Here is a 69,743-nt window from a genome sequence, read left to right on the forward strand (position 1 = left end):
CTCACTTTGGGTCCTCTCTGTTCTGCAGTATTCCCCATGGTTCTCCACATTTTTTCCAATCTGTTCCCATGCTCCTTTTGGTTCCCCTCCGAGCTGCACTGTCCTACATGGTTTCCCAATTTTTCCCATCTCTTCCCCGTGCTCCTTTGGTTCCCCTCTGTTCTGCAGTGTTCCAAACAGTTCCCCACTTTTTCCAATACGTTCACCCTGCTCCCGTTGTTTCTCCACTCTTATGCATTTTTCCACACCGTTCCCCACTTTTTCCAATCTGCTCCCCCTGCTCCTTGGGCTCCCCTCTGTTCTGCAGTTTTCCCCACAGTTCTCACTTTTTCCAAGCTGTTCCCCCTGCTCCCTTTGGTTCACCTCTATTCTGCAGTTTTCCATACAGTTCCCCACATTTTCCAATCCGTTACCCCTGCTCCCTTTTGTTCCCCTCTGTTCTGCAGTGTTCTCCACGGTTCCCGAATTTTTCCAATATGTTCCCCCTGCTCCCTTTGGTTCACCTCTATTCTGCAGTTTTCCATACAGTTCCCCACATTTTCCAATCCGTTACCCCTGCTCCCTTTGGTTCCCCACTGTTTTGTAGTGTTCGCCATGGTTCTGCACTTTTTCCAATCTGTTCCCCATGCTCCGTTTAGTTCCCCTCTATTCTGCAGTGTTCCCCAAGGTTGCACACTTTTTCGAATCTGTTCACCCTGCTCCCTTTGTTTCCCCTCTGTCCTGCAGTGTTCCCCACGTTTCCCCACTTTTTCCAATCAATTCGCCCTGCTCTCTTTGTTTCCCCTCTGTCCTGCAATGTTCTCCACGGTTCCCCACTTTTTCCAATCCATTCCCCCTGCTCCTTTTGGTTCCCCACTGTTCTGCAGAACTCCCCACGATAACCCACTTTTTTCCAATCTGTACCCCTGCTCCGTTTGGTTCTCCATTATTCTGCAATGTTCCCCACGGTTCCCCACTTTTCCGAGCTGTTCCCCCTGCTCCCTTTGGTTCCCTTCTGTTCTGCAGTGTTCCCCACAGTTCCCCACTTTTCCAATCCATTCCCCCTGTGCCCTTTCTTTCCCCTCTGTCCTGCATTGTCCTTCGCGATTCCCCACTTTTTCCAATCCGTTGCACCTGCTCCCTTGGTTCCCCTCTGCTCTTCAGTGTTCCACACGGTTCCCCAATTTTTACAATCTGTTCCCATGCTCCATTTGGTTCCCCTCTTTTCTGCAATATTCCCCACTGTTCCCCACCTTTTGCAATCTGTTCCCACTGCTCCCTTTGGTTCCCCACTGTTCTGCAGTGTTCGCTAACGGTTCCCCACTTTTTACAACCTGTACCTCCTGTTCCCTTTGGTTCCCCTCTGTCCTGCAGTGTTCCCCACGGTTCCACACTTTTTCCAATCTGTTCGCCGTGCTCTCTTTGGTTCCCCTCAGTTCTACAATGTTCCCCACAGTTCCCCACTTTATCCAATCTTTTCCCCCTGCTCCCTTTGGTTCCCTCCGTCCTGCACTGTCCTCCATGGTTTCCCAATTTTTCCAATCTCTTCCCCATGCTCCTTTGGTTCCTCTCTGTTGTGCAGTGTTCCGAACGGTTCCCCACTTTTTCCATTCCGTTCTCCCTGCTCCCTTTGGTTTCCCACTGTTCTGCATTTTTCCACACGGTTCCCCAATTTTTCCAATCTGTTCCCATGCTCCATTTGGTTCCCCTCTTTTCTGCAATATTCCCCACTGTTCCCCACCTTTTGCAATCTGTTCCCCCTGCTCCCTTTGGTTCCCCACTGTTCTGCAGTGTTCGCTAACGGTTCCCCACTTTTTCCAACCTGTACCTCCTGTTCCCTTTGGTTCCCCTCTGTCCTGCAGTGTTCCGCACGGTTCCCCACATTTTCCTATCCGTTCTCCCTGCTCCCTTTGGTTTCCCACTGTTCTGCATTTTTCCACACGGTTCCCCGATTTTTCCAATCTGTTCCCATGCTCCATTTGCTTCCCCTCTTTTCTGCAATATTCCCCACTGTTCCCCACTTTTTGCTATCTGTTCCCCCTGCTCCCTTTGGTTCCCCACTGTTCTGCAGTGTTTGCCAACGGTTCCCCACTTTTTCCAACCTGTACCTTCTGTTCCCTTTGGTTCCCCTCTGTCCTGCAGTGTTCCCCACGGTTCCACACTTTTTCCAATCTATTCGCCGTGTTCTCTTTGGTTCCCCTCTGTTCTACAGTGTTCCCCACAGTTCCCCACTTTTTCCAATCTGTTCCCCCTGATCCCTTTGGTTCCCCTCCGTCCTGCACTGTCCTACATGGTTTCCCAATTTTTCCAATCTCTTCCCCGTGCTCCTTTGGTTTCCCTCTGTTGTTCAGTGTTCCGATCGGTTCCCCACTTTTTCCAATCCGTTCCCCCTGCTTCCTTTGATTCCCTTCTGTTCTGCAGTGTTCCCCACAGTTCCCCACTTTTTCCAATCCGTTCCCCCTGTGCCCTTTCTTTCCCCTCTGTCCTGCATTGTCCTTCGCGATTCCCCACTTTTTCCAATCCGTTGCACCTGCTCCCTTGGTTCCCCTCTGCTCTTCAGTGTTCCCCACGGTTCCACACTTTTTCCAATCTGTTCGCCGTGCTCTCTTTGGTTCCTCTCTGTTCTACAGTGTTCCCCACAGTTCCCCACTTTTTCCAATCTGTTCTCCCTGCTCCCTTTGGTTCCCCTCCGTCCTGCACTGTCCTCCATGGTTTCCCCATTTTTCCAATCTCTTCCCCGTGCTCCTTTGGTTCCCCTCTGTTGTTCAGTGTTCCGAACGGTTCCCCACTTTTTCCAATCCGTTCCCCCTGCTTCCTTTGATTCCCCTCTGTTCTGCAGTGTTCCACACTGTTCCCCACTTTTTCCAATCCGTTCACCCTGCTCCCGTTGTTTCTCCACTCTTCTGCATTTTCCACTCCGTTCCCCAATTTTTCCAATCTGTTCCCCCTTCTCCTTGGGCTCCCCTCTGTTCTGCAGTTTTCCCCACAGTTTCCACTTTTTCCAATCTGTTCCCCCTGCTCCCGTTGGTTCTCCTCTATTCTGCAGTTTTCTATACAGTTCCCCACATTTTCCAATCCGTTACCCCTGCTCCCTTTGGTTCCCCTCTGTTCTGCAGGGTTCTCCACGGTTCCCGACTTTTTCCAATCTGTTCCTCCTGCTCCCTTTGGTTCCCCACTGTTCTGCATTTTACCACACAGTTCCCCACTTTTTCCAATCTGATCCCTCTGCTCCCTTTGATTCCCCACTGTTCTGCAGTGTTCCCCACTTCTCAACTTTTTTCCGATATGTTCGTCCTGCTCCCTTTCGTTCCCCTCTGTTCTGCAGTGTTTCCCACGGTTCCCCACTTTTTCCAATCCGTTCCCGCTGCTCCCTTTGGTTCCCCACTGTTTTGTAGTGTTCGCCATGGTTCTGCACTTTTTCCAATCTGTTCCCCATGCTCCGTTTAGTTCCCCTCTATTCTGCAGTGTTCCCCAAGGTTGCACACTTTTTCGAATCGGTTCACCCTGCTCCCTTTGTTTCCCCTCTGTCCTGCAGTGTTCCCCACGTTTCCCCACTTTTTCCAATCCGTTCACCCTTCTCCCGTTGTTTCTCCACTCTTCTGCATTTTCCACACCGTTCCCCACTTTTTCCAATCTGCTCCCCCTGCTCCTTGGGCTCCCCTCTGTTCTGCAGTTTTCCCCACAGTTCCCCACTTTTTCCAATCTGTTCCCCCTGCTCCCTTTGTTTCCTCACTCTTCTGCGTTTTCCACACTGTTCCCCACTTTTTCCAATCTGTTTCCCCCGCTCCCTTTGGTTCCCCACGGTTCCCCACTTTTCCGAGTTCTTCCCTCTGCTCACTTTGGGTCCTCTCTGATCTGCAGTATTCCCCATGGTTCTCCACATTTTTTCCAATCTGTTCCCATGCTCCTTTTGGTTCCCCTCCGAGCTGCACTGTCCTCCATTGTTTCCCAATTTTTCCCATCTCTTCCCCGTGCTCCTTTGGTTCCCCTCTGTTCTGCAGTGTTCCAAACAGTTCCCCACTTTTTCCAATACGTTCACCCTGCTCCCGTTGTTTCTCCACTCTTATGCATTTTTCCACACCGTTCCCCACTTTTTCCAATCTGCTCCCCCTGCTCCTTGGGCTCTCCTCTGTTCTGCAGTTTTCCCCACAGTTCCCCACATTTTCCATTCCGTTACCCCTGCTCCCTTTTGTTCCCCTCTGTTCTGCAGTGTTCTCCACGGTTCCCGAATTTTTCCAATCTGTTCCTCCTGCTCCCTTTGGGTCCCCACTCTTCTGCATTTTTCCACACTGCTCCACACTTTTTCCAAACTGATCCCCCTGCTCCCTTTGATTCCCCACCGTTCTGCAGTGTTGCCCACTTCTCAACTTCTTTACGATATGCTCGCCGTGCTCCATTTCGTTCCCCTCTGTTCTGCAGTGTTTCCCACGGTTCCCCACTTTTTCCAATCCGTTCCCGCTGCTCCCTTTGGTTCCCCACTGTTTTGTACTGTTCGCCATGGTTCTGCACTTTTTCCAATCTGTTCCCCATGCTCCGTTTAGTTCCCCTCTATTCTGCAGTGTTCCCCAAGGTTGCACACTTTTTCGAATCTGTTCACCCTGCTCCCTTTGTTTCCCCTCTGTCCTGCAGTGTTCCCCACGTTTCCCCACTTTTTCCAATCAGTTCGCCCTGCTCTCTTTGTTTCCCCTCTGTCCTGCAATGTTCTCCACGGTTCCCCACTTTTTCCAATCCATTCCCCCTGCTCCTTTTGGTTCCCCACTGTTCTGCAGAACTCCCCACGATACCCCACTTTTTTCCAATCTGTACCCCCTGCTCCGTTTGGTTCTCCTTTATTCTGCAGTGTTCCCCACGGTTCCCCACTTTTCCGAGCTGTTCCCCCTGCTCCCTTTGGTTCCCCTCTGTTCTGCAGTGTTCCCCACAGTTCCCACTTTTTCCAATCCGTTCCCCCTGTGCCCTTTCTTTCCCCTCTGTCCTGCATTGTCCTTCGCGATTCCCCACTTTTTCCAATCCGTTGCACCTGCTCCCTTGGTTCCCCTCTGCTCTTCAGTGTTCCCCATGGTTCCACACTTTTTCCAATCTGTTCGCCGTTCTCTCTTTGGTTCCTCTCTGTTCTACAGTGTTCCCCACAGTTCCCCACTTTTTCGAATCTGTTCCCCCTGCTCTCTTTGGTTCCCCTCCGTCCTGCACTGTCCTCCATGGTTTCCCAATTTTTCCAATCTCTTCCCCGTGCTCCTTTGGTTCCCCTCTGTTGTTCAGTGTTCCGAACGGTTCCCCACTTTTTCCAATCCGTTCCTCCTGCTTCCTTTGATTCCCCTCTGTTCTGCAGTGTTCCACACTGTTCCCCACTTTTTCCAATCCGTTCACCCTGCTCCCGTTATTTCTCCACTCTTCTGCATTTTCCACTCCGTTCCCCACTTTTTCCAATCTGTTCCCCCTTCTCCTTGGGCTCCCCTCTGTTCTGCAATTTACCCCACAGTTTCCACTTTTTCCAATCTGTTCCTCCTGCTCCCGTTGGTTCCCCTGTATTCTGCAGTTTTGTATACAGTTCCCCACATTTTCCAATCCGTTACCCCTGCTCCCTTTGGTTCCCCTCTGTTCTGCAGGGTTCTCCACGGTTCCCGACTTTTCCCAATCTGTTCCTCCTGCTCCCTTTGGTTCCCCACTGTTCTGCATTTTTCCACACAGTTCCCCACTTTTTCTAATCCATTCCCCCTGCTCCCTTTGATTCCCCACTGTTCTGCAGTGTTCCCCACTTCTCAACTTTTTTCCGATATGTTCGTCCTGCTCCCTTTCGTTCCCCTCTGTTCAGCAGTGTTTCCCACGGTTCCCAACTTTTTCCAATCCGTTCCCTCTGCTCCCTTTCGTTCCCCAATGTTTTGCAGTGTTCGCCACGGTTCCGCACTTTTTCCAATCTCTTCTCCATGTTCCCTTTAATTCCCCTATGTTCTGCAGTTTTCCCCACAGTTCCCCACTTTTTCCAATCTGTTCCCCCTGCTCCCTTTGTTTCCTCACTCTTCTGCGTTTTCCACACTGTTCCCCACTTTTTCCAATCTGTTTCCCCCGCTCCCTTTGGTTCCCCACGGTTCCCCACTTTTCCGAGTTCTTCCCTCTGCTCACTTTGGGTCCTCTCTGTTCTGCAGTATTCCCCATGGTTCTCCACATTTTTTTCCAATCTGTTCCCATGCTCCTTTTGGTTCCCCTCCGAGCTGCACTGTCCTCCATTGTTTCCCAATTTTTCCCATCTCTTCCCCGTGCTCCTTTGGTTCCCCTCTGTTCTGCAGTGTTCCAAACAGTTCCCCACTTTTTCCAATACGTTCACCCTGCTCCCGTTGTTTCTCCACTCTTATGCATTTTTCCACACCGTTCCCCACTTTTTCCAATCTGCTTCCCCTGCTTCCTTTGGTTCACCTCTATTCTGCAGTTTTCCATACAGTTCCCCACATTTTCCAATCCGTTACCCCTGCTCCCTTTTGTTCCCCTCTGTTCTGCAGTGTTCTCCACGGTTCCCGAATTTTTCCAATCTGTTCCTCCTGCTCCCTTTGGGTCCCCACTCTTCTGCATTTTTCCACACTGCTCCACACTTTTTCCAAACTGATCCCCCTGCTCCCTTTGATTCCCCACCGTTCTGCAGTGTTGCCCACTTCTCAACTTCCTTACGATATGCTCGCCGTGCTCCATTTCGTTCCCCTCTGTTCTGCAGTGTTTCCCACGGTTCCCCACTTTTTCCAATCCGTTCCCGCTGCTCCCTTTGGTTCCCCACTGTTTTGTAGTGTTCGCCATGGTTCTGCACTTTTTCCAATCTGTTCCCCATGCTCCGTTTAGTTCCCCTCTATTCTGCAGTGTTCCCCAAGGTTGCACACTTTTTCGAATCTGTTCACCCTGCTCCCTTTGTTTCCCCTCTGTCCTGCAGTGTTCCCCACGTTTCCCCACTTTTTCCAATCCGTTCACCCTTCTCCCGTTGTTTCTCCACTCTTCTGCATTTTCCACACCGTTCCCCACTTTTTCCAATCTGTTCCCCCTGCTCCCTTTGTTTCCTCACTCTTCTGCGTTTTCCACACTGTTCCCCACTTTTTCCAATCTGTTTCCCCCGCTCCCTTTGGTTCCCCACGGTTCCCCACTTTTCCAAGTTCTTCCCTCTGCTCACTTTGGGTCCTCTCTGTTCTGCAGTATTCCCCATGGTTCTCCACATTTTTTCCAATCTGTTCCCATGCTCCTTTTGGTTCCCCTCCGAGCTGCACTGTCCTCCATTGTTTGCCAATTTTTCCCATCTCTTCCCCGTGCTCCTTTGGTTCCCCTCTGTTCTGCAGTGTTCCAAACAGTTCCCCACTTTTTCCAATACATTCACCCTGCTCCCGTTGTTTCTCCACTCTTATGCATTTTTCCACACCGTTCCCCACTTTTTCCAATCTGCTCCCCCTGCTCCTTGGGCTCCCCTCTGTTCTGCAGAACTCCCCACGATACCCCACTTTTTTCCAATCTGTACCCCCTGCTCCGTTTGGTTCTCCTTTATTCTGCAGTGTTCCCCACGGTTCCCCACTTTTCCGAGCTGTTCCCCCTGCTCCCTTTGGTTCCCCTCTGTTCTGCAGTGTTCCCCACAGTTCCCCACTTTTTCCAATCCATTCCCCCTGTGCCCTTTCTTTCACCTTTGTCCTGCATTGTCCTTCGCGATTCCCCACTTTTTCCAATCCGTTGCACCTGCTCCCTTGGTTCCCCTCTGCTCTTTAGTGTTCCCCATGGTTCCACACTTTTTCCAATCTGTTCGCCGTGTTCTCTTTGGTTCCTCTCTGTTCTACAGTGTTCCCCACAGTTCCCCACTTTTTCCAATCTGTTCCCCCTGCTCCCTTTGGTTCCCCTCAGTCCTGCACTGTCCTCCATGGTTTCCCAATTTTTCCAATCTCTTCCCCGTGCTCCTTTGGTTCCCCTCTGTTGTTCAGTGTTCCGAACGGTTCCCCACTTTTTCCAATCCGTTCCTCCTGCTTCCTTTGATTCCCCTCTGTTCTGCAGTGTTCCACACTGTTCCCCACTTTTTCCAATCCGTTCACCCTGCTCCCGTTGTTTCTCCACTCTTCTGCATTTTCCACTCCGTTCCCCACTTTTTCCAATCTGTTCCCCCTTCTCCTTGGGCTCCGCTCTGTTCTGCAGTTTTCCCCACAGTTTCCACTTTTTCCAATCTGTTCCTCCTGCTCCCGTTGGTTCCCCTCTATTCTGCAGTTTTCTATACAGTTCCCCACATTTTCCAATCCGTTACCCCTGCTCCCTTTGGTTCCCCTCTGTTCTGCAGGGTTCTCCACGGTTCCCGACTTTTTAAAATCTGTTCCTCCTGCTCCCTTTGGTTCCCCACTGTTCTGCATTTTTCCACACAGTTCCCCACTTTTTCCAATCCATTCCCCCTGCTCCCTTTGGTTCCCCACTGTTCTGCAGTGTTCCCCACTTCTCAACTTTTTTCCGATATGTTCGTCCTGCTCCCTTTCGTTCCCCTCTGTTCAGCAGTGTTTCCCACGGTTCCCAACTTTTTCCAATCCGTTCCCTCTGCTCCCTTTCGTTCCCCAATGTTTTGCAGTGTTCGCCACGGTTCCGCACTTTTTCCAATCTATTCTCCATGTTCCCTTTAATTCCCCTATGTTCTGCAGTGTTCCACACAGTTCCCCACTTTTTCCAATCTGTTCCCCCTGCTCCCTTTGTTTCCTCACTCTTCTGCGTTTTCCACACTGTTCCCCACTTTTTCCAATCTGTTTCCCCCGCTCCCTTTGGTTCCCCACGGTTCCCCACTTTTCCGAGTTCTTCCCTCTGCTCACTTTGGGTCCTCTCTGTTCTGCAGTATTCCCCATGGTTCTCCACATTTTTTTCCAATATGTTCCCATGCTCCTTTTGGTTCCCCTCCGAGCTGCACTGCCCTCCATTGTTTCCCAATTTTTCCCATCTCTTCCCCGTGCTCCTTTGGTTCCCCTCTGTTCTGCAGTGTTCCAAACAGTTCCCCACTTTTTCCAATACGTTCACCCTGCTCCCGTTGTTTCTCCACCCTTATGCATTTTTCCACACCGTTCCCCACTTTTTCCAATCTGCTCCCCCTGCTCCTTGGGCTCCCCTCTGTTCTGCAGTTTTCCCCACAGTTCCCACTTTTTCCAAGCTGTTCCCCCTGCTCCCTTTGGTTCACCTCTATTCTGCAGTTTTCCATACAGTTCCCCACATTTTCCAATCCGTTACCCCTGCTCCCTTTTGTTCCCCTCTGTTCTGCAGTGTTCTCCACGGTTCCCGAATTTTTCCAATCTGTTCCTCCTGCTCCCTTTGGGTCCCCACTCTTCTGCATTTTTCCACACTGCTCCACACTTTTTCCAAACTGATCCCCCTGCTCCCTTTGGTTCCCACTGTTCTGCAGTATTCCCCACTTTTCCACTATTTTCGAATTTGTTCGCCGCGATCGCTTTGGTTCCTCTCTTTCTGCAGTGTTCTTCACAGTTCCCCACTTTATCCAATCCGTTCCCCCTGCTCCCTTTGGTTCCCCTCTGTCCTGCAGTGTTCCCCACTTCTCAACTTCTTTCCGATATGCTCGCCGTGCTCCATTTCGTTCCCCTCTGTTCTGCAGTGTTTCCCACGGTTCCCCACTTTTTCCAATCCGTTCCCGCTGCTCCCTTTGGTTCCCCACTGTTTTGTAGTGTTCGCCATGGTTCTGCACTTTTTCCAATCTGTTCCCCATGCTCCGTTTAGTTCCCCTCTATTCTGCAGTGTTCCCCATGGTTGCACACTTTTTCGAATCTGTTCACCCTGCTCCCTTTGTTTCCCCTCTGTCCTGCAGTGTTCCCCACGTTTCCCCACTTTTTCCAATCCGTTCACCCTTCTCCCGTTGTTTCTCCACTCTTCTGCATTTTCCACACCGTTCCCCACTTTTTCCAATCTGCTCCCCCTGCTCCTTGGGCTCCCCTCTGTTCTGCAGTTTTCCCCACAGTTCCCCACTTTTTCCAATCTGTTCCCCCTGATCCCTTTGGTTCCCCTCCGTCCTGCACTGTCCTACATGGTTTCCCAATTTTTCCAATCTCTTCCCCGTGCTCCTTTGGTTCCCCTCTGTTGTTCAGTGTTCCGAACGGTTCCCCACTTTTTCCAATCCGTTCCCCCTGCTTCCTTTGATTCCCCTCTGTTCTGCAGTGTTCCACACTGTTCCCCACTTTTTCCAATCCGTTCACCCTGCTCCCGTTGTTTCTCCACTCTTCTGCATTTTCCACACCGTTCCCCAGTTTTTCCAATCTGTTCCCCCTTCTCCTTGGGCTCCCCTCTGTTCTGCAGGGTTCTCCACGGTTCCCGACTTTTTCCAATCTGTTCCTCCTGCTCCCTTTGGTTCCCCACTGTTCTGCATTTTTCCACACAGTTCCCCACTTTTTCCAATCTGTTCCCCCTGCTCCCTTTGTTTCCTCACTCTTCTGCATTTTTCCACACTGTTCCCCACTTTTTCCAATCTGATCCCCCTGCTCCCTTTGATTCCCCACTGTTCTGCAGTGTTCCCCACTTCTCAACTTTTTTCCGATATGTTCGTCCTGCTCCCTTTCGTTCCCCCCTGTTCTGCAGTGTTTCCCACGGTTCCCAACTTTTTCCAATCCATTACCACTGCTCCCTTTCTTTCCCTCTGTTTTGCAGTGTTCGCCACGGTTCCTCACTTTTTCCAATCTATTCTCCATGTTCCCTTTATTTCCCCTATGTTCTGCAGTGTTCCACACAGTTCCCCACTTTTTCCAATCTGTTCCCCCTGCTCCCTTTGTTTCCTCACTCTTCTGCGTTTTCCACACTGTTCCCCACTTTTTCTAATCTGTTTCCCCCGCTCCCTTTGGTTCCCCACGGTTCCCCACTTTTCCGACTTCTTCCCTCTGCTCCCTTTGGGTCCTCTCTGTTCTGCAGTGTTCCCCATGGTTCTCCACATTTTTTCCAATCTGTTCCCATGCTCCTTTTGGTTCCCCTCCGACCTGCACTGTCCTCCATTGTTTCCCAATTTTTCCAATCTCTTCCCCGTGCTCCTTTGGTTCCCCTCTGTTCTGCAGTGTTCCAAACAGTTCCCCACTTTTTCCAATATGTTCACCCTGCTCCCGTTGTTGCTCCACTCTTCTGCATTTTTCCACACCGTTCCCCACTTTTTCCAATCTGCTCCCCCTGCTCCCTTTGGTTCCCCTCTGTCCTGCAGTGTTCCCCACTTCTCAACTTCTTTCCGATATGCTAGCCGTGCTCCATTTAGTTCCCCTCTGTTCTGCAGTGTTTCCCACGGTTCCCCACTTTTTCCAATCCGTTCCCACTGCTCCCTTTGGTTCCCCACTGTTTTGCAGTGTTCGCCATGGTTCTGCAATTTTTCCAATCTTTTCCCTTTGCTCCGTTTATTTCCCCTCTTTTCTGCAGTGTTCCCCAAGGTTGCACACTTTTTCGAATCTGTTCACCCTGCTCCCTTTGTTTCCCCTCTGTCCTGCAGTGTTCCCCACGTTTCCCCAATTTTTTCAATCAGTTTGCCCTGCTCCCTTTGTTTCCCCTCTGTCCTGCAATGTACTCCACGCTTCCCCACTTTTTCCAATCCATTCCCCCTGCTCCTTTTGGTTCCCCACTGTTCTGCAGAACTCCCCACGATTCCCCACTTTTTCCAATCTGTTCCCCCTGCTCCGTTTGGTTCTCCTTTATTCTGCAGTGTTACCCAAGGTTCCCCACTTTTCCGAGCTGTTCCCCCTGCTCCCTTTGGTTCTGCAGTGTTCTGCAGTGTTCCCCACGGTTACCCACTTTTTCCAAACCGTTCCCCCTGCTCCCTTTGGTTCCCCTCTGTCCTGCAGTGTTCCCCACGGTTACCCACTTATTCCAATCCATTCCCCCTGTTCCCTTTGGTTCCCCTCTGTCCTGCATTTTCCCCCACAGTTCCCCACTTTTCCAATCCGTTCCCCCTGCTCCCTTTAGTTCCCCTCTGTACTGCAGTGCTCTCCATGGTTCCCCGCATTTTCCAATCCGTTCTCCCTGCTCCCTTTGGTTTCCCACTGTTCTGCATTTTTCCACACGGTTCCCCAATTTTTCCAATCTGTTCCCATGCTCCATTTGGTTCCCCTCTTTTCTGCAATATTCCCCACTGTTCCCCACCTTTTGCAATCTGTTCCCACTGCTCCCTTTGGTTCCCCACTGTTCTGCAGTGTTCGCTAACGGTTCCCCACTTTTTACAACCTGTACCTCCTGTTCCCTTTGGTTCCCCTCTGTCCTGCAGTGTTCCCCACGGTTCCACACTTTTTCCAATCTGTTCGCCGTGCTCTCTTTGGTTCCCCTCAGTTCTACAATGTTCCCCACAGTTCCCCACTTTATCCAATCTTTTCCCCCTGCTCCCTTTGGTTTCCCACTGTTCTGCATTTTTCCACACGGTTCCCCAATTTTTCCAATCTGTTCCCATGCTCCATTTGTTTCCCCTCTTTTCTGCAATATTCCCCACTGTTCCCCACCTTTTCCAATCTATTCGCCGTGCTCTCTTTGGTTCCTCTCTGTTCTACAGTGTTCCCCACAGTTCCCCACTTTTTCCAATCTGTTCCCCCTGCTCCCTTTGGTTCCCCTCCGTCCTGCACTGTCCTCCATGGTTTCCCAATTTTCCAATCTCTTCCCCGTGCTCCTTTGGTTCCCCTCTGTTGTTCAGTGTTCCGAACGGTTCCCCACTTTTTCCAATCCGTTCCCCCTGCATCCTTTGATTCCCCTCTGTTCTGCAGTGTTCCACACAGTTTCCACTTTTTCCAATCTGTTCCCCCTGCTCCCGTTGGTTCCCCTCTATTCTGCAGTTTTCTATACAGTTCCCCACATTTTCCAATCCGTTAGCCCTGCTCCCTTTGGTTTCCCATTGTTCTGCATTTTTCCACACGGTTCCCCAATTTTTCCAATCTGTTCCCATGCTCCATTTGGTTCCCCTCTTTTCTGCAATATTCCCCACTGTTCCACACCTTTTGCAATCTGTTCCCCCTGCTCCCTTTGGTTCCCCACTGTTCTGCAGTGTTCGCTAACTGTTCCCCACTTTTTACAACCTGTACCTCCTGTTCCCTTTGGTTCCCCTCTGTCCTGCAGTGTTCCGCACGGTTCCCCACATTTTCCTATCCGTTCTCCCTGCTCCCTTTGGTTTCCCACTGTTCTGCAATTTTCCACACGGTTCCACAATTTTTCCAATCTGTTCCCATGCTCCATTTGCTTCCCCTCTTTTCTGCAATATTCCCCACTGTTCCCTACTTTTTGCAATCTGTTCCCCCTGCTCCCTTTGGTTCCCCACTGTTCTGCAGTATTCGCCAACGGTTCCCCACTTTTTCCATGCTGTACCTCCTGTTCCCTTTGGTTCCCCTCTGTCCTGCAGTGTTCCCCACGGTTCCACACTTTTTCCAATCTATTCGCCGTGCTCTCTTTGGTTCCTCTCTGTTCTACAGTGTTCCCCACAGTTCCCCACTTTTTCCAATCTGTTCCCCGTGCTCCCTTTGGTTCCCCTCCGTCCTGCACTGTCCTCCATGGTTTCCCAATTTTTCCAATCTCTTCCCCGTGCTCCTTTGGTTCCCCTCTGTTGTTCAGTGTTCCGAACGGTTCCCCACTTTTTCCAATTTGTTCCCCCTGCTTCATTTGATTCCCCTCTCTTCTGCAGTGTTCCACTCTGTTCCCCACTTTTTCCAATCCGTTCACCCTGCTCCCGTTGTTTCTCCACTCTTCTGCATTTTCCACACCGTTCCCCACTTTTTCCAATCTGTTCCCCCTTCTCCTTGGGCTCCCCTCTGTTCTGCAGTTTTCCCCACAGTTTCCACTTTTTCCAATCTGTTCCCCCTGCTCCCGTTGGTTCCCCTCTATTCTGCAGTTTTCTATACAGTTCCCCACATTTTCCAATCCGTTAGCCCTGCTCCCTTTGTTTCCCCTCTATCCTGCAATGTTCTCCACGGTTCCCCACTTTTTCCAATCCATTCCCCCTGCTCCTTTTGGTTCCCCACTGTTCTGCAGAACTCCCCACGATTCCCCACTTTTTCCAATCTGTTCCCCCTGCTCCGTTTGGTTCTCCTTTATTCTGCAGTGTTACCCAAGGTTCCCCACTTTTCCGAGCTGTTCCCCCTGCTCCCTTTGGTTCTGCAGTGTTCCCCACGGTTACCCACTTATTCCAATCCATTCCCCCTGCTCCCTTTGGTTCCCCTCTGTCCTGCAGTGTTCCCCACGGTTACCCACTTATTCCAATCCATTCCCCCTGCTTCCTTTGGTTCCCCTCTGTCCTGCATTTTCCCCCACAGTTCCCCACTTTTCCAATCCGTTCTCCCTGCTCCCTTCGGTTTCCCACTGTTCTGCATTTTTCCACACGGTTCCCCGATTTTTCCAATCTGTTCCCATGCTCCATTTGCTTCCCCTCTTTTCTGCAATATTCCCCACTGTTCCCCACTTTTTGCAATCTGTTCCCCCTGCTCCCTTTGGTTCCCCACTGTTCTGCAGTTTTCGCCAACGGTTCCCCACTTTTTCCAACCTGTACCTCCTGTTCCCTTTGGTTCCCCTCTGTCCTGCAGTGTTCCCCACGGTTCCACACTTTTTCCAATCTGTTCGCCGTGCTCTCTTTGGTTCCTCTCTGTTCTACAGTGTTCCCCACAGTTCCCCACTTTTTCCAATCTGTTCCCCCTGCTCCCTTTGGTTCCCTTCCGTCCTGCACTGTCCTCCATGGTTTCCCAATTTTTCGAATCTCTTCCCCGTGCTCCTTTGGTTCCCCTCTGTTGTTCAGTGTTCGCTAACGGTTCCCCACTTTTTACAACCTGTACCTCCTGTTCCCTTTGGTTCCCCTCTGTCCTGCAGTGTTCCGCACGGTTCCCCACATTTTCCTATCCGTTCTCCCTGCTCCCTTTGGTTTCCCACTGTTCTGCATTTTTCCACACGGTTCCCCAATTTTTCCAATCTGTTCCCATGCTCCATTTGCTTCCCCTCTTTTCTGCAATATTCCCCACTGTTCCCCACTTTTTGCAATCTGTTCCCCCTGCTCCCTTTGGTTCCCCACTGTTTTGCAGTGTTCGCCAACGGTTCCCCACTTTTTCCAATATGTTCCCCCTGCTCCCTTTGGTTACCCTCCGTCCTGCACTTTCCTCCATGGTTTCCCAATTTTTCCAATCTCTTCCCCGTGCTCCTTTGGTTCCCCTCTGTTGTTCAGTGTTCCGAACGGTTCCCCACTTTTTCCAATCCGTTCCCCCTGCTTCCTTTGATTCCCCTCTGTTCTGCAGTGTTCCACACTGTTCCCCACTTTTTCCATTCCGTTCACCCTGCTCCCGTTGTTTCTCCACTCTTCTGCATTTGCCACACTGTTCCCCACTTTTTCCAATCTGTTCCCCCTTCTCCTTGGGCTCCCCTCTGTTCTGCAGTTTTCCCCACAGTTTCCACTTTTTCCAATCTGTTCCCCCTGCTCCCGTTGGTTCCCCTCTATTCTGCAGTTTTCTATACAGTTCCCCACATTTTCCAATCTGTTACCCCTGCTCCCTTTGGTTCCCCTCTGTTCTGCAGGGTTCTCCACGGTTCCCGACTTTTTCCAATCTGTTCCTCCTGCTCCCTTTGGTTCCCCACTGTTCTGCATTTTTCCACACAGTTCCCCACTTTTTCCAATCTGATCCCCCTGCTCCCTTTGATTCTCCACTGTTCTGCAGTGTTCCCCACTTCTCAACTTTTTTCCGATATGTTCGTCCTGCTCCCTTTCGTTCCCCCCTGTTCTGCAGTGTTTCCCACGGTTCCCAACTTTTTCCAATCCATTCCCACTGCTCCCTTTCTTTCCCTCTGTTTTGCAGTGTTCGCCACGGTTCCTCACTTTTTCCAATCTATTCTCCATGTTCCCTTTAGTTCTCCTATGTTCTGCAGTGTTCCACACAGTTCCCCACTTTTTCCAATCTGTTCCCCCTGCTCCCTTTGTTTCCTCACTCTTCTGCGTTTTCCACACTGTTCCCCACTTTTTCCAATCTGTTTCCCCCGCTCCCTTTGGTTCCCCACGGTTCCACTGCTCCCTTTGGGTCCTCTCTGTTCTGCAGTGTTCCCCATGGTTCTCCACATTTTTTCCAATCTGTTCCCACGCTCCTTTTGGTTCCCCTCCGACCTGCACTGTCCTCCATTGTTTCCCAATTTTTCCAATCTCTTCCCCGTGCTCCTTTGGTTCCCCTCTGATCTGCAGTGTTCCAAACAGATCCCCACTTTTTCCAATACGTTCACCCTGCTCCCGTTGTTGCTCCACTCTTCTGCATTTTTCCACACCGTTCCCCACTTTTTCCAATCTGCTCCCCCTGCTCCCTTTGGTTCCCCTCTGTCCTGCAGTGCTCCCCACGTTTCCCCACTTTTTCCAATCAGTTTGCCCTGCTCCCTTTGTTTCCCCTCTGTCCTTCAATGTTCTCCACGCTTCCCCACTTTTTCCAATCCATTCCCCCTGCTCCTTTTGGTTCCCCTCTTTTATGCAATATTCCCCACTGTTCCCCACCTTTTCCAATCTATTCGCCGTGCTCTCTTTGGTTCCCCACTGTTCTGCAGTGTTTGCTAACGGTTCCCCACTTTTTCCGATCTGTTCCCCCTGCTCCCTTTGGTTCCCCTCCGTCCTGCACTGTCCTCCATGGTTTCCCAATTTTTCCAATCTCTTCCCCGTGCTTCTTTGGTTCCCCTCTGTTGTGCACTGTTCCGAACGGTTCCCCACTTTTTCCAATCCGTTCTCCCTGCTCCCTTTGGTTTCCCACTGTTCTGCATTTTTCCACACGGTTCCCCAATTTTTCCAATCTGTTCCCATGCTCCATTTGGTTCCCCTCTTTTCTGCAATATTCCCCACTGTTCCCCACCTTTTCCAATCTATTCGCCGTGCTCTCTTTGGTTCCCCACTGTTCTGCAGTGTTTGCTAACGGTTCCCCACTTTTTCCAATCTGTTCCCCCTGCTCCCTTTGGTTCCCCTCCGTCCTGCACTGTCCTCCATGGTTTCCCAATTTTTCCAATCTCTTCCCCGTGCTCCTTTGGTTCCCCTCTGTTGTTCAGTGTTCCGAACGGTTCCCCACTTTTTCAAATCCGTTCCCCCTGCTTCCTTTGATTCCCCTCTGTTCTGCAGTGTTCCACACTGTTTCCCACTTTTTCCAATCCGTTCACCCTGCTACCATTGTTTCTCCACTCTTCTGCATTTTCCACACCGTTCCCCACTTTTTCCAATCTGTTCCCCCTTCTCCTTGGGCTCCCCTCTGTTCTGCAGTTTTCCCCACAGTTTCCACTTTTTCCAATCTGTTCCCCCTGCTCCCGTTGGTTCCCCTCTATTCTTCAGTTTTCTATACAGTTCCCCACATTTTCCAATCCGTTACCCCTGCTCCCTTTGTTTCCCCTCTGTCCTGCAATGTTTTCCACGGTTCCCCACTTTTTCCAATCCATTCCCCCTGCTCCTTTTGGTTCCCCACTGTTCTGCAGAACTCCCCACGATTCCCCACTTTTTCCAATCTGTTCCCCCTGCTCCGTTTGGTTCTCCTTTATTCTGCAGTGTTACCCAAGGTTCCCCACTTTTCCGAGCTGTTCCCCCTGCTCCCTTTGTTTCTGCAGTGTTCTGCAGTGTTCCCCATGGTTACCCACTTTTTCCAAACCGTTCCCCCTGCTCCCTTTGGTTCCCCTCTGTCCTGCAGTGTTCCCCACGGTTACCCACTTATTCCAATCCATTCCCCCTGCTCCCTTTGGTTCCCCTCTGTCCTGCATTTTCCCCCACAGTTCCCCACTTTTCCAATCCGATCCCCCTGCTCCCTTTAATTCCCCTCTGTACTGCAGTGCTCTCCACGGTTCCCCGCATTTTCCAATCCGTTCTCCCTGCTCCCTTTGTTTTCCCACTGTTCTACATTTTTCCACACGGTTCCCCAATTTTTCCAATCTGTTCCCATGCTCCATTTGGTTCCCCTCTTTTCTGCAATATTCCCCACTGTTCCCCACCTTTTGCAATCTGTTCCCACTGCTCCCTTTGGTTCCCCACTGTTCTGCAGTGTTCGCTAACGGTTCCCCACTTTTTACAACCTGTACCTCCTGTTCCCTTTGGTTCCCCTCTGTCCTGCAGTGTTCCCCACGTTTCCCCACTTTTTCCAATCAGTTTGCCCTGCTCCCTTTGTTTCGCCTCTGTCCTGCAATGTTCTCCACGCTTCCCCACTTTTTCCAATCCATTCCCCCTGCTCCTTTTGGTTCCCCACTGTTCTGCAGATCACCCCACGATTCCCCACTTTTTCCAGTCTGTTCCCCCTGCTCCGTTTGGTTCTCCTTTATTCTGCAGTGTTACCCAAGGTTCCCCACTTTTCCGAGCTGTTCCCCCTGCTCCCTTTGGTTCTGCAGTGTTCTGCAGTGTTCCCCACGGTTACCCACTTTTTCCAAACCGTTCCCCCTGCTCCCTTTGGTTCCCCTCTGTCCTGCAGTGTTCCCCACGGTTACCCACTTATTCCCATCCATTCCCCCTGCTCCCTTTGGTTCCCCTCTGTCCTGCATTTTCCCCCACAGTTCCCCACTTTTCCAATCCGATCCCCCTGCTCCCTTTAATTCCCCTCTGTACTGCAGTGCTCTCCACGGTTCCCCGCATTTTCCAATCCGTTCTCCCTGCTCCCTTTGTTTTCCCACTGTTCTACATTTTTCCACACGGTTCCCCAATTTTTCCAATATGTTCCCATGCTCCATTTGGTTCCCCTCTTTTCTGCAATATTCCCCACTGTTCCCCACCTTTTGCAATCTGTTCCCACTGCTCCCTTTGGTTCCCCACTGTTCTGCAGTGTTCGCTAACGGTTCCCCACTTTTTACAACCTGTACCTCCTGTTCCCTTTGGTTCCCCTCTGTCCTGCAGTGTTCCCCACGGTTCCACACTTTTTCCAATCTGTTCGCCGTGCTCTCTTTGGTTCCCCTCAGTTCTACAATGTTCCCCACAGTTCCCCACTTTATCCAATCTTTTCCCCCTGCTCCCTTTGGTTCCCCTCCGTCCTGCACTGTCCTCCATGGTTTCCCAATTTTTCCAATCTCTTCCCCGTGCTCCTTTGGTTCCCCTCTGTTGTGCAGTGTTCCGAACGGTTCGCCACTTGTTCCAATCCGTTCTCCCTGCTCCCTTTGGTTTCCCACTGTTCTGCATTTTTCCACACGGTTCCCCAATTTTTCCAATCTGTTCCCATGCTCCATTTGGTTCCCCTCTTTTCTGCAATATTCCCCACTGTTCCCCACCTTTTGCAATCTGTTCCCCCTGCTCCCTTTGGTTCCCCACTGTTCTGCAGTGTTCGCTAATGGTTCCCCACTTTTTACAACCTGTACCTCCTGTTCCCTTTGGTTCCCCTCTGTCCTGCAGTGTTCCGCACAGATCCCCACATTTTCCTATCCGTTCTCCCTGCTCCCTTTGGTTTCCCACTGTTCTGCATTTTTCCACACGGTTCCCCAATTTTTCCAATCTGCTCCCCCTGCTCCCTTTGGTTCCCCTCTGTCCTGCAGTGTTCCCCACTTCTCAACTTTTTTCCGATATGCTAGCTGTGCTCCATTTAGTTCCCCTCTGTTCTGCAGTGTTTCCCACGGTTCCCCACTTTTTCCAATCCGTTCCCACTGCTCCCTTTTGTTCCCCACTGTTTTGCAGTGTTCGCCATGGTTCTGCAATTTTTCCAATCTTTTCCCTTTGCTCCGTTTAGTTCCCCTCTATTCTGCAGTGTTCCCCAAGGTTGCACACTTTTTCGAATCTGTTCACCCTGCTCCCTTTGTTTCCCCTCTGTCCTGCAGTGTTCCCCACGTTTCCCCACTTTTTCCAATCAGTTTGCCCTGCTCCCTTTGTTTCGCCTCTGTCCTGCAATGTTCTCCATGCTTCCCCACTTTTTCCAATCCATTCCCCCTGCTCCTTTTGGTTCCCCACTGTTCTGCAGAACACCCCACGATTCCCCACTTTTTCCAATCTGTTCCCCCTGCTCCGTTTGGTTCTCCTTTATTCTGCAGTGTTACCCAAGGTTCCCCACTTTTCCGAGCTGTTCCCCCTGCTCCCTTTGGTTCTGTAGTGTTCTGCAGTGTTCCCCACGGTTACCCACTTTTTCCAAACCGTTCCCCCTGCTCCCTTTGGTTCCCCTCTGTCCTGCAGTGTTCCCCACGGTTACCCACTTATTCCAATCCATTCCCCCTGTTCCCTTTGGTTCCCCTCTGTCCTGCATTTTCCCCCACAGTTCCCCACTTTTCCAATCCGTTCCCCCTGCTCCCTTTAGTTCCCCTCTGTACTGCAGTGCTCTCCACGGTTCACCACATTTTCCAATCCGTTCTCCCTGCTCCCTTTGGTTTCCCACTGTTCTGCATTTTTCCACACGGTTCCCCGATTTTTCCAATCTGTTCCCATGCTCCATTTGCTTCCCCTCTTTTCTGCAATATTCCCCACTGTTCCCCACTTTTTGCAATCTGTTCCCCCTGCTCCCTTTTGTTCCCCACTGTTCTGCAGTGTTCGCCAACGGTTCCCCACTTTTTCCAACCTGTACCTCCTGTTCCCTTTGGTTCCCCTCTGTCCTGCAGTGTTCCCCACGGTTCCACACTTTTTCCAATCTGTTCGCCGTGCTCTCTTTGGTTCCTCTCTGTTTTACAGTGTTCCCCACAGTTCCCCACTTTTTCCAATCTGTTCCCCCTGCTCCCTTTGGTTCCCCTCCGTCCTGCACTGTCCTCCATGGTTTCCCAATTTTTCCAATCTCTTCCCCGTGCTCCTTTGGTTCCCCTCTGTTGTTCAGTGTTCGCTAACGGTTCCCCACATTTTACAACCTGTACCTCCTGTTCCCTTTGGTTCCCCTCTGTCCTGCAGTGTTCCGCACGGTTCCCCACATTTTCCTATCCGTTCTCCCTGCTCCCTTTGGTTTCCCACTGTTCTGCATTTTTCCACACGGTTCCCCAATTTTTCCAATCTGTTCCCATGCTTCATTTGCTTCCCCTCTTTTCTGCAATATTCCCCACTGTTCCCCACTTTTTGCAATCTGTTCCCCCTGCTCCCTTTGGTTCCCCACTGTTCTGCAGTGTTCGCCAACGGTTCCCCACTTTTTCCACCCTGTACCTCCTGTTCCCTTTGGTTACCCTCTGTCCTGCAGTGTTCCCCACGGTTCCACACTTTTTCCAATCTATTCGCCGTGCTCTCTTTGGTTCCTCTCTGTTCTACAGTGTTCCCCACAGTTCCCCACTTTTTCCAATATGTTCCCCCTGCTCCCTTTGGTTACCCTCCGTCCTGCACTTTTCTCCATGGTTTCCCAATTTTTCCAATCTCTTCCCCGTGCTCCTTTGGTTCCCCTCTGTTGTTCAGTGTTCCGAACGGTTCCCCACTTTTTCCAATCCGTTCCCCCTGCTTCCTTTGATTCCCCTCTGTTCTGCAGTGTTCCACACTGTTCCCCACTTTTTCCAATCCGTTCACCCTGCTCCCGTTGTTTCTCCACTCTTCTGCATTTTCCACAACGTTCCCCACTTTTTCCAATCTGTTCCCCCTTCTCCTTGGGCTCCCCTCTGTTCTGCAGTTTGCCCTACAGTTTCCACTTTTTCCAATCTGTTCCCACTGCTCCCGTTGGTTCCCCTCTATTCTGCAGTTTTCTATACAGTTCCCCACATTTTCCAATCCGTTACCCCTGCTCCCTTTGGTTCCCCTCTGTTCTGCAGGGTTCTCCACGGTTCCCGACTTTTTCCAATCTGTTCCTCCTGCTCCCTTTGGTTCCCCACTGTTCTGCATTTTTCCACATGTTCCCCACTTTTTCCAATCTGTGCCCCCTGCTCCCTTTGTTTCCTCACTCTTCTGCATTTTTCCACACTGTTCCCCACTTTTCCCAATCTGATCCCCCTGCTCCCTTTGATTCCCCACTGTTCTGCAGTGTTCCCCACTTCTCAAATTTTTTCCGATATGTTCGTCCTGCTCCCTTTCGTTCCCCCCTGTTCTGCAGTGTTTCCCACGGTTCCCAACTTTTTCCAATCCATTCCCACTGCTCCCTTTCTTTCCCTCTGTTTTGCAGTGTTCGCCACGGTTCCTCACTTTTTCCAATCTATTCTCCATGTTCCCTTTAGTTCCCCTATGTTCTGCAGTGTTCCACACAGTTCCCCACTTTTTCCAATCTGTTCCCGCTGCTCCCTTTGGTTCCCCACTGTTTTGCAGTGTTCGGCATGGTTCTGCACTTTTTCCAATCTGTTCCCTTTGCTCCGTTTAATTCCCCTCTATTCTGCAGTGTTCCCCAAGGTTGCACACTTTTTCGAATCTGTTCACCCTGCTCCCTTTGTTTCCCCTCTGTCCTGCAGTGTTCCCCACGTTTCCCCACTTTTTCCAATCAGTTCGCCCTGCTCCCTTTGTTTCCCCTCTGTCCTGCAATGTTCTCCACGGTTCCCCACTTTTTCCAATCCATTCCCCCTGCTCCTTTTGGTTCCCCACTGTTCTGCAGAACTCCCCACGATTCCCCACTTTTTCCAATGTGTTCGCCCTGCTCCGTTTGGTTCTCCTTTATTCTGCTGTGTTCCCCACGGTTCCCCACTTTTCCGAGCTGTTCCCCCTGCTCCCTTTGGTTCTGTAGTGTTCTGCAGTGTTCCCCACGGTTACCCACTTTTTCCAAACCGTTCCCCCTGCTCCCTTTGGTTCCGCAGTGTTCTGCAGTGTTCCCCACGGTTACCCACTTTTTCCAAACCGTTCCACCTGCTCCCTTTGGTTCCCCTCTGTCCTGCAGTGTTTCCCACAGTTACCCACTTTTTCCAATCCATTCCCCCTGCTCCCTTTAGTTCCCCTCTGTCCTGCATTTTCCCCCATATATCCCCACTTTTCCAATCCGTTCCCCTTGCTCCCTTTAGTTCCCCTCTGTACTGCAGTGCTCCCCACGGTTCACCACATTTTCCAATCCGTTCTCCCTGCTCCCTTTGGTTTCCCACTGTTCTGCATTTTTCCACACGGTTCCCCGATTTTTCCAATCTGTTCCCATGCTCCATTTGCTTCCCCTCTTTTCTGCAATATTTCCCACTGTTCCCCACTTTTTGCAATCTGTTCCCCCTGCTACCTTTGGTTCCCCACTGTTCTGCAGTGTTCGCCAACGGTTCCCCACTTTTTCCAACCTGTACCTCCTGTTCCCTTTGGTTCCCCTCTGTCCTGCAGTGTTCCACACTGTTCCCCACTTTTTCCATTCCATTCACCCTGCTCCCGTTGTTTCTCCACTCTTCTGCATTTTCCACACCGTTCCCCACTTTTTCCAATCTGTTCCCCCTTCTCCTTGGGCTCCCCTCTGTTCTGCAGTTTTCCCCACAGTTTCCACTTTTTCCAATCAGTTCCCCCTGCTCCCGTTGTTTCCCCTCTATTCTGCAGTTTTCTATACAGTTCCCCACTTTTTCCAATCCGTTACCCCTGCTCCCTTTGGTTCCCCTCTGTCCTGCACTGTCCTCCATGGTTTCCCAATTTTTCCAATCTCTTCCCCGTGCTACTTTGGTTCCCCTCTGTTGTTCAGTGTTCCGAACGGTTCCCCACTTTTTCCAATCCGTTCCCCCTGCTTCCTTTGATTCCCCTATGTTCTGCAGTGTTCCACACTGTTCCCCACTTTTTCCATTCCGTTTACCCTGCTCCCGTTGTTTCTCCACTCTTCTGCATTTTCCACACCGTTCCCCACATTTTCCAATCCGTTACCCCCGCTCCCTTTGGTTCCCCTCTGTTCTGCAGGGTTCTCCACGGTTCCCGACTTTTTCCAATCTGTTCCTCCTGCTCCCTTTGGTTCCCCACTGTTCTGCATTTTTCCACACAGTTCCCCACTTTTTCCAATCTGATCCCCCTGCTCCCTTTCATTCTCCACTGTTCTGCAGTGTTCTCCACTTCTCAACTTTTTTCCGATATGTTCGTCCTGCTCCCTTTCGTTCCCCCCTGTTCTGCAGTGTTTCCCACGGTTCCCAACTTTTTCCAATCTATTCCCACTGCTCCTTTCTTTCCCTCTGTTTTGCAGTGTTCGCCACGGTTCCTCACTTTTTCCAATCTATTCTCCATGTTCCCTTTGCTTCCTCACTCTTCTGCGTTTTTCACACTGTTCCCCACTTTTTCCAATCTGTTTCCCCCGCTCCCTTTGGTTCCCCACGGTTCCCCACTTTTCCGAGTTCTTCCCTCTGCTCCCTTTGGGTCCTCTCTGTTCTGCAGTGTTCCCCATGGTTCTCCACATTTTTTCCAATCTGTTCCCATGCTCCTTTTGGTTCCCCTCCGACCTGCACTGTCCTCCATTGTTTCCCAATTTTTCCAATCTCTTCCCCGTGCTCCTTTGGTTCCCCTCTGTTCTGCAGTGTTCCAAACAGATCCCCACTTTTTCCAATACGTTCACCCTGCTCCCGTTGTTGCTCCACTCTTCTGCATTTTTCCACACCGTTCCCCACTTTTTCCAATCTGCTCCCCCTGCTCCCTTTGGTTCCCCTCTGTCCTGCAGTGTTCCCCACTTCTCAACTTCTTTCCGATATGCTAGCCGTGCTCCTTTGGTTCCCCTCTGTTGTTCAGTGTTCCGAACGGTTCCCCACTTTTTCCAATCCGTTCCCCCTGCTTCCTTTGATTCCCCTCTGTTCTGCAGTGTTCCACACTGTTTCCCACTTTTTCCAATCCGTTCACCCTGCTACCATTGTTTCTCCACTCTTCTGCATTTTCCACACCGTTCCCCACTTTTTCCAATCTGTTCCCCCTTCTCCTTGGGCTCCCCTCTGTTCTGCAGTTTTCCCCACAGTTTCCACTTTTTCCAATCTGTTCCCCCTGCTCCCGTTGGTTCCCCTCTACTCTGCAGTTTTCTATACAGTTCCCCACATTTTCCAATCCGTTACCCCTGCTCCCTTTGTTTCCCCTCTGTCCTGCAATGTTTTCCACGGTTCCCCACTTTTTCCAATCCATTCCCCCTGCTCCTTTTGGTTCCCCACTGTTCTGCAGAACTCCCCACGATTCCCCACTTTTTCCAATCTGTTCCCCCTGCTCCGTTTGGTTCTCCTTTATTCTGCAGTGTTACCCAAGGTTCCCCACTTTTCCGAGCTGTTCCCCCTGCTCCCTTTGGTTCTGCAGTGTTCTGCAGTGTTCCCCACGGTTACCCACTTTTTCCAAACCGTTCCCCCTGCTCCCTTTGGTTCCCCTCTGTCCTGCAGTGTTCCCCACGGTTACCCACTTATTCCAATCCATTCCCCCTGCTCCCTTTGGTTCCCCTCTGTCCTGCATTTTCCCCCACAGTTCCCCACTTTTCCAATCCGATCCCCCTGCTCCCTTTACTTCCCCTCTGTACTGCAGTGCTCTCCACGGTTCCCCGCATTTTCCAATCCGTTCTCCCTGCTCCCTTTGTTTTCCCACTGTTCTACATTTTTCCACACAGTTCCCCAATTTTTCCAATCTGTTCCCATGCTCCATTTGGTTCCCCTCTTTTCTGCAATATTCCCCACTGTTCCCCACCTTTTGCAATCTGTTCCCACTGCTCCCTTTGGTTCCCCACTGTTCTGCAGTGTTCGCTAACGGTTCCCCACTTTTTACAACCTGTACCTCCTGTTCCCTTTGGTTCCCCTCTGTCCTGCAGTGTTCCCCACGGTTCCACACTTTTTCCAATCTGTTCGCCGTGCTCTCTTTGGTTCCCCTCAGTTCTACAATGTTCCCCACAGTTCCCCACTTTATCCAATCTTTTCCCCCTGCTCCCTTTGGTTCCCCTCCGTCCTGCACTGTCCTCCATGGTTTCCCAATTTTTCCAATCTCTTCCCCGTGCTCCTTTGGTTCCCCTCTGTTGTGCAGTGTTCCGAACGGTTCCCCACTTGTTCCAATCCGTTCTCCCTGCTCCCTTTGGTTTCCCACTGTTCTGCATTTTTCCACACGGTTCCCCAATTTTTCCAATCTGTTCCCATGATCCATTTGGTTCCCCTCTTTTCTGCAATATTCCCCACTGTTCCCCACCTTTTGCAATCTGTTCCCCCTGCTCCCTTTGGTTCCCCACTGTTCTGCAGTGTTCGCTAATGGTTCCCCACTTTTTACAACCTGTACCTCCTGTTCCCTTTGGTTCCCCTCTGTCCTGCAGTGTTCCGCACAGTTCCCCACATTTTCCTATCCGTTCTCCCTGCTCCCTTTGGTTTCCCACTGTTCTGCATTTTTCCACATGGTTCCCCAATTTTTCCAATCTGTTCCCATGCTCCATTTGGTTCCCCTCTTTTCTGCAATATTCCCCACTGTTCCCCACTTTTTTGCAATCTGTTCCCCCTGCTCCCTTTGGTTCCCCACTGTTCTGCAGTTTTCGCTAACGGTTCCCCACTTTTTACAACCTGTACCTCCTGTTCCCTTTGGTTCCCCTCTGTCCTGCAGTGTTCCGCACGGTTCCCCACATTTTCCTATCCGTTCCCCCTGCTCCCTTTGGTTCCCCAATGTTCTGCAGTGTTCGCTAACGGTTCCCCACTTTTTACAACCTGTACCTCCTGTTCCCTTTGGTTACCCTCTGTCCTGCAGTGTTCCCCACGGTTCCACACTTTTTCCAATCTATTCGCAGTGCTCTCTTTGGTTCCTCTCTGTTCTACAGTGTTCCCCACAGTTCCCCACTTTTTCCAATCTGTTCCCCGTGCTCCCTTTGGTTCCCCTCCGTCCTGCACTGTCCTCCATGGTTTCCCAATTTTTCCAATCTCTTCCCCATGCTCCTTTGGTTCCCCTCTGTTGTTCAGTGTTCCGAACGGTTCCCCACTTTTTCCAATCCGTTCCCACTGCTTCATTTGATTCCCCTCTCTTCTGCAGTGTTCCACTCTGTTCCCCACTTTTTCCAATCCGTTCACCCTGCTCCCATTGTTTCTCCACTCTTCTGCATTTTCCACACCGTTCCCCACTTTTTCCAATCTGTTCCCCCTTCTCCTTGAGCTCCCCTCTGTTCTGCAGTTTTCCCCACAGTTTCAACTTTTTCCAATCTGTTCCCCCTGCTCCCTTGGTTCCCCTCTATTCTGCAGTTTTCTATACACTTCCCCACATTTTCCAATCCGTTACTCCTGCTCCCTTTGTTTCCCCTCTGTCCTGCAATGTTCTCCACGGTTCCCCACTTTTTCCAATCCATTCCCCCTGCTCCTTTTGGTTCCCCACTGTTCTGCAGAACTCCCCACGATTCCCCACTTTTTCCAATTTGTTCCCCCTGCTCTGTTTGGTTCTCCTTTATTCTGCAGTGTTACCCAAGGTTCCCCGCATTTTCCAATCCGTTCTCCCTGCTCCCTTTGGTTTCCCACTGTTCTACATTTTTCCACACGTTTCCCCAATTTTTCCAATCTGTTCCCATGCTCCATTTTGTTCCCCTCTTTTCTGCAATATTGCCCACTGTTCCCCACCTTTTGCAATCTGTTCCCACTGCTCCCTTTGGTTCCCCACTGTTCTGCAGTTTTCGCTAACGGTTCCCGACATTTTCCAACCTGTACCTCCTGTTCCCTTTGGCTCCCCTCTGTCCTGCAGTGTTCCCCACGGTTCCACACTAATTCCAATCTGTTCGCCGTGCTCTCTTTGGTTCCCCTCAGTTCTACAATGTTCCCCACAGTTCCCCACTTTATCCAATCTTTTCCCCCTGCTCCCTTTGGTTCCCCTCCGTCCTGCACTGTCCTCCATGGTTTCCCAATTTTTCCAATCTCTACCCTGTGCTCCTTTGGTTCCCCTCAGTTGTGCAGTGTTCCGAACGGTTCCCCACTTTTTCCAATCCGTTCTCCCTGCTCCCTTTGGTTTCCCACTCTTCTGCATTTTTCCACACGGTTCCCCAATTTTTCCAATCTGTTCCCATGCTCCATTTGGTTCCCCTCTTTTCTGCAATATTCCCCACCGTTCCCCACCTTTTGCAATCTGTTCCCCCTGCTCCCTTTGGTTCCCCACTGTTCTGCAGTGTTCGCTAACGGTTCCCCACTTATTACAACCTGTAGCTCCTGTTCCCTTTGGTTCCCCTCTGTCCTGCAGTGTTCCGCACGATTCCCCACATTTTCGTATCCGTTCTCCCTGCTCCCTTTGGTTTCCCACTGTTCTGCATTTTTCCACACGGTTCCCCAATTTTTCCAATCTGTTCCCATGCTCCATTTGCTTCCCCTCTTTTCTGCAATATTCCCCACTGTTCCCCACTTTTTGCAATCTGTTCCCCCTGCTCCCTTTGGTTCCCCACTGTTCTGCAGTGTTCGCCAACGGTTCCCCACTTTTTCCACCCTGTACCTCCTGTTCCCTTTGGTTCCCCTCTGTCCTGCAGTGTTCCCCACGGTTCCACACTTTTTCCAATCTATTCGCCGTGCTCTCTTTGGTTCCTCTCTGTTCTACAGTGTTCCCCACAGTTCCCCACTTTTTCCAATCTGTTCCCCCTGCTCCCTTTGGTTACCCTCCGTCCTGCACTGTCCTCCATGGTTTCCCAATTTTTCCAATCTCTTCCCCGTGCTCCTTTGGTTCCCCTCTGTTGTGCAGTGTTCCGAACGGTTCCCCACTTGTTCCAATCCGTTCTCCCTGCTCCCTTTGGTTTCCCACTGTTCTGCATTTTTCCACTCTGTTTCCCAATTTTTCCAATCTCTTCCCCGAGCTCCTTTGTTTCCCCTCTGTTGTGCAGTGTTCTGAACGGTTCCCCAATTTTTCCAATCCGTTCACCCTGCTTCCTTTGATTCCCCTCTGTTCTGCAGTGTTCCACACTGTTCCCCACTTTTTCCAATCCGTTCACCGTGCTCCCGTTGTTTCTCCACTCTTCTGCATTTTCCACACCGTTCCCCACTTTTTACAATCTGTTCCCCCTTCTCCTTGGGCTCCCCTCTGTTCTGCAGTTTTCCCCACAGTTTCCACTTTTTCCAATCTGTTCCCCCTGCTCCCGTTGGTTCCCCTCTATTCTGCAGTTTTCTATACAGTTCCCCATATTTTCCAATCCGTTACCCCTGCTCCCTTTGGTTCCCCTCTGTTCTGCAGGGTTCTCCACGGTTCCCGACTTTTTCCAATCTGTTCCTCCTGCTCCCTTTGGTTCCCCACTGTTCTGCAGTTTTCCACACTGTTCCCCACTTTTTCCAATCTGTGCCCCCTGCTCCCTTTGTTTCCTCACTCTTCTGCATTTTTCCACACTGTTCCCCACTTTTTCCAATCTGATCCCCCTGCTCCCTTTGATTCCCCACTGTTCTGCAGTGTTCCCCACTTCTCAACTTTTTTCCGATATGTTCGTCCTGCTCCCTTTCGTTCCCCTCTGTTCTGCAGTGTTTCCCACGGTTCCCAACTTTTTCCAATCCGTTCCCACTGCTCCCTTTCTTTCCCACTGTTTTGCAGTGTTCGCCACGGTTCCGCACTTTTTCCAATCTATTCTCCATGTTCCCTTTAGTTCCCCTATCTTCTGCAGTGTTCCACACAGTTCCTCACTTTTTCCAATCTGTTCCCCCTGCTCCCTTTGTTTCCTCACTCTTCTGCGTTTTCCACACTGTTCCCCACTTTTTCCAATCTGTTTCCCCCGCTCCCTTTGGTTCCCCACGGTTCCCCACTTTTCCGAGTTCTTCCCTCTGCTCCCTTTGGGTCCTCTCTGTTCTGCAGTGTTCCCCATGGTTCTCCACATTTTTTCCAATCTGTTCCCATGCTCCTTTTGGTTCCCCTCCGACCTGCACTGTCCTCCATTGTTTCCCAATTTTTCCAATCTCTTCCCCGTGCTCCTTTGGTTCCCCTCTGTTGTGCAGTGTTCCGAACGGTTCCCCACTTTTTCCAATCCGTTCTCCCTGCTCCATTTGGTTTCCCACTGTTCTGCATTTTTCCACACGGTTCCCCAATTTTTCCAATCTGTTCCCATGCTCCATTTGGTTCCCCTCTTTTCTGCAATATTCCCCACTGTTCCCCACCTTTTGCAATCTGTTCCCCCTGCTCCCTTTGGTTCCCCACTGTTCTGCAGTGTTTGCTAACGGTTCCCCACTTTTTACAACCTGTACCTCCTGTTCCCTTTGGTTCCCCTCTGTCCTGCAGTGTCCTCCATGGTTTCCAAATTTTTCCAATTTCTTCCCCGTGCTCCTTTGGTTCCCCTCTGTTGTTCAGTGTTCCGAACGGTTCCCCACATTTTCCTATCCGTTCTCCCTGCTTTCTTTGGTTTCCCACTGTTCTGCATTTTTCCACACGGTTCCCCAATTTTTCCAATCTGTTCCCATGCTCCATTTGTTTCCCCTCTTTTCTGCAATATTCCCCACTGTTCCACACTTTTTCCAATCTATTCGCCGTGCTCTCTTTGGTTCCTCTCTGTTCTACAGTGTTCCCCACAGTTTCCACTTTTTCCAATCTGTTCCCCCTGCTCCCTTTGCTTTCCCCTCTATTCTGCAGTATTCTATACAGTTCCCCACATTTTCCAATCCGTGACCCCTGCTCCCTTTGGTTCCCCTCTGTTCTGCAGTGTTCTCCACGGTTCCCGACTTTTTCCAATCTGTTCTCCTGCTCCCTTTGGTTCCCCACTGTTCTGCATTTTTCCACACAATTCCCCACTTTTTCCAATCTGTTCCCCCTGCTCCCTTTGTTTCCTCACTCTTCTGCATTTTTCCACACTGTTCGCCACTTTTTCCAATCTGATCCCCCTGCTCCCTTTGTTTCCTCACTCTTCTGCATTTTTGCACACTGTTCCCCACTTTTTCCAATCTGTTTCCCCCGATCCCTTTGGTTCCCCACTGTTCTGCAGTATTCCCCACTTTTCCACTATTTTCGAATTTGTTCGCCGTGATCGCTTTGGTTCCTCTCTGTCTGCAGTGTTCTTCACAGTTCCCCACTTTATCCAATCCGTTCCCCCCTGCTCCTTTTGGTTCCCCTCTGTCCTGCAGTGTTCCCCACTTCTCAACTTCTTTCCGATTTGCTCGCCGTGCTCCATTTCGTTCCCCTCTGTTCTGCAGTGTTTCCCACGGTTCCCCACTTTTTCCAATCCGTTCCCGCTGCTCCCTTTGGTTCCCCACTGTTTTGCAGTGTTCGCCATGGTTCTGCACTTTTTCCAATCTGTTCCCCATGCTCCGTTTAGTTCCCCTCTATTCTGCCGTGTTCCCCAAGGTGCACACTTTTTCGAATCTGTTCACCCTGCTCCCTTTGTTTCCCCTCTGTCCTGCAGTGTTCCCCACGTTTCCCCACATTTACCAATCAGATCGCCCTGCTCCCTTTGTTTTCCCTCTGTCCTGCAATGTTCTCCACGGTTCCCCACTTTTTTCCAATCCATTCCCCCTGCTCCTTTTGGTTCCCCACTGTTCTGCAGAACTCCCCACGATTCCCCACTTTTTCCAATATGTTCCCCCTGCTCCGTTTGGTTCTCCTTTATTCTGCAGTGTTCCCCAAGGTTCCCCACTTTTCCGAGCTGTTCCCCCTGCTCCCTTTGGTTCTGCAGTGTTCTGCAGTGTTCCCCACGGTTAGCCACTTTTTCGAAACCGTTCCCCCTGCTCCCTTTGGTTCCCCTCTGTCCTGCAGTGTTCCCCACGGTTACCCACTTTTTCCAAACCGTTCCCCCTGCTCCCTTTAGTTCCCCACAATACTACAGTGCTCTCCACGGTTCCCCACATTTTCCAATCTGTTCGCCGTGCTCTCTTTGGTTCCCCTCAGTTCTACAATGTTCCCCACAGTTCCCCACTTTATCCAATCTGTTCCCCCTGCTCCCTTTGGTTCCCCTCCGTCCTGCACTGTCCTCCATGGTTTCCCAATTTTTCCAATCTCTTCCCCGTGCTCCTTTGGATCCCCTCTGTAGTGCAGTGTTCCGAACGGTTCCCCACTTTTTCCAATCCGTTCCCCCTGCTTCCTTTGATTCCCTTCTGTTCTGCAGTGTTCCACACTGTTCCCCAATTTTTCCAATCCGTTCACCCTGCTCCCTTTGTTTCTCCACTCTTCTCAATTTTTCCACACCGTTCCCCACTTTTTCCAATCTGTTCGCCCTTCTCCTTGGGCTCCCCTCTGTTCTGCAGTTTACCCCACAGTTTCCACTTTTTCCAATCTGTTCACCCTGCTCCCTTTGGTTTCCCCTCTATTCTGCAGTATTCTATACAGTTCCCCACATTTTCCAATCTGTTCCTCCTGCTCCCTTTCGTTCCCCTCTGTTCTGCAGTGTTTCCCACGGTTCCCCACTTTTTCCAATCCGTTCCCGCTGCTCCGTTTGGTTCCCCACTGTTTTGCAGTATTTGCCACGGTTCCGCACTTTTTCCAATCTGTTCCCCCTGCTCCCTTTGGTTCCCCTCCGTCCTGCACTGTCATCCATTGTTTCCCAATTTTTCCAATCTTTTCCCCGTGCTCCTTTGTTTCCCCTCTGTTGTGCAGTGTGCCTAACAGTTCCCCACTTTTTCCAATCCGTTCACCCTGCTCCCGTTGTTTCTCCACTCTTCTGCATTTTTCCACACAGTTCCCCACTTTTTCCAATCTGTTCGCCCTGCTCCTATTGGTTCCCCTCTGTTCTGCAGTGTTCCCCACAGTTCCCCACTTTTTCCAATCCGTTCCCCCTGTGCCCTTTCTTTCCCCTCTGTCCTGCATTGTCCTTCACGATTCCCCACTTTTTCCAATTCGTTCCACCTGCTCCCTTGCTTCCCCTCTGTTCTGCAGTGTTCCCCACGGTTCCGCAATTTTTCCAATTTATACCCCCTGCTCCCTTTGTTTCCTTACTCTTCTGCATTTTTCCACACTGTTTCCCAATTTTTCAATCTGTTCGCCGTGCTCCTTTGTTTCCCCTCTGTTGTGCAGTGTTCCACACTGTTTCCCACTTTTTCCAATCCGTTCACCCTGCTACCATTGTTTCTCCACTCTTCTGCATTTTCCACACCGTTCCCCACTTTTTCCAATCTGTTCCCCCTTCTCCTTGGGCTCCCCTCTGTTTTGCAGTTTTCCCCACAGTTTCCACTTTTTCCAATCTGTTCCCCCTGCTCCCGTTGGTTCCCCTCTATTCTGCAGTTTTCTATACAGTTCCCCACATTTTCCAATCCGTTACCCCTGCTCCCTCTGTTTCCCCTCTGTCCTGCAATGTTTTCCACGGTTCCCCACTTTTTCCAATCCATTCCCCCTGCTCCTTTTGGTTCCCCACTGTTCTGCAGAACTCCCCACGATTCCCCACTTTTTCCAATCTGTTCCCCCTGCTCCGTTTGGTTCTACTTTATTCTGCAGTGTTACCCAAGGTTCCCCACTTTTCCGAGCTGTTCCCCCTGCTCCCTTTGGTTCTGCAGTGTTCTGCAGTGTTCCCCACGGTTACCCACTTTTTCCAAACCGTTCCCCCTGCTCCCTTTGGTTCCCCTCTGTCCTGCAGTGTTCCCCACGGTTACCCACTTATTCCAATCCATTCCCCCTGCTCCCTTTGGTTCCCCTCTGTCCTGCATTTTCCCCCACAGTTCCCCACTTTTCCAATCCGATCCCCCTGCTCCCTTTAATTCCCCTCTGTACTGCAGTGCTCTCCACGGTTCCCCGCATTTTCCAATCCGTTCTCCCTGCTCCCTTTGTTTTCCCACTGTTCTACATTTTTCCACACAGTTCCCCAATTTTTCCAATCTGTTCCCATGCTCCATTTGGTTCCCCTCTTTTCTGCAATATTCCCCACTGTTCCCCACCTTTTGCAATCTGTTCCCACTGCTCCCTTTGGTTCCCCACTGTTCTGCAGTGTTCGCTAACGGTTCCCCACTTTTTACAACCTGTACCTCCTGTTCCCTTTGGTTCCCCTCTGTCCTGCAGTGTTCCCCACGGTTCCACACTTTTTCCAATCTGTTCGCCGTGCTCTCTTTGGTTCCCCTCAGTTCTACAATGTTCCCCACAGTTCCCCACTTTATCCAATCTTTTCCCCCTGCTCCCTTTGGTTCACCTCCGTCCTGCACTGTCCTCCATGGTTTCCCAATTTTTCCAATCTCTTCCCCGTGCTCCTTTGGTTCCCCTCTGTTGTGCACTGTTCCGAACGGTTCCCCACTTGTTCCAATCCGTTCTCCCTGCTCCCTTTGGGTTCCCACTGTTCTGCATTTTTCCACACGGTTCCCCAATTTTTCCAATCTGTTCCCATGATCCATTTGGTTCCCCTCTTTTCTGCAATATTCCCCACTGTTCCCCACCTTTTGCAATCTGTTCCCCCTGCTCCCTTTGGTTCCCCACTGTTCTGCAGTGTTCGCTAATGGTTCCCCACTTTTTACAACCTGTACCTCCTGTTCCCTTTGGTTCCCCTCTGTCCTGCAGTGTTCCGCACAGTTCCCCACATTTTCCTATCCGTTCTCCCAGCTCCCTTTGGTTTCCCATTGTTCTGCATTTTTCCACATGGTTCCCCAATTTTTCCAATCTGTTCCCATGCTCCATTTGGTTCCCCTCTTTTCTGCAATATTCCCCACTGTTCCCCACTTTTTTGCAATCTGTTCCCCCTGCTCCCTTTGGTTCCCCACTGTTCTGCAGTTTTCGCTAACGGTTCCCCACTTTTTACAACCTGTACCTCCTGTTCCCTTTGGTTCCCCTCTGTCCTGCAGTGTTCCGCACGGTTCCCCACATTTTCCTATCCGTTCCCCATGCTCCCTTTGGTTCCCCACTGTTCTGCAGTGTTCGCTAACGGTTCCCCACTTTTTACAACCTGTACCTCCTGTTCCCTTTGGTTACCCTCTGTCCTGCAGTGTTCCCCACGGTTCCACACTTTTTCCAATCTATTCGCAGTGCTCTCTTTGGTTCCTCTCTGTTCTACAGTGTTCCCCACAGTTCCCCACTTTTTCCAATCTGTTCCCCGTGCTCCCTTTGGTTCCCCTCCGTCCTGCACTGTCCTCCATGGTTTCCCAATTTTTCCAATCTCTTCCCCGTGCTCCTTTGGTTCCCCTCTGTTGTTCAGTGTTCCGAACGGTTCCCCACTTTTTCCAATCCGTTCCCACTGCTTCATTTGATTCCCCTCTCTTCTGCAGTGTTCCACTCTGTTCCCCACTTTTTCCAATCCGTTCACCCTGCTCCCGTTGTTTCTCCACTCTTCTGCATTTTCCACACCGTTCCCCACTTTTTCCAATCTGTTCCCCCTTCTCCTTGGGCTCCCCTCTGTTCTGCAGTTTTCCCCACAGTTTCCACTTTTTCCAATCTGTTCCCCCTGCTCCCGTTGGTTCCCCTCTATTCTGCAGTTTTCTATACAGTTCCCCACATTTTCCAATCCGTTACCCCTGCTCCCTTTGTTTCCCCTCTGTCCTGCAATGTTCTCCACGGTTCCCCACTTTTTCCAATCCATTCCCCCTGCTCCTTTTGGTTCCCCACTGTTCTGCAGAACTCCCCACGATTCCCCACTTTTTCCAATCTGTTCCCCCTGCTCTGTTTGGTTCTTCTTTATTCTGCAGTGTTACCCAAGGTTCCCCGCATTTTCCAATCCGTTCTCCCTGCTCCCTTTGGTTTCCCACTGTTCTACATTTTTCCACACGGTTCCCCAATTTTTCCAATCTGTTCCCATGCTCCATTTTGTTCCCCTCTTTTCTGCAATATTTCCCACTGTTCCCCACCTTTTGCAATCTGTTCCCACTGCTCCCTTTGGTTCCCCACTGTTCTGCAGTTTTCGCTAACGGTTCCCGACATTTTCCAACCTGTACCTCCTGTTCCCTTTGGTTCCCCTCTGTCCTGCAGTGTTCCCCACGGTTCCACACTAATTCCAATCTGTTCGCCGTGCTCTCTTTGGTTCCCCTCAGTTCTACAATGTTCCCCACAGTTCCCCACTTTATCCAATCTTTTCCCCCTGCTCCCTTTGGTTCCCCTCCGTCCTGCACTGTCCTCCATGGTTTCCCAATTTTTCCAATCTCTTCCCCGTGCTCCTTTGGTTCCCCTCAGTTGTGCAGTGTTCCGAACGGTTCCCCACTTTTTCCAATCCGTTCTCCCTGCTCCCTTTGGTTTCCCACTGTTCTGCATTTTTCCACACGGTTCCCCAATTTTTCCAATCTGTTCCCATGCTCCATTTGGTTCCCCTCTTTTCTGCAATATTCCCCACCGTTCCCCACCTTTTGCAATCTGTTCCCCCTGCTCCCTTTGGTTCCCCACTGTTCTGCAGTGTTCGCTAACGGTTCCCCACTTATTACAACCTGTACCTCCTGTTCCCTTTGGTTCCCCTCTGTCCTGCAGTGTTCCGCACGATTCCCCACATTTTCCTATCCGTTCTCCCTGCTCCCTTTGGTTTCCCACTGTTCTGCATTTTTCCACACGGTTCCCCAATTTTTCCAATCTGTTCCCATGCTCCATTTGCTTCCCCTCTTTTCTGCAATATTCCCCACTGTTCCCCACTTTTTGCAATCTGTTCCCCCTGCTCCCTTTGGTTCCCCACTGTTCTGCAGTGTTCGCCAACGGTTCCCCACTTTTTCCACCCTGTACCTCCTGTTCCCTTTGGTTCCCCTCTGTCCTGCAGTGTTCCCCACGGTTCCACACTTTTTCCAATCTATTCGCCGTGCTCTCTTTGGTTCCTCTCTGTTCTACAGTGTTCCCCACAGTTCCCCACTTTTTCCAATCTGTTCCCCCTGCTCCCTTTGGTTACCCTCCGTCCTGCACTGTCCTCCATGGTTTCCCAATTTTTCCAATCTCTTCCCCGTGCTCCTTTGGTTCCCCTCTGTTGTGCAGTGTTCCGAACGGTTCCCCACTTGTTCCAATCCGTTCTCCCTGCTCCCTTTGGTTTCCCACTGTTCTGCATTTTTCCACACTGTTTCCCAATTTTTCCAATCTCTTCCCCGTGCTCCTTTGTTTCCCCTCTGTTGTGCAGTGTTCCGAACGGTTCCCCACTTTTTCCAATCCGTTCACCCTGCTTCCTTTGATTCCCCTCTGTTCTGCAGTGTTCCACACTGTTCCCCACTTTTTCCAATCCGTTCACCGTGCTCCCGTTGTTTCTCCACTCTTCTGCATTTTCCACACCGTTCCCCACTTTTTACAATCTGTTCCCCCTTCTCCTTGGGCTCCCCTCTGTTCTGCAGTTTTCCCCACAGTTTCCACTTTTTCCAATCTGTTCCCCCTGCTCCCGTTGGTTCCCCTCTATTCTGCAGTTTTCTATACAGTTCCCCATATTTTCCAATCCGTTACCCCTGCTCCCTTTGGTTCCCCTCTGTTCTGCAGGGTTCTCCACGGTTCCCGACTTTTTCCAATCTGTTCCTCCTGCTCCCTTTGGTTCCCCACTGTTCTGCAGTTTTCCACACTGTTCCCCACTTTTTCCAATCTGTGCCCCCTGCTCCCTTTGTTTCCTCACTCTTCTGCATTTTTCCACACTGTTCCCCACTTTTTCCAATCTGATCCCCCTGCTCCCTTTGATTCCCCACTGTTCTGCAGTGTTCCCCACTTCTCAACTTTTTTCCGATATGTTCGTCCTGCTCCCTTTCGTTCCCCTCTGTTCTGCAGTGTTTCCCACGGTTCCCAACTTTTTCCAATCCGTTCCCACTGCTCCCTTTCCCACTGTTTTGCAGTGTTCGCCACGGTTCCGCACTTTTTCCAATCTATTCTCCATGTTCCCTTTAGTTCCCCTATCTTCTGCAGTGTTCCACACAGTTCCTCACTTTTTCCAATCTGTTCCCCCTGCTCCCTTTGTTTCCTCACTCTTCTGCGTTTTCCACACTGTTCCCCACTTTTTCCAATCTGTTTCCCCCGCTCCCTTTGGTTCCCCACGGTTCCCCACTTTTCCGAGTTCTTCCCTCTGCTCCCTTTGGGTCCTCTCTGTTCTGCAGTGTTCCCCATGGTTCTCCACATTTTTTCCAATCTGTTCCCATGCTCCTTTTGGTTCCCCTCCGACCTGCACTGTCCTCCATTGTTTCCCAATTTTTCCAATCTCTTCCCCGTGCTCCTTTGGTTCCCCTCTGTTGTGCACTGTTCCGAACGGTTCCCCACTTTTTCCAATCCGTTCTCCCTGCTCCATTTGGTTTCCCACTGTTCTGCATTTTTCCACACGGTTCCCCAATTTTTCCAATCTGTTCCCATGCTCCATTTGGTTCCCCTCTTTTCTGCAATATTCCCCACTGTTCCCCACCTTTTGCAATCTGTTCCCCCTGCTCCCTTTGGTTCCCCACTGTTCTGCAGTGTTTGCTAACGGTTCCCCACTTTTTACAACCTGTACCTCCTGTTCCCTTTGGTTCCCCTCTGTCCTGCAGTGTCCTCCATGGTTTCCAAATTTTTGCAATCTCTTCCCCGTGCTCCTTTGGTCCCCCTCTGTTGTTCAGTGTTCCGAACGGTTCCCCACATTTTCCTATCCGTTCTCCCTGCTTTCTTTGGTTTCCCACTGTTCTGCATTTTTCCACACGGTTCCCCAATTTTTCCAATCTGTTCCCATGCTCCATTTGTTTCCCCTCTTTTCTGCAATATTCCCCACTGTTCCACACTTTTTCCAATCTATTCGCCGTGCTCTCTTTGGTTCCTCTCTGTTCTACAGTGTTCCCCACAGTTTCCACTTTTTCCAATCTGTTCCCCCTGCTCCCTTTGCTTTCCCCTCTATTCTGCAGTATTCTATACAGTTCCCCACATTTTCCAATCCGTGACCCCTGCTCCCTTTGGTTCCCCTCTGTTCTGCAGTGTTCTCCACGGTTCCCGACTTTTTCCAATCTGTTCTCCTGCTCCCTTTGGTTCCCCACTGTTCTGCATTTTTCCACACAATTCCCCACTTTTTCCAATCTGTTCCCCCTGCTCCCTTTGTTTCCTCACTCTTCTGCATTTTTCCACACTGTTCGCCACTTTTTCCAATCTGATCCCCCTGCTCCCTTTGTTTCCTCACTCTTCTGCATTTTTGCACACTGTTCCCCACTTTTTCCAATCTGTTTCCCCCGATCCCTTTGGTTCCCCACTGTTCTGCAGTATTCCCCACTTTTCCACTATTTTCGAAATTGTTCGCCGTGATCGCTTTGGTTCCTCTCTGTCTGCAGTGTTCTTCACAGTTCCCCACTTTATCCAATCCGTTCCCCCCTGCTCCTTTTGGTTCCCCTCTGTCCTGCAGTGTTCCCCACTTCTCAACTTCTTTCCGATTTGCTCGCCGTGCTCCATTTCGTTCCCCTCTGTTCTGCAGTGTTTCCAACGATTCCCCACTTTTTCCAATCCGTTCCCGCTGCTCCCTTTGGTTCCCCACTGTTTTGCAGTGTTCGCCATGGTTCTGCACTTTTTCCAATCTGTTCCCCATGCTCCGTTTAGTTCCCCTCTATTCTGCCGTGTTCCCCAAGGTGCACACTTTTTCGAATCTGTTCACCCTGCTCCCTTTGTTTCCCCTCTGTCCTGCAGTGTTCCCCACGTTTCCCCACATTTACCAATCAGATCGCCCTGCTCCCTTTGTTTTCCCTCTGTCCTGCAATGTTCTCCACGGTTCCCCACTTTTTTCCAATCCATTCCCCCTGCTCCTTTTGGTTCCCCACTGTTCTGCAGAACTCCCCACGATTCCCCACTTTTTCCAATATGTTCCCCCTGCTCCGTTTGGTTCTCCTTTATTCGGCAGTGTTCCCCAAGGTTCCCCACTTTTCCGAGCTGTTCCCCCTGCTCCCTTTGGTTCTGCAGTGTTCTGCAGTGTTCCCCACGGTTACCCACTTTTTCCAAACCGTTCCCCCTGCTCCCTTTGGTTCCCCTCTGTCCTGCAGTGTTCCCCACGGTTACCCACTTTTTCCAAACCGTTCCCCCTGCTCCCTTTAGTTCCCCACAATACTACAGTGCTCTCCACGGTTCCCCACATTTTCCAATCTGTTTGCCGTGCTCTCTTTGGTTCCCCTCAGTTCTACAATGTTCCCCACAGTTCCCCACTTTATCCAATCTGTTCCCCCTGCTCCCTTTGGTTCCCCTCCGTCCTGCACTGTCCTCCATGGTTTCCCAATTTTTCCAATCTCTTCCCCGTGCTCCTTTGGATCCCCTCTGTAGTGCAGTGTTCCGAACGGTTCCCCACTTTTTCCAATCCGTTCCCCCTGCTTCCTTTGATTCCCTTCTGTTCTGCAGTGTTCCACACTGTTCCCCAATTTTTCCAATCCGTTCACCCTGCTCCCTTTGTTTCTCCACTCTTCTCAATTTTTCCACACCGTTCCCCACTTTTTCCAATCTGTTCGCCCTTCTCCTTGGGCTCCCCTCTGTTCTGCAGTTTACCCCACAGTTTCCACTTTTTCCAATCTGTTCACCCTGCTCCCTTTGGTTTCCCCTCTATTCTGCAGTATTCTATACAGTTCCCCACATTTTCCAATCTGTTCCTCCTGCTCCCTTTCGTTCCCCTCTGTTCTGCAGTGTTTCCCACGGTTCCCCACTTTTTCCAATCCGTTCCCGCTGCTCCGTTTGGTTCCCCACTGTTTTGCAGTATTTGCCACGGTTCCGCACTTTTTCCAATCTGTTCCCCCTGCTCCCTTTAGTTCCCCTCCGTCGTGCACTGTCATCCATTGTTTCCCAATTTTTCCAATCTTTTCCCCGTGCTCCTTTGTTTCCCCTCTGTTGTGCAGTGTGCCTAACAGTTCCCCACTTTTTCCAATCCGTTCACCCTGCTCCCGTTGTTTCTCCACTCTTCAGCATTTTTCCACACAGTTCCCCACTTTTTCCAATCTGTTCGCCCTGCTCCTATTGGTTCCCCTCTGTTCTGCAGTGTTCCCCACAGTTCCCCACTTTTTCCAATCCGTTCCCCCTGTGCCCTTTCTTTCCCCTCTGTCCTGCATTGTCCTTCACGATTCCCCACTTTTTCCAATTCTTTCCACCTGCTCCCTTGGTTCCCCTCTGTTCTGCAGTGTTCCCCACGGTTCCGCAATTTTTCCAATTTATACCCCCTGCTCCCTTTGTTTCCTTACTCTTCTGCATTTTTCCACACTGTTTCCCAATTTTTCCAATCTGTTCGCCGTGCTCCTTTGTTTCCCCTCTGTTGTGCAGTGTTCCACACTGTTTCCCACTTTTTCCAATCCGTTCACCCTGCTACCATTGTTTCTCCACTCTTCTGCATTTTCCACACCGTTCCCCACTTTTTCCAATCTGTTCCCCCTTCTCCTTGGGCTCCCCTCTGTTCTGCAGTTTTCCCCACAGTTTCCACTTTTTCCAATCTGTTCCCCCTGCTCCCGTTGGTTCCCCTCTATTCTGCAGTTTTCTATACAGTTCCCCACATTTTCCAATCCGTTACCCCTGCTCCCTCTGTTTCCCCTCTGTCCTGCAATGTTTTCCACGGTTCCCCACTTTTTCCAATCCATTCCCCCTGCTCCTTTTGGTTCCCCACTGTTCTGCAGAACTCCCCACGATTCCCCACTTTTTCCAATCTGTTCCCCCTGCTCCGTTTGGTTCTCCTTTATTCTGCAGTGTTACCCAAGGTTCCCCACTTTTCCGAGCTGTTCCCCCTGCTCCCTTTGGTTCTGCAGTGTTCCCCACGGTTACCCACTTTTTCCAAACCGTTCCCCCTGCTCCCTTTGGTTCCCCTCTGTCCTGCAGTGTTCCCCACGGTTACCCACTTATTCCAATCCATTCCCCCTGCTCCCTTTGGTTCCCCTCTGTCCTGCATTTTCCCCCACAGTTCCCCACTTTTCCAATCCGTTCCCCTTGCTCCCTTTAATTCCCCTCTGTACTGCAGTGCTCTCCACGGTTCCCCGCATTTTCCAATCCGTTCTCCCTGCTCCCTTTGTTTTCCCACTGTTCTACATTTTTCCACACAGTTCCCCAATTTTTCCAATCTGTTCCCATGCTCCATTTGGTTCCCCTCTTTTCTGCAATATTCCCCACTGTTCCCCACCTTTTGCAATCTGTTCCCACTGCTCCCTTTGGTTCCCCACTGTTCTGCAGTGTTCGCTAACGGTTCCCCACTTTTTACAACCTGTACCTCCTGTTCCCTTTGGTTCCCCTCTGTCCTGCAGTGTTCCCCACGGTTCCACACTTTTTCCAATCTGTTCGCCGTGCTCTCTTTGGTTCCCCTCAGTTCTACAATGTTCCCCACAGTTCCCCACTTTATCCAATCTTTTCCCCCTGCTCCCTTTGGTTCCCCTCCGTCCTGCACTGTCCTCCATGGTTTCCCAATTTTTCCAATCTCTTCCCCGTGCTCCTTTGGTTCCCCTCTGTTGTGCAGTGTTCCGAACGGTTCCCCACTTGTTCCAATCCGTTCTCCCTGCTCCCTTTGGTTTCCCACTGTTCTGCATTTTTCCACACGGTTCCCCAATTTTTCCAATCTGTTCCCATGCTCCATTTGGTTCCCCTCTTTTCTGCAATATTCCCCACTGTTCCCCACCTTTTGCAATCTGTTCCCCCTGCTCCCTTTGGTTCCCCACTGTTCTGCAGTGTTCGCTAATGGTTCCCCACTTTTTACAACCTGTACCTCCTGTTCCCTTTGGTTCCCCTCTGTCCTGCAGTGTTCCGCACAGTTCCCCACATTTTCCTATCCGTTCTCCCTGCTCCCTTTGGTTTCCCACTGTTCTGCATTTTTCCACATGGTTCCCCAATTTTTCCAATCTGTTCCCATGCTCCATTTGGTTCCCCTCTTTTCTGCAATATTCCCCACTGTTCCCCACTTTTTTGCAATCTGTTCCCCCTGCTCCCTTTGGTTCCCCACTGTTCTGCAGTTTTCGCTAACGGTTCCCCACTTTTTACAACCTGTACCTCCTGTTCCCTTTGGTTCCCCTCTGTCCTGCAGTGTTCCGCACGGTTCCCCACATTTTTCTATCCGTTCCCCCTGCTCCCTTTGGTTCCCCACTGTTCTGCAGTGTTCGCTAACGGTTCCCCACTTTTTACAACCTGTACCTCCTGTTCCCTTTCGTTACCCTCTGTCCTGCAGTGTTCCCCACGGTTCCACACTTTTTCCAATCTATTCGCAGTGCTCTCTTTGGTTCCTCTCTGTTCTACAGTGTTCCCCACAGTTCCCCACTTTTTCCAATCTGTTCCCCGTGCTCCCTTTGGTTCCCCTCCGTCCTGCACTGTCCTCCATGGTTTCCCAATTTTTCCAATCTCTTCCCCGTGCTCCTTTGGTTCCCCTCTGTTGTTCAGTGTTCCGAACGGTTCCCCACTTTTTCCAATCCGTTCCCACTGCTTCATTTGATTCCCCTCTCTTCTGCAGTGTTCCACTCTGTTCCCCACTTTTTCCAATCCGTTCACCCTGCTCCCGTTGTTTCTCCACTCTTCTGCATTTTCCACACCGTTCCCCACTTTTTCCAATCTGTTCCCCCTTCTCCTTGGGCTCCCCTCTGTTCTGCAGTTTTCCCCTCAGTTTCCACTTTTTCCAATCTGTTCCCCCTGCTCCCGTTGGTTCCCCTCTATTCTGCAGTTTTCTATACAGTTCCCCACATTTTCCAATCCGTTACCCCTGCTCCCTTTGTTTCCCCTCTGTCCTGCAATGTTCTCCACGGTTCCCCACTTTTTCCAATCCATTCCCCCTGCTCCTTTTGGTTCCCCACTGTTCTGCAGAACTCCCCACGATTCCCCACTTTTTCCAATCTGTTCCCCCTGCTCTGTTTGGTTCTCCTTTATTCTGCAGTGTTACCCAAGGTTCCCCGCATTTCCCAATCCGTTCTCCCTGCTCCCTTTGGTTTCCCACTGTTCTACATTTTTCCACACGGTTCCCCAATTTTTCCAATCTGTTCCCATGCTCCATTTTGTTCCCCTCTTTTCTGCAATATTGCCCACTGTTCCCCACCTTTTGCAATCTGTTCCCACTGCTCCCTTTTGTTCCCCACTGTTCTGCAGTTTTCGCTAAATGTTCCCGACATTTTCCAACCTGTACCTCCTGTTCCCTTTGGTTCCCCTCTGTCCTGCAGTGTTCCCCACGGTTCCACACTAATTCCAATCTGTTCGCCGTGCTCTCTTTGGTTCCCCTCAGTTCTACAATGTTCCCCACAGTTCCCCACTTTATCCAATCTTTTCCCCCTGCTCCCTTTGGTTCCCCTCCGTCCTGCACTGTCCTCCATGGTTTCCCAATTTTTCCAATCTCTTCCCCGTGCTCCTTTGGTTCCCCTCAGTTGTGCAGTGTTCCGAACGGTTCCCCACTTTTTCCAATCCGTTCTCCCTGCTCCCTTTGGTTTCCCACTGTTCTGCATTTTTCCACACGGTTCCCCAATTTTTCCAATCTGTTCCCATGCTCCATTTGGTTCCCCTCTTTTCTGCAATATTCCCCACCGTTCCCCACCTTTTGCAATCTGTTCCCCCTGCTCCCTTTGGTTCCCCACTGTTCTGCAGTGTTCGCTAACGGTTCCCCACTTATTACAACCTGTACCTCCTGTTCCCTTTGGTTCCCCTCTGTCCTGCAGTGTTCCGCACGATTCCCCACATTTTCCTATCCGTTCTCCCTGCTCCCTTTGGTTTCCCACTGTTCTGCATTTTTCCACACGGTTCCCCAATTTTTCCAATCTGTTCCCATGCTCCATTTGCTTCCCCTCTTTTCTGCAATATTCCCCACTGTTCCCCACTTTTTGCAATCTGTTCCCCCTGCTCCCTTTGGTTCCCCACTGTTCTGCAGTGTTCGCCAACGGTTCCCCACTTTTTCCACCCTGTACCTCCTGTTCCCTTTGGTTCCCCTCTGTCCTGCAGTGTTCCCCACGGTTCCACACTTTTTCCAATCTATTCGCCGTGCTCTCTTTGGTTCCTCTCTGTTCTACAGTGTTCCCCACAGTTCCCCACTTTTTCCAATCTGTTCCCCCTGCTCCCTTTGGTTACCCTCCGTCCTGCACTGTCCTCCATGGTTTCCCAATTTTTCCAATCTCTTCCCCGTGCTCCTTTGGTTCCCCTCTGTTGTGCAGTGTTCCGAACGGTTCCCCACTTGTTCCAATCCGTTCTCCCTGCTCCCTTTGGTTTCCCACTGTTCTGCATTTTTCCACACTGTTTCCCAATTTTTCCAATCTCTTCCCCGTGCTCCTTTGTTTCCCCTCTGTTGTGCAGTGTTCCGAACGGTTCCCCACTTTTTCCAATCCGTTCACCCTGCTTCCTTTGATTCCCCTCTGTTCTGCAGTGTTCCACACTGTTCCCCACTTTTTCCAATCCGTTCACCGTGCTCCCGTTGTTTCTCCACTCTTCTGCATTTTCCACACCGTTCCCCACTTTTTACAATCTGTTCCCCCTTCTCCTTGGGCTCCCCTCTGTTCTGCAGTTTTCCCCACAGTTTCCACTTTTTCCAATCTGTTCCCCCTGCTCCCGTTGGTTCCCCTCTATTCTGCAGTTTTCTATACAGTTCCCCATATTTTCCAATCCGTTACCCCTGCTCCCTTTGGTTCCCCTCTGTTCTGCAGGGTTCTCCACGGTTCCCGACTTTTTCCAATCTGTTCCTCCTGCTCCCTTTGGTTCCCCACTGTTCTGCAGTTTTCCACACTGTTCCCCACTTTTTCCAATCTGTGCCCCCTGCTCCCTTTGTTTCCTCACTCTTCTGCATTTTTCCACACTTTTCCCCACTTTTTCCAATCTGATCCCCCTGCTCCCTTTGATTCCCCACTGTTCTGCAGTGTTCCCCACTTCTCAACTTTTTTCCGATATGTTCGTCCTGCTCCCTTTCGTTCCCCTCTGTTCTGCAGTGTTTCCCACGGTTCCCAACTTTTTCCAATCCGTTCCCACTGCTCCCTTTCTTTCCCACTGTTTTGCAGTGTTCGCCACGGTTCCGCACTTTTTCCAATCTATTCTCCATGTTCCCTTTAGTTCCCCTATCTTCTGCAGTGTTCCACACAGTTCCTCACTTTTTCCAATCTGTTCCCCCTGCTCCCTTTGTTTCCTCACTCTTCTGCGTTTTCCACACTGTTCCCCACTTTTTCCAATCTGTTTCCCCCGCTCCCTTTGGTTCCCCACGGTTCCCCACTTTTCCGAGTTCTTCCCTCTGCTCCCTTTGGGTCCTCTCTGTTCTGCAGTGTTCCCCATGGTTCTCCACATTTTTTCCAATCTGTTCCCATGCTCCTTTTGGTTCCCCTCCGACCTGCACTGTCCTCCATTGTTTCCCAATTTTTCCAATCTCTTCCCCGTGCTCCTTTGGTTCCCCTCTGTTGTGCACTGTTCAGAACGGTTCCCCACTTTTTCCAATCCGTTCTCCCTGCTCCATTTGGTTTCCCACTGTTCTGCATTTTTCCACACGGTTCCCCAATTTTTCCAATCTGTTCCCATGCTCCATTTGGTTCCCCTCTTTTCTGCAATATTCCCCACTGTTCCCCACCTTTTGCAATCTGTTCCCCCTGCTCCCTTTGGTTCCCCACTGTTCTGCAGTGTTTGCTAACGGTTCCCCACTTTTTACAACCTGTACCTCCTGTTCCCTTTGGTTCCCCACTGTCCTGCAGTTTCCTCCATGGTTTCCAAATTTTTCCAATCTCTTCCCCGTGCTCCTTTGGTTCCCCTCTGTTGTTCAGTGTTCCGAACGGTTCCCCACATTTTCCTATCCGTTCTCCCTGCTTTCTTTGGTTTCCCACTGTTCTGCATTTTTCCACACGGTTCCCCAATTTTTCCAATCTGTTCCCATGCTCCATTTGTTTCCCCTCTTTTCTGCAATATTCCCCACTGTTCCACACTTTTTCCAATCTATTCGCCGTGCTCTCTTTGGTTCCTCTCTGTTCTACAGTGTTCCCCACAGTTTCCACTTTTTCCAATCTGTTCCCCCTGCTCCCTTTGCTTTCCCCTCTATTCTGCAGTATTCTATACAGTTCCCCACATTTTCCAATCCGTGACCCCTGCTCCCTTTGGTTCCCCTCTGTTCTGCAGTGTTCTCCACGGTTCCCGACTTTTTCCAATCTGTTCTCCTGCTCCCTTTGGTTCCCCACTGTTCTGCATTTTTCCACACAATTCCCCACTTTTTCCAATCTGTTCCCCCTGCTCCCTTTGTTTCCTCACTCTTCTGCATTTTTCCACACTGTTCGCCACTTTTTCCAATCTGATCCCACTGCTCCCTTTGTTTCCTCACTCTTCTGCATTTTTGCACACTGTTCCCCACTTTTTCCAATCTGTTTCCCCCGATCCCTTTGGTTCCCCACTGTTCTGCAGTATTCCCCACTTTTCCACTATTTTCGAATTTGTTCGCCATGATCGCTTTGGTTCCTCTCTGTCTGCAGTGTTCTTCACAGTTCCCCACTTTATCCAATCCGTTCCCCCCTGCTCCTTTTGGTTCCCCTCTGTCCTGCAGTGTTCCCCACTTCTCAACTTCTTTCCGATTTGCTCGCCGTGCTCCATTTCGTTCCCCTCTGTTCTGCAGTGTTTCCCACGGTTCCCCACTTTTTCCAATCCGTTCCCGCTGCTCCTTTTGGTTCCCCACTGTTTTGCAGTGTTCGCCATGGTTCTGCACTTTTTCCAATCTGTTCCCCATGCTCCGTTTAGTTCCCCTCTATTCTGCCGTGTTCCCCAAGGTGCACACTTTTTCGAATCTGTTCACCCTGCTCCCTTTGTTTTCCCTCTGTCCTGCAATGTTCTCCACGGTTCCCCACTTTTTTCCAATCCATTCGCCCTGCTCCTTTTGGTTCCCCACTGTTCTGCAGAACTCCCCACGATTCCCCACTTTTTCCAATATGTTCCCCCTGCTCCGTTTGGTTCTCCTTTATTCTGCAGTGTTCCCCAAGGTTCCCCACTTTTCCGAGCTGTTCCCCCTGCTCCCTTTGGTTCTGCAGTGTTCTGCAGTGTTCCCCACGGTTACCCACTTTTTCGAAACCGTTCCCCCTGCTCCCTTTGGTTCCCCTCTGTCCTGCAGTGTTCCCCACGGTTACCCACTTTTTCCAAACCGTTCCCCCTGCTCCCTTTAGTTCCCCACAATACTACAGTGCTCTCCACGGTTCCCCACATTTTCCAATCTGTTCGCCGTGCTCTCTTTGGTTCCCCTCAGTTCTACAATGTTCCCCACAGTTCCCCACTTTATCCAATCTGTTCCCCCTGCTCCCTTTGGTTCCCCTCCGTCCTGCACTGTCCTCCATGGTTTCCCAATTTTTCCAATCTCTTCCCCGTGCTCCTTTGGATCCCCTCTGTAGTGCAGTGTTCCGAACGGTTCCCCACTTTTTCCAATCCGTTCCCCCTGCTTCCTTTGATTCCCTTCTGTTCTGCAGTGTTCCACACTGTTCCCCAATTTTTCCAATCCGTTCACCCTGCTCCCTTTGTTTCTCCACTCTTCTCAATTTTTCCACACCGTTCCCCACTTTTTCCAATCTGTTCGCCCTTCTCCTTGGGCTCCCCTCTGTTCTGCAGTTTACCCCACAGTTTCCACTTTTTCCAATCTGTTCACCCTGCTCCCTTTGGTTTCCCCTCTATTCTGCAGTATTCTATACAGTTCCCCACATTTTCCAATCTGTTCCTCCTGCTCCCTTTCGTTCCCCTCTGTTCTGCAGTTTTTCCCACGGTTCCCCACTTTTTCCAATCCGTTCCTGCTGCTCCGTTTGGTTCCCCACTGTTTTGCAGTATTTGCCACGGTTCCGCACTTTTTCCAATCTGTTCCCCCTGCTCCCTTTGGTTCCCCTCCGTCCTGCACTGTCATCCATTGTTTCCCAATTTTTCCAATCTTTTCCCCGTGCTCCTTTGTTTCCCCTCTGTTGTGCAGTGTGCCTAACAGTTCCCCACTTTTTCCAATCCGTTCACCCTGCTCCCGTTGTTTCTCCACTCTTCTGCATTTTTCCACACAGTTCCCCACTTTTTCCAATCTGTTCGCCCTGCTCCTATTGGTTCCCCTCTTTTCTGCAGTGTTCCCCACAGTTCCCCACTTTTTCCAATCCGTTCCCCCTGTGCCCTTTCTTTCCCCTCTGTCCTGCATTGTCCTTCACGATTCCCCACTTTTTCCAATTCGTTCCACCTGCTCCCTTGGTTCCCCTCTGTTCTGCAGTGTTCCCCACGGTTCCGCAATTTTTCCAATTTATACCCCCTGCTCCCTTTGTTTCCTTACTCTTCTGCATTTTTCCACACTGTTTCCCAATTTTTCCAATCTGTTCGCCGTGCTCCTTTGTTTCCCCTCTGTTGTGCAGTGTTCCGAACGGTTCCCGACTTTTTCCAACCTATTCCTCCTGCTCCCTTTGGTTCCCCACTGTTCTGCATTTTTCCACACAGTTCCCCACTTTTTCCAATCTGTTCCCCCTGCTCCCTTTGTTTCCTCACTCTTCTGCATTTTTCCACACTGTTCCCCACTTTTTCCAATCTGATCCCCCTGCTCCCTTTGATTCCCCACTGTTCTGCAGTGTTCCCCACTTCTCAACTTTTTTCCGATATGTTCGTCCTGCTCCCTTTCGTTCCCCTCTGTTCTGCAGTGTTTCCCACAGTTCCCAACTTTTTCCAATCCATTCCCACTGCTCCGTTTCTTTCCCTCTGTTTTGCAGTGTTCGCCACGGTTCCTCACTTTTTCCAATCTATTCTCCATGTTCCCTTTAGTTCCCGTATGTTCTGCAGTGTTCCACACAGTTCCCCACTTTTTCCAATCTGTTTCCCCCGCTCCCTTTGGTTCCCCACGGTTCCCCACTTTTCCGAGTTCTTCCCTCTGCTCCCTTTGGGTCCTCTCTGTTCTGCAGTATTCCCCATGGTTCTCCACATTTTTTCCAATCTGTTCCCATGCTCCTTTTGGTTCCCCTCCGACCTGCACTGTCCTCCATTGTTTCCCAATTTTTCCAATCTCTTCCCCGTGCTCCTTTGGTTCCCCTCTGTTCTGCAGTGTTCCAAACAGTTCCCCACTTTTTCCAAAACGTTAACCCTGCTCCCGTTGTTGCTCCACTCTTCTGCATTTTTCCACACTGTTCCCCACTTTTTCCAATCTGCTCCCCCTGCTCCCTTTGGTTCCCCTCTGTCCTGCAGTGTTCCCCACTTCTCAACTTCTTTCCGATATGCTAGCCGTGCTCCATTTAGTTCCCCTCTGTTCTGCAGTGTTTCCCACGGTTCCCCACTTTTTCCAATCCGTTCCCCCTGCTCCCTTTGGTTCTGCAGTGTTCTGCAGTGTTCCCCACGGTTACCCACTTTTTCCAAACCGTTCCCCCTGCTCCCTTTGGTTCCCCTCTGTCCTGCAATGTTCCCCACGGTTACCCACTTATTCCAATCCATTCCCCCTGCTCCCTTTGGTTCCCCTCTGTCCTGCATTTTCCCCCACAGTTCCCCACTTTTCCAATCCGTTCCCCCTGCTCCCTTTAGTTCCCCTCCGTCCTGCACTGTCCTCCATGGTTTCCCAATTTTTCCAATCTCTTCCCCGTGCTCCTTTGGTTCCACTCTGTTGTTCAGTGTTCCGAACGGTTCCCCACTTTTTCCAATCCGTTCCCCCTGCTTCCTTTGATTCCCCTCTGTTCTGCAGTGTTCCCCACTTCTCAACTTTTTTCCGATATGTTCGTCCTGCTCCCTTTCGTTCCCCTCTGTTCTGCAGTGTTTCCCACGGTTCCCAACTTTTTCCAATCCGTTCCCACTGCTCCCTTTCTTTCCCACTGTTTTGCAGTGTTCGCCACGGTTCCGCACTTTTTCCAATCTATTCTCCATGTTCCCTTTAGTTCCCCTATCTTCTGCAGTGTTCCACACAGTTCCTCACTTTTTCCAATCTGTTCCCCCTGCTCCCTTTGTTTCCTCACTCTTCTGCGTTTTCCACACTGTTCCCCACTTTTTCCAATCTGTTTCCCCCGCTCCCTTTGGTTCCCCACGGTTCCCCACTTTTCCGAGTTCTTCCCTCTGCTCCCTTTGGGTCCTCTCTGTTCTGCAGTGTTCCCCATGGTTCTCCACATTTTTTCCAATCTGTTCCCATGCTCCTTTTGGTTCCCCTCCGACCTGCACTGTCCTCCATTGTTTCCCAATTTTTCCAATCTCTTCCCCGTGCTCCTTTGGTTCCCCTCTGTTGTGCACTGTTCAGAACGGTTCCCCACTTTTTCCAATCCGTTCTCCCTGCTCCATTTGGTTTCCCACTGTTCTGCATTTTTCCACACGGTTCCCCAATTTTTCCAATCTGTTCCCATGCTCCATTTGGTTCCCCTCTTTTCTGCAATATTCCCCACTGTTCCCCACCTTTTGCAATCTGTTCCCCCTGCTCCCTTTGGTTCCCCACTGTTCTGCAGTGTTTGCTAACGGTTCCCCACTTTTTACAACCTGTACCTCCTGTTCCCTTTGGTTCCCCACTGTCCTGCAGTGTCCTCCATGGTTTCCAAATTTTTCCAATCTCTTCCCCGTGCTCCTTTGGTTCCCCTCTGTTGTTCAGTGTTCCGAACGGTTCCCCACATTTTCCTATCCGTTCTCCCTGCTTTCTTTGGTTTCCCACTGTTCTGCATTTTTCCACACGGTTCCCCAATTTTTCCAATCTGTTCCCATGCTCCATTTGTTTCCCCTCTTTTCTGCAATATTCCCCACTGTTCCACACTTTTTCCAATCTATTCGCCGTGCTCTCTTTGGTTCCTCTCTGTTCTACAGTGTTCCCCACAGTTTCCACTTTTTCCAATCTGTTCCCCCTGCTCCCTTTGCTTTCCCCTCTATTCTGCAGTATTCTATACAGTTCCCCACATTTTCCAATCCGTGACCCCTGCTCCCTTTGGTTCCCCTCTGTTCTGCAGTGTTCTCCACGGTTCCCGACTTTTTCCAATCTGTTCTCCTGCTCCCTTTGGTTCCCCACTGTTCTGCATTTTTCCACACAATTCCCCACTTTTTCCAATCTGTTCCCCCTGCTCCCTTTGTTTCCTCACTCTTCTGCATTTTTCCACACTGTTCGCCACTTTTTCCAATCTGATCCCCCTGCTCCCTTTGTTTCCTCACTCTTCTGCATTTTTGCACACTGTTCCCCACTTTTTCCAATCTGTTTCCCCCGATCCCTTTGGTTCCCCACTGTTCTGCAGTATTCCCCACTTTTCCACTATTTTCGAATTTGTTCGCCGTGATCGCTTTGGTTCCTCTCTGTCTGCAGTGTTCTTCACAGTTCCCCACTTTATCCAATCCGTTCCCCCCTGCTCCTTTTGGTTCCCCTCTGTCCTGCAGTGTTCCCCACTTCTCAACTTCATTCCGATTTGCTCGCCGTGCTCCATTTCGTTCCCCTCTGTTCTGCAGTGTTTCCCACGGTTCCCCACTTTTTCCAATCCGTTCCCGCTGCTCCTTTTGGTTCCCCACTGTTTTGCAGTGTTCGCCATGGTTCTGCACTTTTTCCAATCTGTTCCCATGCTCCGTTTAGTTCCCCTCTATTCTGCCGTGTTCCCCAAGGTGCACACTTTTTCGAATCTGTTCACCCTGCTCCCTTTGTTTTCCCTCTGTCCTGCAATGTTCTCCACGGTTCCCCACTTTTTTCCAATCCATTCGCCCTGCTCCTTTTGGTTCCCCACTGTTCTGCAGAACTCCCCACGATTCCCCACTTTTTCCAATATGTTCCCCCTGCTCCGTTTGGTTCTCCTTTATTCTGCAGTGTTCCCCAAGGTTCCCCACTTTTCCGAGCTGTTCCCCCTGCTCCCTTTGGTTCTGCAGTGTTCTGCAGTGTTCCCCACGGTTACCCACTTTTTCGAAACCGTTCCCCCTGCTCCCTTTGGTTCCCCTCTGTCCTGCAGTGTTCCCCACGGTTACCCACTTTTTCCAAACCGTTCCCCCTGCTCCCTTTAGTTCCCCACAATACTACAGTGCTCTCCACGGTTCCCCACATTTTCCAATCTGTTCGCCGTGCTCTCTTTGGTTCCCCTCAGTTCTACAATGTTCCCCACAGTTCCCCACTTTATCCAATCTGTTCCCCCTGCTCCCTTTGGTTCCCCTCCGTCCTGCACTGTCCTCCATGGTTTCCCAATTTTTCCAATCTCTTCCCCGTGCTCCTTTGGATCCCCTCTGTAGTGCAGTGTTCCGAACGGTTCCCCACTTTTTCCAATCCGTTCCCCCTGCTTCCTTTGATTCCCTTCTGTTCTGCAGTGTTCCACACTGTTCCCCAATTTTTCCAATCCGTTCACCCTGCTCCCTTTGTTTCTCCACTCTTCTCAATTTTTCCACACCGTTCCCCACTTTTTCCAATCTGTTCGCCCTTCTCCTTGGGCTCCCCTCTGTTCTGCAGTTTACCCCACAGTTTCCACTTTTTCCAATCTGTTCACCCTGCTCCCTTTGGTTTCCCCTCTATTCTGCAGTATTCTATACAGTTCCCCACATTTTCCAATCTGTTCCTCCTGCTCCCTTTCGTTCCCCTCTGTTCTGCAGTTTTTCCCACGGTTCCCCACTTTTTCCAATCCGTTCCTGCTGCTCCGTTTGGTTCCCCACTGTTTTGCAGTATTTGCCACGGTTCCGCACTTTTTCCAATCTGTTCCCCCTGCTCCCTTTGGTTCCCCTCCGTCCTGCACTGTCATCCATTGTTTCCCAATTTTTCCAATCTTTTCCCCGTGCTCCTTTGTTTCCCCTCTGTTGTGCAGTGTGCCTAACAGTTCCCCACTTTTTCCAATCCGTTCACCCTGCTCCCGTTGTTTCTCCACTCTTCTGCATTTTTCCACACAGTTCCCCACTTTTTCCAATCTGTTCGCCCTGCTCCTATTGGTTCCCCTCTTTTCTGCAGTGTTCCCCACAGTTCCCCACTTTTTCCAATCCGTTCCCCCTGTGCCCTTTCTTTCCCCTCTGTCCTGCATTGTCCTTCACGATTCCCCACTTTTTCCAATTCGTTCCACCTGCTCCCTTGGTTCCCCTCTGTTCTGCAGTGTTCCCCACGGTTCCGCAATTTTTCCAATTTATACCCCCTGCTCCCTTTGTTTCCTTACTCTTCTGCATTTTTCCACACTGTTTCCCAATTTTTCCAATCTGTTCGCCGTGCTCCTTTGTTTCCCCTCTGTTGTGCAGTGTTCCGAACGGTTCCCGACTTTTTCCAACCTATTCCTCCTGCTCCCTTTGGTTCCCCACTGTTCTGCATTTTTCCACACAGTTCCCCACTTTTTCCAATCTGTTCCCCCTGCTCCCTTTGTTTCCTCACTCTTCTGCATTTTTCCACACTGTTCCCCACTTTTTCCAATCTGATCCCCCTGCTCCCTTTGATTCCCCACTGTTCTGCAGTGTTCCCCACTTCTCAACTTTTTTCCGATATGTTCGTCCTGCTCCCTTTCGTTCCCCTCTGTTCTGCAGTGTTTCCCACAGTTCCCAACTTTTTCCAATCCATTCCCACTGCTCCCTTTCTTTCCCTCTGTTTTGCAGTGTTCGCCACGGTTCCTCACTTTTTCCAATCTATTCTCCATGTTCCCTTTAGTTCCCGTATGTTCTGCAGTGTTCCACACAGTTCCCCACTTTTTCCAATCTGTTTCCCCCGCTCCCTTTGGTTCCCCACGGTTCCCCACTTTTCCGAGTTCTTCCCTCTGCTCCCTTTGGGTCCTCTCTGTTCTGCAGTATTCCCCATGGTTCTCCACATTTTTTCCAATCTGTTCCCATGCTCCTTTTGGTTCCCCTCCGACCTGCACTGTCCTCCATTGTTTCCCAATTTTTCCAATCTCTTCCCCGTGCTCCTTTGGTTCCCCTCTGTTCTGCAGTGTTCCAAACAGTTCCCCACTTTTTCCAAAACGTTAACCCTGCTCCCGTTGTTGCTCCACTCTTCTGCATTTTTCCACACTGTTCCCCACTTTTTCCAATCTGCTCCCCCTGCTCCCTTTGGTTCCCCTCTGTCCTGCAGTGTTCCCCACTTCTCAACTTCTTTCCGATATGCTAGCCGTGCTCCATTTAGTTCCCCTCTGTTCTGCAGTGTTTCCCACGGTTCCCCACTTTTTCCAATCCGTTCCCCCTGCTCCCTTTGGTTCTGCAGTGTTCTGCAGTGTTCCCCACGGTTACCCACTTTTTCCAAACCGTTCCCCCTGCTCCCTTTGGTTCCCCTCTGTCCTGCAGTGTTCCCCACGGTTACCCACTTATTCCAATCCATTCCCCCTGCTCCCTTTGGTTCCCCTCTGTCCTGCATTTTCCCCCACAGTTCCCCACTTTTCCAATCCGTTCCCCCTGCTCCCTTTAGTTCCCCTCCGTCCTGCACTGTCCTCCATGGTTTCCCAATTTTTCCAATCTCTTCCCCGTGCTCCTTTGGTTCCACTCTGTTGTTCAGTGTTCCGAACGGTTCCCCACTTTTTCCAATCCGTTCCCCCTGCTTCCTTTGATTCCCCTCTGTTCTGCAGTGTTCCACACTGTTCCCCACTTTTTCCAATCCGTTCATCCTGCTCCCGTTGTTTCTCCACTCTTCTGCATTTTCCACACCGTTCCCCACTTTTTCCAATCTGTTCCCCCTTCTCCTTGGGCTCCCCTCTGTTCTGCAGTTTTCCCCTCAGTTTCCACTTTTTCCAATCTGTTCCCCCTGCTCCCGTTGGTTCCCCTCTATTCTGCAGTTTTCTATACAGTTCCCCACATTTTCCAATCCGTTACCCCTGCTCCCTTTGTTTCCCCTCTGTCCTGCAATGTTCTCCACGGTTCCCCACTTTTTCCAATCCATTCCCCCTGCTCCTTTTGGTTCCCCACTGTTCTGCAGAACTCCCCACGATTCCCCACTTTTTCCAATCTGTTCCCCCTGCTCTGTTTGGTTCTCCTTTATTCTGCAGTGTTACCCAAGGTTCCCCGCATTTCCCAATCCGTTCTCCCTGCTCCCTTTGGTTTCCCACTGTTCTACATTTTTCCACACGGTTCCCCAATTTTTCCAATCTGTTCCCATGCTCCATTTTGTTCCCCTCTTTTCTGCAATATTGCCCACTGTTCCCCACCTTTTGCAATCTGTTCCCACTGCTCCCTTTTGTTCCCCACTGTTCTGCAGTTTTCGCTAAATGTTCCCGACATTTTCCAACCTGTACCTCCTGTTCCCTTTGGTTCCCCTCTGTCCTGCAGTGTTCCCCACGGTTCCACACTAATTCCAATCTGTTCGCCGTGCTCTCTTTGGTTCCCCTCAGTTCTACAATGTTCCCCACAGTTCCCCACTTTATCCAATCTTTTCCCCCTGCTCCCTTTGGTTCCCCTCCGTCCTGCACTGTCCTCCATGGTTTCCCAATTTTTCCAATCTCTTCCCCGTGCTCCTTTGGTTCCCCTCAGTTGTGCAGTGTTCCGAACGGTTCCCCACTTTTTCCAATCCGTTCTCCCTGCTCCCTTTGGTTTCCCACTGTTCTGCATTTTTCCACACGGTTCCCCAATTTTTCCAATCTGTTCCCATGCTCCATTTGGTTCCCCTCTTTTCTGCAATATTCCCCACCGTTCCCCACCTTTTGCAATCTGTTCCCCCTGCTCCCTTTGGTTCCCCACTGTTCTGCAGTGTTCGCTAACGGTTCCCCACTTATTACAACCTGTACCTCCTGTTCCCTTTGGTTCCCCTCTGTCCTGCAGTGTTCCGCACGATTCCCCACATTTTCCTATCCGTTCTCCCTGCTCCCTTTGGTTTCCCACTGTTCTGCATTTTTCCACACGGTTCCCCAATTTTTCCAATCTGTTCCCATGCTCCATTTGCTTCCCCTCTTTTCTGCAATATTCCCCACTGTTCCCCACTTTTTGCAATCTGTTCCCCCTGCTCCCTTTGGTTCCCCACTGTTCTGCAGTGTTCGCCAACGGTTCCCCACTTTTTCCACCCTGTACCTCCTGTTCCCTTTGGTTCCCCTCTGTCCTGCAGTGTTCCCCACGGTTCCACACTTTTTCCAATCTATTCGCCGTGCTCTCTTTGGTTCCTCTCTGTTCTACAGTGTTCCCCACAGTTCCCCACTTTTTCCAATCTGTTCCCCCTGCTCCCTTTGGTTACCCTCCGTCCTGCACTGTCCTCCATGGTTTCCCAATTTTTCCAATCTCTTCCCCGTGCTCCTTTGGTTCCCCTCTGTTGTGCAGTGTTCCGAACGGTTCCCCACTTGTTCCAATCCGTTCTCCCTGCTCCCTTTGGTTTCCCACTGTTCTGCATTTTTCCACACTGTTTCCCAATTTTTCCAATCTCTTCCCCGTGCTCCTTTGTTTCCCCTCTGTTGTGCAGTGTTCCGAACGGTTCCCCACTTTTTCCAATCCGTTCACCCTGCTTCCTTTGATTCCCCTCTGTTCTGCAGTGTTCCACACTGTTCCCCACTTTTTCCAATCCGTTCACCGTGCTCCCGTTGTTTCTCCACTCTTCTGCATTTTCCACACCGTTCCCCACTTTTTACAATCTGTTCCCCCTTCTCCTTGGGCTCCCCTCTGTTCTGCAGTTTTCCCCACAGTTTCCACTTTTTCCAATCTGTTCCCCCTGCTCCCGTTGGTTCCCCTCTATTCTGCAGTTTTCTATACAGTTCCCCATATTTTCCAATCCGTTACCCCTGCTCCCTTTGGTTCCCCTCTGTTCTGCAGGGTTCTCCACGGTTCCCGACTTTTTCCAATCTGTTCCTCCTGCTCCCTTTGGTTCCCCACTGTTCTGCAGTTTTCCACACTGTTCCCCACTTTTTCCAATCTGTGCCCCCTGCTCCCTTTGTTTCCTCACTCTTCTGCATTTTTCCACACTTTTCCCCACTTTTTCCAATCTGATCCCCCTGCTCCCTTTGATTCCCCACTGTTCTGCAGTGTTCCCCACTTCTCAACTTTTTTCCGATATGTTCGTCCTGCTCCCTTTCGTTCCCCTCTGTTCTGCAGTGTTTCCCACGGTTCCCAACTTTTTCCAATCCGTTCCCACTGCTCCCTTTCTTTCCCACTGTTTTGCAGTGTTCGCCACGGTTCCGCACTTTTTCCAATCTATTCTCCATGTTCCCTTTAGTTCCCCTATCTTCTGCAGTGTTCCACACAGTTCCTCACTTTTTCCAATCTGTTCCCCCTGCTCCCTTTGTTTCCTCACTCTTCTGCGTTTTCCACACTGTTCCCCACTTTTTCCAATCTGTTTCCCCCGCTCCCTTTGGTTCCCCACGGTTCCCCACTTTTCCGAGTTCTTCCCTCTGCTCCCTTTGGGTCCTCTCTGTTCTGCAGTGTTCCCCATGGTTCTCCACATTTTTTCCAATCTGTTCCCATGCTCCTTTTGGTTCCCCTCCGACCTGCACTGTCCTCCATTGTTTCCCAATTTTTCCAATCTCTTCCCCGTGCTCCTTTGGTTCCCCTCTGTTGTGCACTGTTCAGAACGGTTCCCCACTTTTTCCAATCCGTTCTCCCTGCTCCATTTGGTTTCCCACTGTTCTGCATTTTTCCACACGGTTCCCCAATTTTTCCAATCTGTTCCCATGCTCCATTTGGTTCCCCTCTTTTCTGCAATATTCCCCACTGTTCCCCACCTTTTGCAATCTGTTCCCCCTGCTCCCTTTGGTTCCCCACTGTTCTGCAGTGTTTGCTAACGGTTCCCCACTTTTTACAACCTGTACCTCCTGTTCCCTTTGGTTCCCCACTGTCCTGCAGTTTCCTCCATGGTTTCCAAATTTTTCCAATCTCTTCCCCGTGCTCCTTTGGTTCCCCTCTGTTGTTCAGTGTTCCGAACGGTTCCCCACATTTTCCTATCCGTTCTCCCTGCTTTCTTTGGTTTCCCACTGTTCTGCATTTTTCCACACGGTTCCCCAATTTTTCCAATCTGTTCCCATGCTCCATTTGTTTCCCCTCTTTTCTGCAATATTCCCCACTGTTCCACACTTTTTCCAATCTATTCGCCGTGCTCTCTTTGGTTCCTCTCTGTTCTACAGTGTTCCCCACAGTTTCCACTTTTTCCAATCTGTTCCCCCTGCTCCCTTTGCTTTCCCCTCTATTCTGCAGTATTCTATACAGTTCCCCACATTTTCCAATCCGTGACCCCTGCTCCCTTTGGTTCCCCTCTGTTCTGCAGTGTTCTCCACGGTTCCCGACTTTTTCCAATCTGTTCTCCTGCTCCCTTTGGTTCCCCACTGTTCTGCATTTTTCCACACAATTCCCCACTTTTTCCAATCTGTTCCCCCTGCTCCCTTTGTTTCCTCACTCTTCTGCATTTTTCCACACTGTTCGCCACTTTTTCCAATCTGATCCCACTGCTCCCTTTGTTTCCTCACTCTTCTGCATTTTTGCACACTGTTCCCCACTTTTTCCAATCTGTTTCCCCCGATCCCTTTGGTTCCCCACTGTTCTGCAGTATTCCCCACTTTTCCACTATTTTCGAATTTGTTCGCCATGATCGCTTTGGTTCCTCTCTGTCTGCAGTGTTCTTCACAGTTCCCCACTTTATCCAATCCGTTCCCCCCTGCTCCTTTTGGTTCCCCTCTGTCCTGCAGTGTTCCCCACTTCTCAACTTCTTTCCGATTTGCTCGCCGTGCTCCATTTCGTTCCCCTCTGTTCTGCAGTGTTTCCCACGGTTCCCCACTTTTTCCAATCCGTTCCCGCTGCTCCTTTTGGTTCCCCACTGTTTTGCAGTGTTCGCCATGGTTCTGCACTTTTTCCAATCTGTTCCCCATGCTCCGTTTAGTTCCCCTCTATTCTGCCGTGTTCCCCAAGGTGCACACTTTTTCGAATCTGTTCACCCTGCTCCCTTTGTTTTCCCTCTGTCCTGCAATGTTCTCCACGGTTCCCCACTTTTTTCCAATCCATTCGCCCTGCTCCTTTTGGTTCCCCACTGTTCTGCAGAACTCCCCACGATTCCCCACTTTTTCCAATATGTTCCCCCTGCTCCGTTTGGTTCTCCTTTATTCTGCAGTGTTCCCCAAGGTTCCCCACTTTTCCGAGCTGTTCCCCCTGCTCCCTTTGGTTCTGCAGTGTTCTGCAGTGTTCCCCACGGTTACCCACTTTTTCGAAACCGTTCCCCCTGCTCCCTTTGGTTCCCCTCTGTCCTGCAGTGTTCCCCACGGTTACCCACTTTTTCCAAACCGTTCCCCCTGCTCCCTTTAGTTCCCCACAATACTACAGTGCTCTCCACGGTTCCCCACATTTTCCAATCTGTTCGCCGTGCTCTCTTTGGTTCCCCTCAGTTCTACAATGTTCCCCACAGTTCCCCACTTTATCCAATCTGTTCCCCCTGCTCCCTTTGGTTCCCCTCCGTCCTGCACTGTCCTCCATGGTTTCCCAATTTTTCCAATCTCTTCCCCGTGCTCCTTTGGATCCCCTCTGTAGTGCAGTGTTCCGAACGGTTCCCCACTTTTTCCAATCCGTTCCCCCTGCTTCCTTTGATTCCCTTCTGTTCTGCAGTGTTCCACACTGTTCCCCAATTTTTCCAATCCGTTCACCCTGCTCCCTTTGTTTCTCCACTCTTCTCAATTTTTCCACACCGTTCCCCACTTTTTCCAATCTGTTCGCCCTTCTCCTTGGGCTCCCCTCTGTTCTGCAGTTTACCCCACAGTTTCCACTTTTTCCAATCTGTTCACCCTGCTCCCTTTGGTTTCCCCTCTATTCTGCAGTATTCTATACAGTTCCCCACATTTTCCAATCTGTTCCTCCTGCTCCCTTTCGTTCCCCTCTGTTCTGCAGTTTTTCCCACGGTTCCCCACTTTTTCCAATCCGTTCCTGCTGCTCCGTTTGGTTCCCCACTGTTTTGCAGTATTTGCCACGGTTCCGCACTTTTTCCAATCTGTTCCCCCTGCTCCCTTTGGTTCCCCTCCGTCCTGCACTGTCATCCATTGTTTCCCAATTTTTCCAATCTTTTCCCCGTGCTCCTTTGTTTCCCCTCTGTTGTGCAGTGTGCCTAACAGTTCCCCACTTTTTCCAATCCGTTCACCCTGCTCCCGTTGTTTCTCCACTCTTCTGCATTTTTCCACACAGTTCCCCACTTTTTCCAATCTGTTCGCCCTGCTCCTATTGGTTCCCCTCTTTTCTGCAGTGTTCCCCACAGTTCCCCACTTTTTCCAATCCGTTCCCCCTGTGCCCTTTCTTTCCCCTCTGTCCTGCATTGTCCTTCACGATTCCCCACTTTTTCCAATTCGTTCCACCTGCTCCCTTGGTTCCCCTCTGTTCTGCAGTGTTCCCCACGGTTCCGCAATTTTTCCAATTTATACCCCCTGCTCCCTTTGTTTCCTTACTCTTCTGCATTTTTCCACACTGTTTCCCAATTTTTCCAATCTGTTCGCCGTGCTCCTTTGTTTCCCCTCTGTTGTGCAGTGTTCCGAACGGTTCCCGACTTTTTCCAACCTATTCCTCCTGCTCCCTTTGGTTCCCCACTGTTCTGCATTTTTCCACACAGTTCCCCACTTTTTCCAATCTGTTCCCCCTGCTCCCTTTGTTTCCTCACTCTTCTGCATTTTTCCACACTGTTCCCCACTTTTTCCAATCTGATCCCCCTGCTCCCTTTGATTCCCCACTGTTCTGCAGTGTTCCCCACTTCTCAACTTTTTTCCGATATGTTCGTCCTGCTCCCTTTCGTTCCCCTCTGTTCTGCAGTGTTTCCCACAGTTCCCAACTTTTTCCAATCCATTCCCACTGCTCCGTTTCTTTCCCTCTGTTTTGCAGTGTTCGCCACGGTTCCTCACTTTTTCCAATCTATTCTCCATGTTCCCTTTAGTTCCCGTATGTTCTGCAGTGTTCCACACAGTTCCCCACTTTTTCCAATCTGTTTCCCCCGCTCCCTTTGGTTCCCCACGGTTCCCCACTTTTCCGAGTTCTTCCCTCTGCTCCCTTTGGGTCCTCTCTGTTCTGCAGTATTCCCCATGGTTCTCCACATTTTTTCCAATCTGTTCCCATGCTCCTTTTGGTTCCCCTCCGACCTGCACTGTCCTCCATTGTTTCCCAATTTTTCCAATCTCTTCCCCGTGCTCCTTTGGTTCCCCTCTGTTCTGCAGTGTTCCAAACAGTTCCCCACTTTTTCCAAAACGTTAACCCTGCTCCCGTTGTTGCTCCACTCTTCTGCATTTTTCCACACTGTTCCCCACTTTTTCCAATCTGCTCCCCCTGCTCCCTTTGGTTCCCCTCTGTCCTGCAGTGTTCCCCACTTCTCAACTTCTTTCCGATATGCTAGCCGTGCTCCATTTAGTTCCCCTCTGTTCTGCAGTGTTTCCCACGGTTCCCCACTTTTTCCAATCCGTTCCCCCTGCTCCCTTTGGTTCTGCAGTGTTCTGCAGTGTTCCCCACGGTTACCCACTTTTTCCAAACCGTTCCCCCTGCTCCCTTTGGTTCCCCTCTGTCCTGCAATGTTCCCCACGGTTACCCACTTATTCCAATCCATTCCCCCTGCTCCCTTTGGTTCCCCTCTGTCCTGCATTTTCCCCCACAGTTCCCCACTTTTCCAATCCGTTCCCCCTGCTCCCTTTAGTTCCCCTCCGTCCTGCACTGTCCTCCATGGTTTCCCAATTTTTCCAATCTCTTCCCCGTGCTCCTTTGGTTCCACTCTGTTGTTCAGTGTTCCGAACGGTTCCCCACTTTTTCCAATCCGTTCCCCCTGCTTCCTTTGATTCCCCTCTGTTCTGCAGTGTTCCCCACTTCTCAACTTTTTTCCGATATGTTCGTCCTGCTCCCTTTCGTTCCCCTCTGTTCTGCAGTGTTTCCCACGGTTCCCAACTTTTTCCAATCCGTTCCCACTGCTCCCTTTCTTTCCCACTGTTTTGCAGTGTTCGCCACGGTTCCGCACTTTTTCCAATCTATTCTCCATGTTCCCTTTAGTTCCCCTATCTTCTGCAGTGTTCCACACAGTTCCTCACTTTTTCCAATCTGTTCCCCCTGCTCCCTTTGTTTCCTCACTCTTCTGCGTTTTCCACACTGTTCCCCACTTTTTCCAATCTGTTTCCCCCGCTCCCTTTGGTTCCCCACGGTTCCCCACTTTTCCGAGTTCTTCCCTCTGCTCCCTTTGGGTCCTCTCTGTTCTGCAGTGTTCCCCATGGTTCTCCACATTTTTTCCAATCTGTTCCCATGCTCCTTTTGGTTCCCCTCCGACCTGCACTGTCCTCCATTGTTTCCCAATTTTTCCAATCTCTTCCCCGTGCTCCTTTGGTTCCCCTCTGTTGTGCACTGTTCAGAACGGTTCCCCACTTTTTCCAATCCGTTCTCCCTGCTCCATTTGGTTTCCCACTGTTCTGCATTTTTCCACACGGTTCCCCAATTTTTCCAATCTGTTCCCATGCTCCATTTGGTTCCCCTCTTTTCTGCAATATTCCCCACTGTTCCCCACCTTTTGCAATCTGTTCCCCCTGCTCCCTTTGGTTCCCCACTGTTCTGCAGTGTTTGCTAACGGTTCCCCACTTTTTACAACCTGTACCTCCTGTTCCCTTTGGTTCCCCACTGTCCTGCAGTGTCCTCCATGGTTTCCAAATTTTTCCAATCTCTTCCCCGTGCTCCTTTGGTTCCCCTCTGTTGTTCAGTGTTCCGAACGGTTCCCCACATTTTCCTATCCGTTCTCCCTGCTTTCTTTGGTTTCCCACTGTTCTGCATTTTTCCACACGGTTCCCCAATTTTTCCAATCTGTTCCCATGCTCCATTTGTTTCCCCTCTTTTCTGCAATATTCCCCACTGTTCCACACTTTTTCCAATCTATTCGCCGTGCTCTCTTTGGTTCCTCTCTGTTCTACAGTGTTCCCCACAGTTTCCACTTTTTCCAATCTGTTCCCCCTGCTCCCTTTGCTTTCCCCTCTATTCTGCAGTATTCTATACAGTTCCCCACATTTTCCAATCCGTGACCCCTGCTCCCTTTGGTTCCCCTCTGTTCTGCAGTGTTCTCCACGGTTCCCGACTTTTTCCAATCTGTTCTCCTGCTCCCTTTGGTTCCCCACTGTTCTGCATTTTTCCACACAATTCCCCACTTTTTCCAATCTGTTCCCCCTGCTCCCTTTGTTTCCTCACTCTTCTGCATTTTTCCACACTGTTCGCCACTTTTTCCAATCTGATCCCCCTGCTCCCTTTGTTTCCTCACTCTTCTGCATTTTTGCACACTGTTCCCCACTTTTTCCAATCTGTTTCCCCCGATCCCTTTGGTTCCCCACTGTTCTGCAGTATTCCCCACTTTTCCACTATTTTCGAATTTGTTCGCCGTGATCGCTTTGGTTCCTCTCTGTCTGCAGTGTTCTTCACAGTTCCCCACTTTATCCAATCCGTTCCCCCCTGCTCCTTTTGGTTCCCCTCTGTCCTGCAGTGTTCCCCACTTCTCAACTTCATTCCGATTTGCTCGCCGTGCTCCATTTCGTTCCCCTCTGTTCTGCAGTGTTTCCCACGGTTCCCCACTTTTTCCAATCCGTTCCCGCTGCTCCTTTTGGTTCCCCACTGTTTTGCAGTGTTCGCCATGATTCTGCACTTTTTCCAATCTGTTCCCATGCTCCGTTTAGTTCCCCTCTATTCTGCCGTGTTCCCCAAGGTGCACACTTTTTCGAATCTGTTCACCCTGCTCCCTTTGTTTTCCCTCTGTCCTGCAATGTTCTCCACGGTTCCCCACTTTTTTCCAATCCATTCGCCCTGCTCCTTTTGGTTCCCCACTGTTCTGCAGAACTCCCCACGATTCCCCACTTTTTCCAATATGTTCCCCCTGCTCCGTTTGGTTCTCCTTTATTCTGCAGTGTTCCCCAAGGTTCCCCACTTTTCCGAGCTGTTCCCCCTGCTCCCTTTGGTTCTGCAGTGTTCTGCAGTGTTCCCCACGGTTACCCACTTTTTCGAAACCGTTCCCCCTGCTCCCTTTGGTTCCCCTCTGTCCTGCAGTGTTCCCCACGGTTACCCACTTTTTCCAAACCGTTCCCCCTGCTCCCTTTAGTTCCCCACAATACTACAGTGCTCTCCACGGTTCCCCACATTTTCCAATCTGTTCGCCGTGCTCTCTTTGGTTCCCCTCAGTTCTACAATGTTCCCCACAGTTCCCCACTTTATCCAATCTGTTCCCCCTGCTCCCTTTGGTTCCCCTCCGTCCTGCACTGTCCTCCATGGTTTCCCAATTTTTCCAATCTCTTCCCCGTGCTCCTTTGGATCCCCTCTGTAGTGCAGTGTTCCGAACGGTTCCCCACTTTTTCCAATCCGTTCCCCCTGCTTCCTTTGATTCCCTTCTGTTCTGCAGTGTTCCACACTGTTCCCCAATTTTTCCAATCCGTTCACCCTGCTCCCTTTGTTTCTCCACTCTTCTCAATTTTTCCACACCGTTCCCCACTTTTTCCAATCTGTTCGCCCTTCTCCTTGGGCTCCCCTCTGTTCTGCAGTTTACCCCACAGTTTCCACTTTTTCCAATCTGTTCACCCTGCTCCCTTTGGTTTCCCCTCTATTCTGCAGTATTCTATACAGTTCCCCACATTTTCCAATCTGTTCCTCCTGCTCCCTTTCGTTCCCCTCTGTTCTGCAGTTTTTCCCACGGTTCCCCACTTTTTCCAATCCGTTCCTGCTGCTCCGTTTGGTTCCCCACTGTTTTGCAGTATTTGCCACGGTTCCGCACTTTTTCCAATCTGTTCCCCCTGCTCCCTTTGGTTCCCCTCCGTCCTGCACTGTCATCCATTGTTTCCCAATTTTTCCAATCTTTTCCCCGTGCTCCTTTGTTTCCCCTCTGTTGTGCAGTGTGCCTAACAGTTCCCCACTTTTTCCAATCCGTTCACCCTGCTCCCGTTGTTTCTCCACTCTTCTGCATTTTTCCACACAGTTCCCCACTTTTTCCAATCTGTTCGCCCTGCTCCTATTGGTTCCCCTCTTTTCTGCAGTGTTCCCCACAGTTCCCCACTTTTTCCAATCCGTTCCCCCTGTGCCCTTTCTTTCCCCTCTGTCCTGCATTGTCCTTCACGATTCCCCACTTTTTCCAATTCGTTCCACCTGCTCCCTTGGTTCCCCTCTGTTCTGCAGTGTTCCCCACGGTTCCGCAATTTTTCCAATTTATACCCCCTGCTCCCTTTGTTTCCTTACTCTTCTGCATTTTTCCACACTGTTTCCCAATTTTTCCAATCTGTTCGCCGTGCTCCTTTGTTTCCCCTCTGTTGTGCAGTGTTCCGAACGGTTCCCGACTTTTTCCAACCTATTCCTCCTGCTCCCTTTGGTTCCCCACTGTTCTGCATTTTTCCACACAGTTCCCCACTTTTTCCAATCTGTTCCCCCTGCTCCCTTTGTTTCCTCACTCTTCTGCATTTTTCCACACTGTTCCCCACTTTTTCCAATCTGATCCCCCTGCTCCCTTTGATTCCCCACTGTTCTGCAGTGTTCCCCACTTCTCAACTTTTTTCCGATATGTTCGTCCTGCTCCCTTTCGTTCCCCTCTGTTCTGCAGTGTTTCCCACAGTTCCCAACTTTTTCCAATCCATTCCCACTGCTCCCTTTCTTTCCCTCTGTTTTGCAGTGTTCGCCACGGTTCCTCACTTTTTCCAATCTATTCTCCATGTTCCCTTTAGTTCCCGTATGTTCTGCAGTGTTCCACACAGTTCCCCACTTTTTCCAATCTGTTTCCCCCGCTCCCTTTGGTTCCCCACGGTTCCCCACTTTTCCGAGTTCTTCCCTCTGCTCCCTTTGGGTCCTCTCTGTTCTGCAGTATTCCCCATGGTTCTCCACATTTTTTCCAATCTGTTCCCATGCTCCTTTTGGTTCCCCTCCGACCTGCACTGTCCTCCATTGTTTCCCAATTTTTCCAATCTCTTCCCCGTGCTCCTTTGGTTCCCCTCTGTTCTGCAGTGTTCCAAACAGTTCCCCACTTTTTCCAAAACGTTAACCCTGCTCCCGTTGTTGCTCCACTCTTCTGCATTTTTCCACACTGTTCCCCACTTTTTCCAATCTGCTCCCCCTGCTCCCTTTGGTTCCCCTCTGTCCTGCAGTGTTCCCCACTTCTCAACTTCTTTCCGATATGCTAGCCGTGCTCCATTTAGTTCCCCTCTGTTCTGCAGTGTTTCCCACGGTTCCCCACTTTTTCCAATCCGTTCCCCCTGCTCCCTTTGGTTCTGCAGTGTTCTGCAGTGTTCCCCACGGTTACCCACTTTTTCCAAACCGTTCCCCCTGCTCCCTTTGGTTCCCCTCTGTCCTGCAGTGTTCCCCACGGTTACCCACTTATTCCAATCCATTCCCCCTGCTCCCTTTGGTTCCCCTCTGTCCTGCATTTTCCCCCACAGTTCCCCACTTTTCCAATCCGTTCCCCCTGCTCCCTTTAGTTCCCCTCCGTCCTGCACTGTCCTCCATGGTTTCCCAATTTTTCCAATCTCTTCCCCGTGCTCCTTTGGTTCCACTCTGTTGTTCAGTGTTCCGAACGGTTCCCCACTTTTTCCAATCCGTTCCCCCTGCTTCCTTTGATTCCCCTCTGTTCTGCAGTGTTCCACACTGTTCCCCACTTTTTCCAATCCGTTCATCCTGCTCCCGTTGTTTCTCCACTCTTCTGCATTTTCCACACCGTTCCCCACTTTTTCCAATCTGTTCCCCCTTCTCCTTGGGCTCCCCTCTGTTCTGCAGTTTTCCCCACAGTTTCCACTTTTTCCAATCTGTTCCCCCTGCTCCCGTTGGTTCCCCTCTATTCTGCAGTTTTCTATACAGTTCCCCACATTTTCCAATCCATTACCCCTGCTCCCTTTGTTTCCCCTCTGTCCTGCAATGTTTTCCACGGTTCCCCACTTTTTCCAATCCATTCCCCCTGCTCCTTTTGGTTCCCCACTGTTCTGCAGGACTACCCACGATTCCCCACTTTTTCCAATCTATTCCCCCTGCTCCGTTTGGTTCTCCTTTATTCTGCAGTTTTACCCAAGGTTCCCCACTTTTCCGATCTGTTCCCCCTGCTCCCTTTGGTTCTGCAGTGTTCTGCAGTGTTCCCCACGGTTACCCACTTTTTCCAAACCGTTCCCCCTGCTCCCTTTGGTTCCCCTCTGTCCTGCAGTGTTCCCCACGGTTACCCACTTATTCCAATCCATTCCCCCTCCTCCCTTTGGTTCCCCTCTGTCCTGCATTTTCCCCCACAGTTCCCCACTTTTCCAATCCGATCCCCCTGCTCCCTTTACTTCCCCTCTGTACTGCAGTGCTCTCCACGGTTCCCCGCATTTTCCAATCCGTTCTCCCTGCTCCCTTTGTTTTCCCACTGTTCTACTATTTTCCACACTGTTTCCCAATTTTTCCAATCTGTTCCCATGCTCCATTTGGTTCCCCTCTTTTCTGCAATATTCCCCACTGTTCCCCACCTTTTGCAATCTGTTCCCACTGCTCCCTTTGGTTCCCCACTGTTCTGCAGTGTTCGCTAACGGTTCCCCACTTTTTACAACCTGTACCTCCTGTTCCCTTTGGTTCCCCTCTGTCCTGCAGTGTTCCCCACGGTTCCACACTTTTTCCAATCTGTTCGCCGTGCTCTCTTTGGTTCCCCTCAGTTCTACAATGTTCCCCACAGTTCCCCACTTTATCCAATCTTTTCCCCCTGCTCCCTTTGGTTCCCCTCCGTCCTGCACTGTCCTCCATGGTTTCCCAATTTTTCCAGTCTCTTCCCGTGCTCCTTTGGTTCCCCTCTGTTGTGCAGTGTTTCGAACGGTTCCCCACTTTTTCCAATCCGTTCTCCCTGCTCCCTTTGGTTTCCCACTGTTCTGCATTTTTCCACACGGTTCCCCACTTTTTGCAATCTGTTCCCCCTGCTCCCTTTGGTTCCCCACTGTTCTGCAGTGTTCGCCAACGCTTCCCCACTTTTTCCACCCTGTACCTCCTGTTCCCTTTGGTTACCCTCTGTCCTGCAGTGTTCCCCACGGTTCCACACTTTTTCCAATCTATTCGCCGTGCTCTCTTTGGTTCCTCTCTCTTCTGCAGTGTTCCACACTGTTCCCCACTTTTTCCAATCCGTTCACCCTGCTCCCGTTGTTTCTCCACTCTTCTGCATTTTCCACACCGTTCCCCACTTTTTCCAATCTGTTCCCCCTTCTCCTTGGGCTCCCCTCTGTTCTGCAGTTTTCCCCACAGTTTCCACTTTTTCCAATCTGTTCCCCCTGCTCCCGTTGGTTCCCCTCTATTCTGCAGTTTTCTATACAGTTCCCCACATTTTCCAATCCATTACCCCTGCTCCCTTTGTTTCCCCTCTGTCCTGCAATGTTTTCCACGGTTCCCCACTTTTTCCAATCCATTCCCCCTGCTCCTTTTGGTTCCCCACTGTTCTGCAGGACTACCCACGATTCCCCACTTTTTCCAATCTATTCCCCCTGCTCCGTTTGGTTCTCCTTTATTCTGCAGTGTTACCCAAGGTTCCCCACTTTTCCGATCTGTTCCCCCTGCTCCCTTTGGTTCTGCAGTGTTCTGCAGTGTTCCCCACGGTTACCCACTTTTTCCAAACCGTTCCCCCTGCTCCCTTTGGTTCCCCTCTGTCCTGCAGTGTTCCCCACGGTTACCCACTTATTCCAATCCATTCCCCCTCCTCCCTTTGGTTCCCCTCTGTCCTGCATTTTCCCCCACAGTTCCCCACTTTTCCAATCCGATCCCCCTGCTCCCTTTACTTCCCCTCTGTACTGCAGTGCTCTCCACGGTTCCCCGCATTTTCCAATCCGTTCTCCCTGCTCCCTTTGTTTTCCCACTGTTCTACTATTTTCCACACTGTTTCCCAATTTTTCCAATCTGTTCCCATGCTCCATTTGGTTCCCCTCTTTTCTGCAATATTCCCCACTGTTCCCCACCTTTTGCAATCTGTTCCCACTGCTCCCTTTGGTTCCCCACTGTTCTGCAGTGTTCGCTAACGGTTCCCCACTTTTTACAACCTGTACCTCCTGTTCCCTTTGGTTCCCCTCTGTCCTGCAGTGTTCCCCACGGTTCCACACTTTTTCCAATCTGTTCGCCGTGCTCTCTTTGGTTCCCCTCAGTTCTACAATGTTCCCCACAGTTCCCCACTTTATCCAATCTTTTCCCCCTGCTCCCTTTGGTTCCCCTCCGTCCTGCACTGTCCTCCATGGTTTCCCAATTTTTCCAATCTCTTCCCCGTGCTCCTTTGGTTCCCCTCTGTTGTGCAGTGTTTCTAACGGTTCCCCACTTTTTCCAATCCGTTCTCCCTGCTCCCTTTGGTTTCCCACTGTTCTGCATTTTTCCACACGGTTCCCCAATTTTTCCAAACTGTTCCCATGCTCCATTTGGTTCCCCTCTTTTCTGCAATATTCCCCACTGTTCCCCACCTTTTGCAATCTGTTCCCCCTGCTCCCTTTGGTTCCCAACTGTTCTGCAGTGTTCGCTAACGGTTCCCCACTTTTTACAACCTGTACCTCCTGTTCCCTTTGGTTCCCCTCTGTCCTGCAGTGTTCCGCACGGTTCCCCACATTTTCCAATCCGTTCTCCCTGCTCCCTTTGGTTTCCCACTGTTCTGCATTTTTCCACACGGTTCCCCAATTTTTCCAATCTGTTCCCATGCTCCATTTGCTTCCCCTCTTTTCTGCAATATTCCCCACTGTTCCCCACTTTTTGCAATCTGTTCCCCCTGCTCCCTTTGGTTCCCCACTGTTCTGCAGTGTTCGCCAACGCTTCCCCATTTTTTCCACCCTGTACCTCC

Source organism: Narcine bancroftii, chromosome 3 (genome assembly GCF_036971445.1).
Source record: "Narcine bancroftii isolate sNarBan1 chromosome 3, sNarBan1.hap1, whole genome shotgun sequence".
Taxonomy (NCBI): domain Eukaryota; kingdom Metazoa; phylum Chordata; class Chondrichthyes; order Torpediniformes; family Narcinidae; genus Narcine; species Narcine bancroftii.